This window comes from Macrotis lagotis, chromosome X (genome assembly GCF_037893015.1).
Source record: "Macrotis lagotis isolate mMagLag1 chromosome X, bilby.v1.9.chrom.fasta, whole genome shotgun sequence".
NCBI lineage: Eukaryota > Metazoa > Chordata > Mammalia > Peramelemorphia > Peramelidae > Macrotis > Macrotis lagotis.
This window is the reverse complement of record NC_133666.1, coordinates 583,930,134-584,002,222: the sequence shown is the minus strand read 5'-3', so window position 1 is coordinate 584,002,222 and position 72,089 is coordinate 583,930,134. Positions and strand designations below refer to the sequence as shown.

General features: G+C 35.9%; 1 protein-coding gene across 3 annotated transcripts; it reads left to right on the top strand.

Annotated features, from left to right (window-relative positions):
• The first annotated feature begins 28,012 nt into the window (after positions 1-28,012).
• Positions 28,013-70,078, top strand: HAS2 (hyaluronan synthase 2). Of its 3 annotated transcripts, XM_074201534.1 has the most exons (5): positions 28,013-28,124; positions 33,423-34,001; positions 51,166-51,792; positions 65,093-65,194; positions 67,137-70,078. In XM_074201534.1, the coding sequence occupies exons 3-5, from the start codon at positions 51,166-51,168 to the stop codon at positions 68,064-68,066; spliced, it is 1,659 nt and encodes a 552-aa protein (XP_074057635.1). In that variant the 5' UTR covers positions 28,013-28,124; positions 33,423-34,001; the 3' UTR covers positions 68,067-70,078. The 3 variants fall into 3 exon arrangements, with proteins under 3 accessions (XP_074057635.1, XP_074057636.1, XP_074057634.1); XM_074201535.1 differs by lacking the exon at positions 28,013-28,124 and having other exon boundaries at positions 33,415-34,001; XM_074201533.1 differs by lacking the exons at positions 28,013-28,124; positions 33,423-34,001 and adding an exon at positions 35,041-35,267.
• Positions 70,079-72,089: the final 2,011 nt, after the last annotated feature.

The window sequence follows — 72,089 nt, the reverse complement described above, 5'->3', positions numbered from 1 at the left end:
AATGTTATAGCTGTAATGCACAAGAAAAGCCAACCAGTCTACAAATGAGGAAATTGAGGTAAAGAGCTAAAGCAAGTTCTGAGTAAAGAAGCATCTGAGGGAAGATTTATATATATATATAAAATATATATTCCAAGAACTTAGGAAATATGAAGTATAACTGAATACCTGTCCTGGTTCCCCTACTACTACAGATTATAAGATCCTCCAGCATGACAAGCAGTCACATTAATCTTTGTATTCCTCACATCACCCAGCACAGGGGTCACCAACTTGGTTTTGTTGATACATTACTGAACTTGTGTTACAGGAGGCCAGGACCCTATTCAAGTCATTTAATTTCTCTCAGGTTCAGTTCCTTTATCTCTAAGATGTGAGTAACAATAACACTGATTCACAGAATTATTATGAGGACAAAATAAGATAGTAGAGGTTTTATATAAACACACACAAACATACATATATACCTTAAAGAACTAATGTAAGTGTTAGTTATTATTAATAAATATTTATTTGATTAATTTGAAGAGAATTGACAGCTCACTTGGAGATCATCAAGTATGCCAATTATTAACCTGGAATCACAAACCTGAGTTGTTTTTTTTTTTTTTTTTAAGAAAATGCTTTGACAATTGTATTTCAAAGCAATTGATTTCCTTCATAATACTGAAATTCTCTATCGCTTCCTCTCTGCCCATTTCATTTCATTGTCTTCTTTCAAGAATCAGCTCAAATCTCTTCTTCAGAAGGAAGTCTTTCCTAGTCCCCAACTGCTAATGTCTTTCAGCTTGTAATTATCTTGTCTCTGATACCTGGCCTCTCTATATTTAGTCTAGCTATTTCATTGAGATGTGAGCTCCTTGAGGGTAACGACTGTTTTTTACTTTCTCTGTATGCCATAATACTTATCACAGTGCCTAGAACAGAGTAAGTATTTACTTGGAAAATTCTTCCTGTCTAACTTCAGAATTCTTGGTTTCTTCCTCTATGAAATTAGAATAAAAATAATATTGACTATACCTTCATAACAAAATTATAGGGATGCTCCAGATGAAAAGTGCTTTTTCAAGCTCTTAAGAGCAAAATATCAAGGTTGATTACCATCATCATTCATTTATAAATTAAATTTAAAGAGATACTTTAATATAAAAGTTAATAATCTCTTCTAGATGTTATAGTAACAGTGAATGTGCTTTAATGTTTGTATTATTGTATCCATTTTACAGATGAGGAAGTAAAGGCTAAGGAAAGTAAAAATGACTTGTACATGGTCACAGAGATAATAAGAATAGGAAGCAGAATTGGATCTTCAGGTTTCTTTTCTCTAAATCCAAACAGATAACATAAATGATAAGAACCAAGTCAACTGAGAAATAATTTTATTAAATTTTATAAATTTACACCCATATAGAAGATGAAATACAATTAGAAAATTTAAAATATATTGGGGGAAAGTTTTTGACCAAATCCTGGATCTTTATTCATTTGCCACTCTACCTTCAAAATTCTGCTTGAATATCAATATGAATTTTTTCACATTAATATAAGCAGTATATCCCAGAAGACTAGTGTAGTTTTAAGCTTTAATAGGACATATACATAGATACATATACATGTATACACATATAATCACACACACACAGACACACACACACATACACATATATATAAATCCTTGGTTAATGCCTATTAATGTGTATGAATGTTATTTAGGTAAATGTAATTCAGTACTTTACAGTGGTTTAGCCTAGCTCAAAAATTAATAAATGGAAACATATTTTCCTGTTTTAAAAAATAATCAACTCATTTAATCAAGTTATTCCAATTTACTTTTTTCTCTCATTTGAAATGGGATATTTTGTTATAATGTGAATTTTAAATCCTTACAAGATACACAGTTTTATTCTGCTTTCTACATAAGGTCAACTGCTTTTCAGATGTGCAGATGATTCAAAGTTAAGAGGTTGCCTTTGATTGACAAAATAAAAATTCAAAAAGAAACACTCATCCCACATCTGTTGTGTTCTTTATAGTTCTAAGCATCACTCATTTACAGAGGAACACAGAGAAACTGAAGTTTTTCAGAAAAATAAAAGATAGAAGTAATGATTGCAGGGACTTGGAATAGGAAAGAAAGAAAGAAAGAAAGAAAGAAAGAAAGAAAGAAAGAAAGAAAGAAAGAAAGAAAGAAAGAAAGGAAGGAAGGAAGGAAGGAAGGAAGGAAGGAAGGAAGGAAGGAAGGAAGGAAGGAAGGAAGGAAGGAAGGAAGGAAGGAAGGAAGGAAGGAAGGAAGGAAGAAGGAAGGAAGGAAGGAAGGAAGAAAAAGAAAGAAAGAAAGAAAGGAGGAAGGAAAGAGAGAGGAGAAAAAGAGAGAAAGAAAGAAAGAAGTATCTGGACAGACATGTATGTTTGTGTTTATGTTTGTGTGTGTGTGTGTGTGTATGTGTGTTTGAGTATAACTGTAGATAGAATAATGTATAAGAAAAACATTGGTGGTGAGATTGTGAAGAATTTTAAATGTTACATCCTATGAGATAGGTAGAAGGAGGTATTTTTCTTTCCAATTTCATATGTATGAAATGTTTGATGTGGCACCCAAGAAAAGTCAATCATAATTTCATTGAGAGTCATTGTGTCTAGATCCAGAGGGCTAATAGTGCTGTACTCTGCATAGCTCAGAACACATCTGAGGTTTCTTAATTAATTCCAAGTCACATTAGAAATGACATTGAAGGGGCAGCTAGGTGATGCAGTGGATAGAGCACCAGCCCTGGAGTCAGGAGAACCTGAGTTCAAATGTGGATTGAGGCACTTAATAATTACCAAGCTGTGTGGCCTTGGGCAAGTCACTTAACCCTATTGCCTTGTAAAAAACAAACAAAAAAAAAAACAAAGAAAGAAAGAAAGAAATGACATAGAAAAAAAAAACTGTAGGGAGTCTAGAGAAAGCCAACCAGGATTATGAAAGGTCCTTAAATTATATTACATAAAGATCATTTGAATGAATTGGGGAGATGAGATGATCGATGGGGTTGACAAAAGAACTGCCTTTAAATATTTGAAGGACCAACAGGTTGTCAAGAATTCTTATTTTTCTTGGTCCCAGAAGGCAGTGGTAGAAAGAAGGAATTTTAGGTTTGGGGTAAAGAAATGTTCCTTTCACATTAAAAGTTCTTCAAAGTAGAATGTTCTGTGCTGGGTGGTAATGAGATTGTCCTCACTGGGAGGTCTTTGGGCAAAGGCTGGCTGACCACTTTTCAGGTACATTGTAGGAGGGAGGGAAGAGTCTTTCCTCAAGCATCAATTGAGCTAGATGGTCTCTGTTCTCTTCCACCTCTGAAAGTTTGTGTTTTTGAGTAATACAATCACAAATTTACCAGATGAAGTTGCCAAAGTCCAGAGAGATTAAGCCACCTGCCCAAGGTGACCCAAGTAAGCTGACACAGGAACTAGTTCTGCCTCTTAGAGCCTTGTCCATTTCTTTGCCATCTCTCACTTTTGCATGTCTCTCTTTCCATGCTCTGTAAGGTTAGGTCAGTTTTCATCATGCAGTGGAAGTTGTTTGTTAATAAATCTCAGAGAAATTGTAAAAACCTCTTTGAAGTTTAGAATAGCATCTGTTCCTCTGTCTAAAGAGAACAGGAAAATGAATGTCTTCAACACATGAACTCTGGCATCATCCAAACCACTGCCACCCAGAAGTTGCAGGTGCAAAAAGGCACTGAATTCTTTTTTTCTGATTGATATCCTAAAGTGTTTGTGTGTGTGTGTGTGTGTATGTGTGTGTGTGTGTGTGTGTTGTTATTGTTGTTGGTGTTTTTAAGTTGATCTCAGGAGATTAATGAGTTTTTAAAGGGAAGACAAAACTAGATCTGCAAACTTCATACATAAAGCGGAAAGGTAGAGTCAGGTTAATGGAAGCAAGCATAAGATGAGGATGATGCTTGTCCTTCATTCTCTAAGAAGACTATGACATCAAGAGAGGTGATGCCATGACAAGCATATGAACTGGATTTGAGTGAGAGGGTGCCCCTCACTTTCTCCTCCAGAGCCATCTGGGACCAGATATGAATCAGGACTGGAGGTGGCCCTGGATTCGAAGTAATTAAGCTTAAGTGACTTGCGCAAGGTCCCACAGCTATTAAGAGTCAGGAGTCTGAGGCTGATTTTGGACTTCTGTCCTCAGGACTCCAAGGATAGTGCTCTATCCACCCCCAAAATAAAAAAAAAAATAAACAAACAAACAAATAAATAAAAGCACCAGGATATTCTCTTCCTATATGAATTTTGCTGTTGGACAGTCATGACTCAGATTTGTAGTGGAAACAAGAGTCCCTTGAACAAAGATCTCATTCAGTTTTTAATTAAATAACTTTATTGGTGGGCAACTTCTTACAAAGACAAAACAAATTCTCTCCTTTTCTAATTGTGAAGTTTTTCTGTGCATGTGTATACTATACGCAGAAATTCATTTTATGTTTATATATATACATACATACATATATAGCATATATAGACACAAAACATTGATATCTGTATATACTCATATAAATGCATATATATATATCTACAAATAACTATGTAACATATGCATGTGTATAAATATGTAGGTATATGTATATACAATGTTCTGATGCAATGAATAAAGAGTCAGGCTTAAGTTCAGGAAGATTTGGTTTAAGTCCTGTTGGCAACACATGCTGGCTCTGTTATCCTGGACAATTCACTTAACCTCACTCACACTGTTCTAGGCAATTCTCTCCAAGTTTCAGAGATGGTGATAATTACTTTATGAAGGTATTACTTTCTAAACTAATGACATCATGAATCCATTTCTTTCCCCATTCTGACAGAGAAATGTAGTGAAAGAAAGGAGAGAGAGGAAAGAGAAGAAGAGAAAGGAGAAGGGGTGGGGAGGGAAGAAAGAAGAGGGGAGGGAAGAGGAAAGAAGGGAAGTAAGGAAGGAAGAAAAGGAAAGGAAAGAAAGAGAAAGAATGGGAGAGAGGGAAGGAAGAAGGAAGGGGGGAGTGCAAATATTTTATTTTTTTAATTAAACTTGTTTTTCAAAGGGTAGAGAAATTAATATCATAGAGATAGTTTAGACTCTAGACAAATAATACGTGTTTATTGACTGATTATAGCCTACAAAATTGAAATTGAGAGGGGTCTTCAAAAATGTGGAGTAAAATGGGATACTAAAACTAAGAAGTTTGAGAACTACCTTTCTAAGGGGTCCTCCCCAGCAGGAGACAGAGGGCTGGAGAAAAGAAGGTAAAGGAGTACTCATAATAGAAACATAAATCAAATATAGAACAGACAAAGTTATTCTCACACAGAACAGGAACATTAAATAATAAACAATGGTAGAATGTTTATCCTCAGTTGAAAAGCTAATATACAAGCCTTCTTGGGACCCTTTCAACTGGATTGCTATCTTTCTTCATTCCGTTCTCTAGACTCTTATTCCCCTCACCCCACCCCACCCAAAAAACCCAAACCAGCATCCACCCTCTTTCTAGCTCTCAGAAAGTCAATTATCAAAATATTTTCTACAGTGGGGTCTATAGATGGTTTTCAGCCCCATGTATGAAATGTTTCAAGGTTTTTTCTTTGTTTTTATTTTTAAGAAGCCTCCACTATCTTCTGCTTGTGGGCCATGTACACTGGCAAACTGGGGCTTTGAGGATTGTGTTTATCTCCTCTTTACTTTTCAGAGTAAAATAGTACTTTCTTTCATAATTAGAAGTCACTTTCTAAACTGATTCTAATCATACTAATCCAATCATTCTAAACTGATTAAACATCCTCTCAGGTTGTTGGGTGTTCCCAGTGTGCTCCAGCTGAATATCCTTCTCTAAGGATGTTCACCACCATTTACAATCTGGGGTATAAAGATATCATCAGTGCAGTTTAAATTATCTATAAGCATGGGGAAAAGTTTGGTTGTGGATGTGTGTAGAAATTATTGCTAATCAGAACATTTTAGTGGAAGGGGGCAGTCATTCAGTGACTTTCTTCAAGCTGAATATTTTGATAGGAACTTGTGTTTTTGTTTTTTGTTTGTTCACCTCAAATTCTTTTTTCCAGTGATGTCACAAACAATAAGTCATATAATCATGTTTCATACCTGTTGCCCACTCATTTCTCATTCACGAGGTGGAGGTACTTGAATTTCACATATCAGTTTTATTATCCATCCATTGACTATCTTACCATCCCTTAACACTCAGGTGAGAGTAGACATTAAAAGTGGAATATCATAATTTTTCCCTTATTTTGCAAGGAGGTTGAGACTGATAAGGGGCAATTGAGCTGGAAATCAGCATTGGTCAACTGTTGAACTCATGAAGGTGACAGACAGAAACATTTGATATCGACTTGCTGGTGGGTCAAGGCTGTAATTGCCCATGTTGCAATGGAATTAACTACCATGTTCAGCAGTTGGTTGGATCCAGATCCTGAAGACCTGCACTCACCATGATCATATAAATTGTGGTAAAGTAGAGAAAGGAAGAAGAAAAGACAAGAAGGAAAACTAGCTATATAAGTCATGAAACTTATGATTGGGGCAAGTTGACAGTCTCAAGTTTATATCAGATTATTGAATTGAAGGCTCCGTAGTTAGAAAGGGCAGGTGTTCCCCCTATTGCTTTGAGGGAGACTCTCAGGGAGATAGATGAGCTTTGAGTGTTCTAGATAACTAGTAGGAAACAAAATGATGATGACCTGCAATCCATCAACATCCATAATATTTTTAACCCGTCAATTTTTAACTGTGGTGAAGAATGTAATCTATGGGGAATAAATATACTTGAGACCTTAAAAAACAAAACAAAACAAAAAAACTTGTTAATTGTTTTACTTCTCATTGAATGAAGACTGATTTATAACATGGGTCTCTTCTTTCTAGAAGTTTCTCTCTCTCTGAGCAAGTTGACTGACAAATGCTGAAACTGCTTTTGGTACCCCTTACCCAGGTATCCCGGAAGTGGGGAAGACTTCAACTGATCTATCACAGGATCCTATATCAAAAGAAAGGACACAACCAAGAAGCAGTCCTATCCCAGAGACAGGCTTGTCTAGGTCATGAGGTTACAGATCAACTACTGATTAGAAAGGCAACCCCCACAAAGGATCCCAAAGAATTAAACTTATACCTCAAGACTGGCAGAGAGGAGAGTACTGAGGCTTAGAGATTTACCCTTTAGATTCCTCAATCTGCACCTACTTTGAAATGTGGGTGAGGGTCTTCCATTCTATGTTTCTTAAGGTGCTGCTACAGATAGATGCAGTTTCCACACCAGGATTGCCTTTAGTTATTTTTGTTGAGTCATTTCAGTCTTGTCTGACCCTTTGTAACCCCATTTGGGATTTTCCAAGTGGTCTGTCATTTCCTTCTCTAATTCATTTTTACAGATGAGGAAACTGAGGCAAACAGGGTTAAGTGATTTGGCCACAGTCACAAAGCTAGTGTCTGAGATCAGATTTAAACTTCAGAAGATGAGACCTTCCTGACTTCAGACCTGGCACTCCATTTAATGTGTCACCTACCTATATGATTGCCCCACAATGCTGTTAAAAAAATAATAGCAAATATTTATATAACAATTAATCATTAGTTACTTATATAATACTTTAAAGTTTGAAAAAATACACATGGGGAGAAAAGTATGTGTGGAGGGTGTTTCTGTGTGTGTGTGTGTGTGTGTGTGTGTGTGTGTGTGTGTGTATGTGTGAGGAAGAGACAGACAGAAAGAGACAGACAGACAGAGCTGTTCATCTCTGATTATATATATATATATATATGTATATATATGAAACTTATGCATATATAAATCTCTACAACTTTGACACTTTTTACTATCACTGTCCTGTGGACAAGAAAGGGAATAAGCATTTATATTATACACATCATGTGTCAAGTGCTTTAAAATATTATTTCACATGATCAATCGCTATAGCAATCTTGTGAGTCAAGTTCTATTATGCTCTCCTTTTTACAATTGGCTTTTAAAAGTGACTTGCCTAGTGTCCCTCAGTTAGTGAGGTCACATTTGAACTTGACTCTCAACCCCAAGCCCAGCACTATGCCACCAATTGCCTTTAAGTAGAGGTAGAGTAAGTTCAAATGGAATAAGTCTAAATTCTTCAATTATTTGAAAATAGCAATGTTAATCCTTATAAGTCTTTTCTATCCCCCAAGTACAGTTTCTTTATCCATTACCTGGAAAATGAAGAGGAGTGGGATGGGAAATGTGAGCCAGATGTGATTTTTTTCCAGTTTTTAACTCCTGATGTTACTTACATCTCTAACATTCTATGATGTATAAATTCATATTAAAGTCAGCATAGGTTAGTAGTTGAGATCTGGATTCAAATGTCACATCTGACACCGACTAGTTGTGAAAATTTGGGAAAATGTAAATTTCTTGGGCACTCTCAAAGGCTCTAAGAATTATAGAAAATAAGCTGACCTGCATTGGTAGAGGGAGTTCCCTCATCAATGAAATTTCAAGTCCAGTGTCTATCACTATGCTATATATTAGTGACTTCTTGTGGATTAGCTCAATTATCTGCCCAGACCTACTGAGTGTAATATTATTCTTCAGAATTAATAAACATTATTTCTTTAATGTTTTAAAAATTGTCTAAATTTCCCTCATAACAACTCAGCACTGTAAATAATTCTAGGATTATAACTCTCATTTTGCAAATGAGGAAACTGAGACTGATCAGTTGCTTTCAGAGTCAGAATTCAACCTCAGGTCTTCATCAACCAAATCTAGGGTTCTTTCCCCAACTAGCTGCTAAACCTTTGATGCATTTTCTTTATCAACTAATCAGTCAAGTTATTTGAACTTCTTTGTCCAGATCTTTATTCAGAGAGTTGAAGAATTACAGCTTAAAAAGGTGAAGATATACACCTCCCTGAAACTAAACAATATTCCCTAGAGGAATGGATAAAGTCCATTGCTAGCCATTCTGTGATCTTGCAATACAAAGGGACCAAAAGCAAGGACAATTTGCCTGTAACAAATAAACAAACAAACAAAAACAACTGCTTACAAGTGTTTCTTCAAAGGCTCTTACAAACATTCATTTGGGATTTGGAAATTACCATATCTCATTAACAAGTAAAAGTGTTTCCAACTAGTTTAAGTTTACAAATGATAATTAAAAAAGTGAAAATAAAAGTTTGTTGGAGACATCACACCTTGTTATGCACTCTATGTGACAAAAATATATTGGTAAAATATGATCAATATTTATTTTATTTGATTAATATTTCCAAAAATTGAGGATTAAGCAAAAAGATGGGTTTTTAATGACTCATTGTTCAGATATTTTATAAAAAATCAGCCAATACATTTACCTACCTCAGTATAGAGTATATTTTTTTTAATTTCAAATAGTCAAGAAATGCATTGGTGACAGGCATATTTTGGAATTAATATGCTCTATTAGCATTTCTCTAATATTTCTGTTCCTTACTCAGGGAAAACACTGAACTGATAAGAACCTTCTAATTCAACCCAATTGTAATCATATATAAATCCATAAAGGAGCTAGATGGCATGGTGATTTCAATGCTCTTGACCTGAGGAAGACCTGAATTCAAATTCAGACTCAGATTTAAACACTGTGATCCTAGACTTAATTTCTGTTTTCCCTCAGGGGCAGTTAGATGGTGCAGTGGCACTGGCCTCAGAGGCCGAAGAATAGGAGTTTGAATCCAACCTCAGATACTTGCTGCTTACTAGCTGTGTGAACTTGGGCAAGTTATTTTACTCTGATTGCCTCACATGCAAGACCAGATACCCAGTCGTCCTGAATCATATCTGTCCACTGGACCCAGATGGCTCAAAAAGGAAAAAGTGAGGCTGGTGACTTAGCACAGTCCCCCCTCCCTCATTTATGTTCTTGTCAAAGCATCACCTCTCTGATGTCATAGTCTTCTTTGAGAATGAAGAACAAACATCATCATCTTCTCTCATTTTCCCCCCACCTACTTCTTAGGGCTGTTTTAAGGATCAAGTGAGATAATATGTGAGTAAAGCACAGAGCATAGTTTCTGACATATAGTGGGAACTTAAGAAATGCTCGTTTTCTGTTTTCCATGTTTTCCTGTTTGCCTGGATTACTTGAAGAAATAAGGCAATTGGTTAAAAAAAATAGTAGCAATAAGTATTGCCATTAATTCATCTTGTATCAAGTGCAAAGAATGTTCAAGATCTAGGTTGGAAAACCAGCACAAATGCTTATAGCTTTGTGACCACTAGTTATCTTACCTCTGCATTTCAGCCTCCCTCACTCATGAAATGGGAAAAATAATATTTGCACTATCTAACAGGAATATTGAGGGAAAAAATTTGTGTCAAACACACAAACTATTATTACAATTTTTAAATGTTGAATCTTTTATTGCTAATCCCACCAGTACAAATTTCCACTGTTTCTACTCAGTTCAGCTGTCAAAACAATGCAAAATAAAACATTTTCCTGAATTCCTTGAGTCTAAATTGCAAAGGTCTCCCATATAGGACAAAAGCTGCTTCTTTTTTTTAGGTAGTATAAAGTTTAAGCTCCTCCTCTGAAAATGGGAAAGGAAATATAAATAACAGTTTCTATAGGATAATCAATTCACATATCCATCATATAATAACCTAGAAACTCTGGACTTAGACAAGTCACAGAATTCAGTTTCTGGGACAAAGGGAAATTTATATATATGAACACTTTTCCTATTCTTGCATGTCTAAATCACTGGCAGGAATTTCTGATCACATATTTTCTCTAGTCCATCATAAACCAGGGTGAACTGATTCAACAAATAGTGCTACTATCATGGAAACCTAACATCATCACTCTAGTCAATGTTCAGCATGACAGCTATCACTCCCCAAACTGTCCTACAACCCTACCTCTCTCAATTCTAAGTGCAAAAGTCCTGCCTCTAGTCTCAAATAAAATCCCCTCTTAATTCTAGTGCCTTCCCTCTGTTAATTGATTTATTTATCTTGAATATGGTTTGCTTTGCATATACTTGTTTGCATGCTGCTTCAGAGGATAGTCATCCAGTGTATCAGAGCTGACAAGTGTTTGAGGTAGGATTTAAAGTTGGGTTTCCTGATTCCAGGTCCAGCCCTCTGTCCAATGTTCCAACTAACTGCCTATATCTTATGAATATTTGAATGGAATTATATAAAGAAAAAAGAGTAGTCTTTGGAGCTGTACTTCTTCATTGGATTTAATTGACAGGGAAGTTACAAAGTTTGCCCAAATCTTGAGGATAGTCCCCACATCATCAATTTATTTACCTTATTTTATCTCCTTTCTGTACTTAACTCTGGGGAAAAAGTCAGAATATAGCTAATGTCCAGGATTCCACAAAAGAGGATAGAAGAGTCCAAAAATCTTTGAAGATTTCTGTATCAGATGCCAGAAAACCTTGTTTCTATCTCACAGAATATGTAAAAGAACACATTAAAAAACTAGCAATATTCCACAAACTGTTTAGCAAAAAAGCATAAAGGGCCCATGATAGCTAACCAGCAATCAGTTCGATTCTTCTCATGGTACATAGGTTCCCAAAATCTTTCTCCTTCCCTCCCTTCCATCCATTCTTCTTTTCTTCTATCCTTCTTTTCTTCCTTCCTTCTTTTTCTCTTTTCCTCATTCTTTCCTTCAACAAACATCTAGGTAGCTTAGCAGATAGAATTCTCACCCTGAACTTGAATTCAAAGCTGGTTTATTAACCTTTATTAACCTGTAACTGTGCACAAATAACTGACTTGTTTTCTTCGATTATAAAATGAGACTTTTATTAGTACCCATCTCCTACAATTGTTGTGGGGATCAAATGGGATAATTTTGGGAAAGTACTTAGTACAATGTCTAGCACAAAAAGTTCCAATATAAATTCCCTTCCCTTTCCCCTCTTCCTTTGATCTTTCTTTCTTGACTCTGTCTCACTCTCACCCAGGCTAACACTAGATAGGTTTCTCAGTGACCAAATGCCAGTGGAGATCAGCACTGGAGCTTTGACTGGCTCTGTTTCCTATCTGGGTTAACTCATCCCTCCCTTAGGCTGCCAAGAGATTGCCTAAAATCTAAAAGTTGTCTACTTTGAAGTGTTTTTATACCTTAACCAAATGTCTCATTTTATAAAGAAAGAAACAAGACCAGAGAAGAGAGATAATTTACTCAATGCCACAGAACTAAATGGTGGCAGAGATCTCATTGATGAGTTCTATTTTGAGGTTGAAAATATATAAGATTATATTCTATCCCCTATAAGTCCTATTGTATTTTTCCAGCTCTGTGTCTTTATTTGTCTGTGCCTAAGTCTCCAATGGCACTTGTCTTGAGTTTGTTTTCAAGTCTATTGAAAAACGTGATTTGATTTGATCATCATCATAGAATTCAAGGAACAAAGAATTTTAGAGACCATTTCAATATGCCTCATCTTTAAAGAAGCCTTTCCTTAGTCTCTAATAAGAAATAGTCTTTTATTCTTTGGAACTAAACCATTTTTTCTTTTCCTTGGGTTCCTTCCTTCCTTCCTTCCTTCCTCCCTTCCTTCCTTCCTTCCTTCCTTCCTTCCTTCCTTCCTTCCTTCCTTCCTTCCTTCCTTCCTTCCTTCCTTCCTCCTTCCTTTCTCTCTCTCTCTCTCTCTCTCTCTCTCTCTCTCTCTCTCTCTCTCTCTCTTACTTTATTCCTTTGTATTTGGATGACAGTGACTTAGTTCCATGAGGGCAGGGATCATATAATATCTAATTAATCTTTTCAGAGCATGATAGGATCATCTTTCTCATACCCTATCATAGAGTCCTTAATACATGATTGCTGAGTTGAAATGATTGAGCAGTCTTCTATGCTGGACCTTGAAGTTTCACTGAGATTTTAGTAGGAGGAGTTGTAGAAAAAACACTCTAGCTAAAGAACTTGTGGAAGGACAAGTTTGTCATTATTTGGAAAATGTATGCATTCTAGTTCATCCGGGTATATGGTATTTCAAGGAAAGTAGTAGAAAACTAGTTTTAAAGTAAACTGAGTTGATTGATTTGTGTCTGTGTTTTGTTTAAAAAACAAAATAAGAAACCTTTGAAAATTCTGAAAAAGAGGGTGACATGATCTCAGTTTGTTTTAGGAATATCACCTTGGCAGCTTCATATTGAATATAGATTGGAAGGAAGAAAAGACATTTGTTAGAAAGCTTTTGCCACATTCCAGAAAATTATGATAAGAGTCTAAACCAGGATGATGTCTTGGGAATAAAATGGTAGGTTGGTTTGTATTGCAGAAATGAAATTTCGATAAGACATAGTGATTGAAACCAAGGAAAGAAATGTTTATAAGTTTTATATATATATATATATATATATATATATATATGTATGTATTTATAGACACATATATACATACATATATATGTATATATATATATATATGTATATAATGAGTTTGATCTTAGATATATTGCATTGGGATGTCCAGACATTCAGGAAGAAGAATCAGTAGGATGTTGAAAACATGTGACTAGTGATGGGGATAAAGATTGCAAGTGGCAATGAAGATGTAGGTGAGAACTTCCTAGAACTTATAACTAAAGTTGTTGAGGAGAATAAGACCAAATAAGGACACAGTATAGAGAGAGTAAATAAGTTGGCCAATAAATTGCAGAATTTCAGGAAATACCAACTTGTGAGTGGAAGGAGGAAGAACCAGCTAGCAAGACTGAAGAAAATCAGAAAAGAAAAACAATCATGACACTACAATGTCAAAGGAAAACAGTATTTCAAGGAAAGGAATAGAGAGACACAGATGCTTCTGAGGGGCTAAAGAAGATGAGAAATGAGGAGGAAAACATTGTCTTTGAGAATAGGAAGGATACATGTGACATAATTGGACAACTTCAGTGAGAAACACAGAATTCATATTGCCAAGGTGTATGAAGAAATTGGGCATGTGTAGTCTGGAGAAAAGAAGACTCAGGTAGGAGAAAACAACTGTCTTCAAGGATTTAAACTCCTATTCTCCAGACACAGGTGGAGGTAGCACAAGACTGGTTATAGTGGGAAGAAACAGGAATAAATAGTAGGAGTAACAAAGAAGTACATTTCAGGGGTCAAAAACAGCCTAATAATTTTTGCTTTCAAAAAGTGGAATGCATTAAAAAGTAGTTAAATTTGATAAGACTTCAAGTAGAGATTAGAATACCACTTCCTTGGTGTATTATAATGGAGATGTCATATATGGATTGGACTACCCTTTCAAAAATTTTGACTGGTGACAAGAAGGAGAAGGGCAAGACTTGGTGACTAGAACAAGGAATGAAAGTCATACTATATAACATGTTTAAGTCTAAGAGACTTCATGTATGTTTTTAGCAGAGGTAGCCAATTAAAATAGAACTAAGAAAGCTGATGTCAAGAGAGGGGGAATCCCTGCTCAAAATGAATCTACACTATCCAATTAGCTGGATACTTTCTTCAAAACAACAACAACAAATTTCCACTTCCTTTTTGTGCTTTGTTAATACTACTTGAATGATCCTGAATAGGTCATATATTCCTTCTGAGCCTCACAGTTATAGGTCAAAGATCTTCATCTTAAAACTAGAAAGGGGATGATTGTAGTCCCACTTAGTTCAGAAGATCTGAAATCAGGAGCTGGAAGGTATTAAAAGATAAAATGGGTTGATATTATTCAATACTATACAGATATTTATGCATTTCTGAGTTTTCAAGCTTTTCTGTGTCATCTGCTGCTTTTGCATGTCATCTGCAGCTTTCACAAAACTCCCCCCAAATTCCTGTTTAATTTCGTATGCCAAGCAGTGAAATATCAAAATCAGTAACAGGGAAAGTCATGATATGGAAGGGATAACTTAACTTTCTTTATCTGTCACACATATATCACATAGACCTAGTTCAGTACCTACTGTCTTCTTCATTAGAATGTAAGCTTTTTGAGGTTGGGTCTCTGAGATTTTTTTCTTTGCATCCCTGTTGCTTAGCTTAGTGCAGATGATGTTAAGTACTTAATACATACTCCTTGATAGGTTGATTGGCAAGCTGTCAGAAATGAAGATGTCAGAGGCAGGATTTAAGACCAGGTTCTTTGACTCTAAAGTAGAAATTATTTCCACTGAAATTTCTTCATTTTAAAAGAAGGGGATTAGATTTAATCATCTCCAAGCTACCTTATTGCATTTGTACCCTAAACATGTAGCATAAAACCTGGCTCATAATAGGTGTCTATAAAAGCTTGTTGAATGATTGGTTGATTCTAGCTCCAATATTCTAAGGTTCTAAGACAACATTTCTTTAAGTCTAATTTTAGGACTTCTTCTCAAGAATAGGCTCTTCAAATGATTGCTAGTAGCCAAAAGGTCTGGGAGGAGAATCCTGGATCCAATCTGGCCTGAATCACTGGCTCATTGTGTGTTACCTGAGGCAAGCCACTTGACCTCCTTCCACCTCAGTCAGCTCAGCTGGAAGTATGGATGTAATGCAGGAGTTCACTGAAAACCAGATGCTACATCTGAGCAGAGTTTTCCTGGGTAAATAAATTATGGATGGGGAGGGATAAAAAAAGAATATTCTGGGTAACTTTTTCAAAGGAGTCCTTTACATTTGGTTTTTAGTTTTAAGTTGTCCCCTTCCTCCCTCCTTCCTTAACCAATGTTTCCTATGAGTAGGTAGATTTGGTGAAAACTCAGCAAATTCTACATCCTGCTCTGTATTCAATTAGTACATTAAAGGGGTTTTCTTTGTGAATCAGAAACAAAATCTCTAATCTGTATAACCTTCTGAAGATTTGCTAGGCTTCTCTCTATACAGTATATTAAAAGAAGAATGAAATGAGAAGATCTGTGAGGATCTCAGGAAGATAGAGGAAGAATCTGTAACATAAGTGGTCTGAAGATACTTCTTAGAGGTAGCTAAAGAGACATCTTTGGAAGAAGAAAGACTACTTGCTCTGGAGTCTAAGGTCTTAGATTTATATCTTCCCTCTGATAGTCACAACCTGAGTAACTGGGGACTTGGAGGAGAAGAAAGTTCATTCACTTATATTTGGATCTTAATTTCTTATTTTTTTTTAATTATAAAGGTTGGGTTAGATGAACTCTGAGTTCCATTCCAGTTTTAAATATAGAATTACTTTGAAAAAAAACAGTATTTCAACTCACTTAGATTATTAATGATGAAAAGAAGAGGGTTAATGCAATGAATTGTCTCTGGATAGAAGATAAGCAAACCTTAGGCTCTGTTAGGTGAAAAACAAAGTGTAAATAAATGGAGATAATTTTTGTGATGAACCAGTTTTATTTGTTTATTTAAGGACTAACAAAAGTTAGGTATTACCTCACAAGTATACATCTCAGTTCCAATTAGTAGAAATAATACATTTCTTGAAGTGGTGAAGTATTTTAGCTTACACTTTTGATTTTATAATTATGTAAAATATGATATTTGGATTAAGCCCAATGGAAATGTGCAGTGTAAATTTGAAGTATACTACTATTTCAAAGGATTCATTATCTACACTGATTGGGATCTACTTTACAGTTCTCCTAACTAGGTTACAAGGTGCTAAGAGATGAAGCTCAGGAAGATCTCATGAATACATCTGTAAAACAAGGAAGTTTTATTCTTTCTCTACGATCTCTTTAAATCCTTTCCAGTTAGAACATTCTATATTTTTATAAATCTATGAACCACTATTTTTTTTCTTGGGAAAAAAAATTTAACAAAACCCACTGTACCCTTTTCCCTTCCCCTTCCCTAACCATGTCTCACTATTTTAAGAAATCAGTGTTCTTCTCCTTCCAAGTACTCTTAATTTCACACTCCATTTAGTTACTTAATAGCTAGTGACTCTGAGTAAGTCCCCTAAACTTTCTCAGTTTCATTTTCCTCATTTGTATATTAAAATAATAATAGCCCCATTCTCAGAGTTGTTGGGAGGATAAAATGAAATAATATTTAGAAAGTGCCTTGTCAATTTTAAAGTGTTATATAAATGCTAGCTATTGTTGTTATTATAACCCTCTTCCATTCTAGTCCATATTCCTTCATAGAGTAACTCCCTAATGATGTGGGAGATTTCCTCGGTCTTTCTATGATCAGATACCAATGAAGTATATGAGAAGTAGTCTGGTCCTTCATCATTCTCACTTTATCATTAGCCCATCTCCTTTTTCTGTCATCTTTTAGATAAAGAAAGGAAAACACAATCTTCATAGTAAATAAGCATAGTCAAGTCAATCAAATACATTTATTTGCTAAGACCAAAATTATGTCTCATTTTCTGAATACAATGCTATATCACTTAGTTACAAATTCATAGATAGTCATAGAGTTAGAACTATAAGGGATGTAAGAGACTATATAGTCCAACTCTCTCATTTTATAGATAAGAAAAAGGTCCAGAAAGATTTAGAGGTAGAACTGATCTTTTTAAAATTATTGTTCAGTTATGACTGACTTTTCATGACCCTATATAGTGTTTTTGCCATTTCCTTTTCCACTTTAATTTCCAGATGAGTAAACTGAGGCAAGTAACTTGTCCAGGATCATAAGCTAAGAAGTGTCTGAGACAGATTTGAACTCAGGAAAATTAGTTTTCTGGACTCGAGGTTCACTAAATCACTCAGCTGTCCATTTTATTTTTTATATGACATTAAAAATTACAACAACAACATTGTAAATGTAGTTATGAATCTCTAAATTAACTTTGACTTGATTTATGGAAATCTTGTTTTTTAAAATGTAAATAATAAATTTAACATGTAACTTCCAAAGCTATCTGGTATGCCTGTCTCATTCTGAACATTCTTCTGAACTTTGAATCATTTTTCTTTCTATTCTATTCTTTCCTTCTATGAGGGGGCAATAATATTACTACTTTCTTGCAGCCATTCTCTACACCCCTAAATATCCCAACCATCCCTTAGATAAGGAAAGAAAAGCACAATCTTTATATTAAATAATCAGAGTTAAGGCAAACAAATATACATGTTTGCTAAACTCAAAATTATATCTCATTCTAAACCTTGGGTTTATCAAATCTTTTTCCAGAATTTATGTAGCTTTATCATTGATCCCCTGGAATTGTGATAGGTCTTTGCATAGATCAGAATTTTTAAGTCTTTTAAAGTTATCTTTCCTTTATTATGCTGTTGTTATTTTTCTTTTTTCTCTTATTCTGTTCTCTTTAATATGCAGTAGTTCACACAAGGTTCCTCTGATACCATCCCCTTCACCAATTCTTATACAATAATAATATTTCATCAAACAATCATGATATAGATAAAGTGATATATATGTTTATGTGTATATATTATATAACTATGTCATGTTTTGTTCAGTCATTTTTCCAAATGATATGTACTCCCATTTATTTCCACTTAGTGAGTGATACAAAAGAAGAACTACTTCAATTATTTTTGTACATATTTTTCCCCCTCTTTCTCTGATCTTTTTGAGGTATAGACCTGGTAGTGATATTATTGAGTCAAAGGATATAGATATAGTTCTAAATATTTATAAATGTATATATGTATATACATATGTGTATATATAGTGATGGATAATTAGTGTTGTGATTTTCTAGAATTAGTACAAAACTATATTCCAAGAGTTGAAATAATTTACAACTCCATCAGGAGTGCACCAGAGTGTGTCTTTCTGAAGTTCCTTCAACAATTGTCATTAAATTTGTCATCTTTTACAATGAGAGGTTCTAAAATGAAAACCTGAACACATGTAACCAAAAGAGTTATCAATGATGTTTAATATTTGCTGGAACATTGACAGTTGCTTAAAAATCAGAAACTATAATTCCAAATAGAAAAAAAAAGACAGTAGACTTAGAATCAGTACTATGATTTATGGCTTTCATTCACTGTTACATTCTTATATCATTCCATTTACATAAAATTTAGAATGTAGGGACAGTTTTTTAACTTCTCTAAGTATATTTACTCATGTATCAAAGGGGAAAATATCTGTTCTTTCATGCTATGAGGATGCAGTTTTAATAATATATTTTAAAATGCTTTGTAAATTGTAAAACCCATATAAATGATAGGCTGTTTTTCCATTAGTCTTGGTTTAATTGTAAAAAAGGATGACAGACAGATAAACAGACACATATATATATATATATATATATATACATATACATATATGAGTGTGTGTTAATTGCCTCTTTAATTAACATGTTGCTTTCCCCATTAACATATATAGTCTTAGAGAGAGAGAAAGAGAGAGAGAGAGAGAGAGAGACTGGTTTCATCATCACAGAAGGAGTAAGTTGAGTTAGTTGCTGTTAAGCTGATTTTTATAACCCAGGTTCCTTAAGTGTTTATATTTTTTGCTGTTAAGCACAAAATCAAAGAGATAAGTTAGCCAGCTATAGATTAGAGAGGGGCTTATAAACTTATTTACATCCTTAAGACTTTCAAGCTTTCCTCTCTTCCCTTCATTTTTTTCTTTCTCTAAAGCAATCATGGGGTTTGTAAGTGGTACAATCCAACCTTAGACATCTACTAGTTGTGTGACCTTGGATAAGTCACTTAATCTGTATTTGCCTCAGTTTTTCATCTTTTGTAAAATGAGAGCACATTGGAGAAGGAAATGGCAAGCCACTGTAGTATCATTGCCTAGAAAACCCCATGGATTAGATATGACTGAATGACATAACAACAACAAAGTAACTATTTCTCTAAGTTATAAATCCTATGGTATTATAATAAAGGATATAATTTATAATATAATTTAAATTTCAGTTGGAGCAAAGAGCATGTGGTAAGAATTAATTATGAGTCCTAGGAAGTTATTAAAATACACAGGGTTCGTTTTGATTTACTCTAGTATGATTACATGTAGAACATTTCATTCCCTAGAAATTCAGAGCTCTTGTCCCTCTGGATTTTAAATGAGATGTAAGGCAGTTGATAGAAAGCATGAGTTTAAATGACTATTTTGGAATAAGTGATAAAATAAATTATAAGAATAGGTTGTAAGATTCAAAGTGCACTTTGCTGGTAGCCAGAAGAATTTCCTAAATTCTTTTTTTTTTGACTACTAAATAATTGTGTTGCCTTGGACAAATTATTCAAACTCTCTGGGTGCCAATTTCCTCACTGCTAAAATGAGAAGGTTGGACATGATGTTTTCCAAAGTCTGTTCTATCTCTAATGTCCTATGACTCTATGGCATAATTTATAAGAACTATTATAGAGGATCTCTAATATCTAGATCATCTAAAATTCTTTGTCTTACAGTTGCATTGTAATACTTATCCTACAGTGCCACTTTCTAACTTTATAGAATAAATGAATCTATGGATTCATAGCACTACCATGACAAAAGTCACTACTTGTGATCTCTTTGGGGGTTTTCTTGGCAAAGACACTGGAGTGATTTTGCTATTTCCTTCTCCAGTTTGTTTAACAGGTAAGGAAACTGAGGCAAACAGGGTTAAGTGATTTGTTCAGCATCGTACTTCTAGTAAATAACTGAGGCTGGGGTTTTTGAACTCAGGAAAATTAGACTTCTTGACTCCAGGTCAAATGCTCTGAATACTGCTCCAACTTCCCTGCCTGACAAAAAAGAATATTGGAATTGGAGTCCAGAAGAATTGGATTCAAATTCCTCTCCTGATACTTCATTAATTCACTCATTTACTTGTTTATTCATCCAAGAAGCATTTATTATACCTAGCTATATTCTAGGGATTTTGCAAGGCACCAGAGAACAAAGATGTAAAAGATATAGCCCTTAATAATAGAAAAAGAAATAGCTTTTGATAGCCCTCAAGTGACTTTGATTCTGTGGAAGCAAGAGAGACATAGCACATGGGAAGATCCATTAATACATATATACATATGTATATATGTGTATATATAAGTATATATACACATATAGTAGATTTGCAGAGGATCTTTGTAATATTCATAGGAAGAAAAACAATTACAAGCATTATTTCAATTGAATTTCAAATCAAAATGAAAATTGGGTTGGAAGACTACATATATTTTGCAGGTGGACAAACTAAGGTTCACAAAGATAAAAATAATTAGGCCCTGGTCACACAGCTAGTTAAAAATGAGACCTCAGACTGAGGAAGCTGACTATCTTCAACAAATTTTTTTTTATCTAGTATTATTTCCATTGCATCATACTTTATTCCGTTTAGCAGATAAATTGTTCATTTTTCTTATTTTAATAAGTTTATGAAATCTCTTCATTTATCTCAATCAAATTTTCCCCCTTTATCTTCTGAGAATGATATTTGGTAATTATATAATTCCATTTCTTGAGAAACTGTTACATCCCAACATTCTTTCTTTAAACTTTGTTTTTGTTATATATGCATTCCAAGTTGTTTCTCTCCAGTCTTTCCAATTCTGTGTTAGAAAAATCCAACATTTGGTCCAGATATAAATGTGAAACTATACAATACTTTGTTCCATATATCAATTCTTTCTCTGGAGTTATATTCCTTCATAGGTCCTTTGTACTTGATTTGAATATTTATATTACTTAGAATAGCTTAGTCATTCACATTTACTCTTTGACCAATATTGCTGTTACTGTATTCAACAGTCTCTTGGTCATTTTACAGTTCATTATTTCATACAAGTCTTTTCATGTTGTTTTTTTCCTAAAAAAAATCTGGTTTTCATTTTTATTGCACAATAGTATTCTGTCACAATCATATATACCACAACTTATTCAGTCATTCCCCAATTGATGGGTATCTTCTAGATTTCTAGTTTTTGTTTTTTTCCCATCACAAAGAAAAGTACTATAAATATTCTAGAGCAGAGAAGTTCTTTTCCTTTGTTCCCTGATCACTTTGGGAAATAAACCCAATAGTGGTACTGCTAAGTTAAACATAATAACTTTTTGAATCACCATTCACTTGACCAATGCTCTAAATTCACCAAACAAATATTTTCACATCATCAAAAGATTCTGCCCTAATTATGCCATACTTGTGAATTTTAATGAGGTTACATTTCCAGTTCACTGTGTCAAGGATGGGTTGCATAGTTTGAAGGTCATAAACTCATGGTAAGCATTCATATCCTAACCTTGCTATTAATTTGATCTCTAGAGAATTTTATAGACTTCTGGTGGTGAGACATTTCTAATTTGTTTAGCTAAGAATACTAGTGGATAAAGTATTAAAGCTTAATTCTCTGGAAGTCCTGAGCTCATAGCCAGCCAGAGATAATTACTGATTGTGTAATCCCCAGCAAATCATCTTACTTCTCTCAGCTTCAGTTACCTTATCTATGAAAGTACAGTAATGATAGTCTTAACTTCTTAGGTTGATTATGAGGACCAAGTGAGATATTTATAAAAAAAAATTTTACAAACTTTTAAGCAGTTTATAAATACTAGCTATTATTACTATTCAAATTGTAGAACCATTGAGGTTGAGGCTATAGATGTAGAGAAGTGGCAACCCCCCTTCCCCACCACCTCACAAACTAGAACTTAATGACTAGCATTCCCACCCGTATTCTGGTAGGTGGGGATTTGTGAACCTACTAGTTGACTGACTCACCAACTTAGATCAGTAGTTTGGTACCTAACATTAAAGAATCTCAGTGTGGGAAAACATCTTTCATAGGCTTTCTGGTTCAACAAGCAGTTGAACCCTTATAGAACATAAGATGCTTGAAGAAAGGGAATGTTTTTGTTATTTGTTTTTTTTTTTTGTTTTGGGGGGTTATTTTTTGTAATGAATTCCTATGACAGGTTTTACTCCAAGAATATGAAGACATCCCCTAACAGATTGAGTCTAGTCATACATTCTCCAATTTGTTCCAATGGCCATGAAGGCAGCTGAAGTAGGAGCTATGGGATGTTTAGAGCTTGGTCAGATTTAGACAACATCAAGATCATTCATTCTATCCTGGACCAATACCAATTATCCTGACTTTTGTCTTACCAATGATTCTGGAAGTGTGAGACTGATGAGTTTGTGTACCTCTGCTCACAATTTCAATCTATACACAAGTCAATTTATCATCTCATGATTTCATTATTTCACTTTGAAAATGAAGCCTGAACATCCTAAGACAGGACTTTGTACATGGCAGGTATTTATTGTTTCAACTGAACAAGAATTCCCTCTATCAGACAAGTGCTTTTGCTTAAGGACCTCAGGGGGAAGGAAATCCATCACCTATGTGATGCCCATTACACTGCAGGCAGCTACAAATTGCAAGGAATTTCATCCTTATATTAGTCATAATTGTTCTCTTTTCAACTTCTATCTACTTTTGCCTCTGGGATCAATGAATAAAAGTCTATTCTTTCTTTCAAGAGACAGTTCTTCAAAGACTTAAAAAGCATCAGAGACTTTTGGATATACTTGATGCAGAGAAGCTAACAGAAAAAAAAAAGGAAATTTTGACAAAATAGTCTCCAAAAGGAAATATTGGGAAAGTGACAGAAGAAATGCAGTGAAGTAAATATGCATTAGCAATTGCAGCATAGATTGGGAAAGAGACAAAGAAGAATGCTATTTTAAAAGCAATGAAAGAAGAACTTGGAAAAAGTCATGTTTTCCTTAAGCTGTCTCTAGGTTCCATGTCCCCACTTCCTTAAAATGAAACTTATTTGGCTTATTTTTATAGCTCTAGACATTTTTTCCATTTGAGCAATATCCTTCCTAAAATATAATTCCCAAATCTAGGGCTGACCAGTAAAAAGTGAAACTAATATTTCCTTAATTCCAGAACAATCTCTTAGACTCTCAGCATAGCTCATGATCAATAACTTCTTTTGTATCCTGCCAGATTATATTTGATGCATGCTGAGTTTGAAGTTTCAAATCTTATAGACCTTTTCTTCCAGAAAAAAGTCTAGGCATATATTGTCTATCTTATACTTGTGAAATTGATACATAAATAAACCTATAAAGTCCAAAACCTTCATCTCATTGAGTTTCCAACTAACCTTTTTAGCCTTATCCTCTAACTCCTCTTCAAAAACTTCTATCTTCCTTGATCACCTCTCAGGTACAGGGCTCTGTAGCCCATGCTGGGCTAAGGGGGAGGAGGTTGGGGTAAGATGTGTGGGGAAAGGACATCATAGAAAATTAATAGAAACTATCATAGGATGATAAATGTGCATTTTAAAGGAATCTTGGCATCAGATATTTAGAGATAGAAAGGATCTTGGAGGTTATCTACTCCCACATAGAGGGATTATAATGAAGAGATTACCCAGGGAATATGTATTTGAGCCAGAATTTCACATCAGGATCTATGATATCCAATTAAACACTCTTTTTTTACTGACTTCTCTTAAGGAATTTATATTCTAATAGAAACATGGTGAAGAAAATATTTCAAAGAAAGAGTAGAAAAGATTTGATGACCTAAGCATTATGAGTATATTTCTTTCATATATGAATATGACTTCTTGAGTACCATCTAAATCTGAAATGCTGTTATTCTTCGATTCTATGAAAAGAGAGGGAACACAGACCAAAATTATCATCTGATATAGGTTTAGTGTCCAATTAGGGGCAGTTGGATTTAGGAGGATGGAAGGTTGAAACCAGTCTCAGACACTAGCTGTGTGGCCTTGGGCAAGTCACTTAACTTGGTTAAGTGGTTCTGGAGGACAAAGTGAGGCTGATGACCTAGCACAGCACCTTATCACTCAAATCCAATTCATGTGCTTGTCATGGCATCACCTCCCTGAAGTTGTAATCTTCTTAGAAAATGAAGGACAAGTATTATTATTATTATTAGTGCTGCCAGTCAGTAACATGACCCTAGTCAATGGGAAGACTGGCTAAGGAATCCCATGGAACTCTATAGAGAGAGAACATTGGTAGGAATGATTCAAATTATGTATCACTTTCAGATAACAAATTAACTTTTTTTTCACTAGATTTATCTCTCTCTGAATGACACAACTAGGTATGGTTATTCTGTATTTGCCCAATCTGAATAGTTCTAAGCCTGAACTTTCTCACTGTACTTTCTATATTTAATTGAGCCCTAAATTATGAACTATGCCATGACCTTATATGTATAATGGAGTCTCTTCCTACATAAATTTGACAAATATGATCAAAGGCTTAAAACATTTAATTTTGTCATTCAATTAATAAAAACACCAAAATAATACTTGATAAACAACATGTAGTTGCATACCCATAGACCCCTCAAAACCCAGGTAGTCCCCAGAAAATACTCCTTGTTCCTGTTCAAAAATGAGGAGTATTAAGGCACAAATCACTTTGCTTAGTATTCCCTCAACCCCGCCTTATGCTCATGACCATTTGTTTTGTTTAGTTTTTTTCCAAGGAGTAAATGAGTTTTGGTAATAAGTTTCATAGCATCCAGTATTACTACTTATTTAGAGAAAACACAGGAAAGTTGGACCAGGATCTTATTTCATAGACCAGCTAATATTTAATGGGACATGGATTTAACATCCTTCACTGGGAAACTAATGATCTACTGTTTGGGCAAACGGAGAAAATGAAACTTAATAAGCAATAGCATAGAGAACAGGAAAAAGGATACATTTGATATTGGAAAGAGAGTCAGAAGCCAAAGATCTAAAGGAACCTTTTGTTCTTAAGTAATGGAAAGGGACATGGGTACAAATTCACCTTAGTTTCTTCTCTCTGAGGTCAGAAGAAGAGAATCTGTATAAATAGAGGCACATGGCATCTAAATCACAAGTTTAGAACAACACAAAGCTAAAATGCTTATGTGTGAGCATTTAAAACTAAATGTGACTATGAATAAGATTGTAGTATCTGTGGACTGTGAAAATAATGACCAAAAGCAGTTGTGAATCCAGTAAAATTTAACTGAAATTTATTTACATATTACATTGATATCTATATATTTTTGTAAAAATAATATGTTCAATCACATTACATACTTATTCCATAGAAGCTTTATACCTCCAAGGTACCTTCCAAATCTAATTTTCTGGTCCCATGAACCTTTTCCATTCTTGACATACTATCTTATGTCCTAATCTTCTTCATATGCTCTTTAGCACCATTCTACAATGTCACATACATAAAAGTACTATTTGCTTACTTATTTATTGACTTTTTTGTTGAAATTAAATAAAGATAAAAGTGACAATCCTTGATATGAATATAGCTTGATGAGTCTCTTGCAATTCATTTCAACTGTCCCCTTCCTCAGTGATCTTTGGCTCACAAATTAGTACCACTGACCTTGACCTCCTTTTCACCAAAACAAGTCAATAGGGAGAAAAGAAGAGCCCAATGAGCTGTGTATAATTTCCTGATTAAGAAAGAAATCAAACTGTGCTTGGGTTTCAACTTGTTTTGTTTGGCCCTAGAAGCTGTCTGGATTGCTAGAGATGATGGAACTAAAAAAAGGTAGACTTTAACTAATAATTAGAGTTTTCCAAAAGTAAAGTTGATTTGAGATATGCTGAATTTGTATTCATTGGAAGTCTTCAGAAAAGGCTAGATGACTATGGAGAATCTTGTTCAGGTATGTGATACTCAAAATAATAACTGAGAACGCTTTCAACTCAAATATTTTATGGGGGGAAATGTGTCTATGTCTAACCTAAATTCTAAGGAACATTCTAGATTTGGGGATCACAAGACCTATCTAAAGGTCAGAGTCTTTCTTTATCTATATGACAAATGGTTGCTATAACAAAAAGGTATTTGTGAAAAGTGTGAAAAAAAGAATTAGACTTTTCAATATGCCTGCAGAGAGCAGACCTAAAAAAACTGACAGAAAAGAGCAGAGAGGCAGTTTTCAGGTCACTTTCTAATCATTTGAGCTGCTAAGGAATGGAAAGGGTGGCCTTGGATGTCAGTGTTTTGAATGTCTCTGTTTTCAAACAAAATCTGGTGGCCACTTATCAAGGATATTTATAGATATGATTCATATTTAGGTATAATTGAATTTGATAACCTCCATCATTCCCTTCAATTCTGAGATTATATCATTCTTTACTTTTACTTTTTTTACAAGCTGATACTTAATAGTACCTATGAACCTTAAAAGTATCTACCAAGATAGATAACTCTATCAACTCTCTCTTTCCACTGCAGATGCATAGGCAAGAACTAATTGACCAGTTGTGAGTGACTTGTCTTATTTTTTAATTTATGGAATGAAACAAGCATTTCATAGCATAGTATTAAAAAAAAGATGATTGCACATGAAACTGCAGCTGTATTTTATTCCACTCTTATTCCCTTTAATATATAATAAAACTATCATGTTAATTTTTTTCTTCCCTCCCTCCCCACCATAGAGATGATACCATTGGACAAAATCTATCTATCTATCTATCTATCTATCTATCTATCTATCTATCTATCTATGTTTATATGTATATATACAAACAAAAAATATATATGCACATATATGCATGTAGGATATACATATACATACATATATATATATATATATATATATATATATATATATATACATACTTTTATTTATCTGTTCTTTCTCTGGATGCATATTGTGTCCTTTGTAGTTAATTTGGATTTTTAAAATAGTTAAAATGATTTAGTCACTTAAAGTTGTTCTAAAATAATATTGCTGTTACTGTATACTTCATTCTCTTGGTTTTGCTCATTTCATACTTCATTATCTCTAGCAACTCTATTCATGTTTTTCTAGGATTATTGAAATCATTTCTTAAAAGCACAATTGTGGTCCATCACAGTCATATAACATGTGCTCAGTCATTCACTGATTGATAGATTTTTGTCACTACAAAGAGAACTGCTATAATATTTTACAATAGATAAGGTTTCCCCCCATCTTTTCCCTAATTATCTTTGGAAACAGACCTAGTAGTGTTATTGTTGGTGATCTCATAAAAGGGATTCATATTTCATCTTGAGTTTGAACTACCTGATTTCTAAAGGGAAACTCCCTTCCCATATGACCATCTAGTGATTTCCTGATGCTACCTAAACTCATTAATAAGGAAAAGTTATGAAACAGTTTATAAAATGAAAGAGTCTGTTGGCTCTTAACTTGCAAGAAAGAAAGAATGACATTGTTTCAAAGAACTCATATAATTGACAAAAAAAGGAACTATGGGGTATGTATAGTAATAAATTAGAATTTAAAAATGTTCACCGATAATTGTTTTTCTATGACCTTTATTTCTCATTTTCTTTCCTTTACTTCCCATTTCAGCAAGCTGTATCTTTTATGATGGAATTTTAAAAGGGTGGGGGGAGTGCATCAGTATAATTTACTAACATATCAATCATATCTCATAGCATAAAGAATATTCTATAGCCATAGTCTTCTATCTCATTAAAGAAGAACAAGAGGTGTAAATTATCTTTTCTCTCTGGGACCAAATTTAGTCGTTATAATCATTTAATAGCAACATTTATTTTCAATTTAACTTTTATTTTCTTCTTGTATTGTTAGCAAGTTAAGAAATTAAGAGAGTCGAGGGCATGGAATATTTAGAATGGAAATGGGGCAATATGTTGTTGAGTAGAAATGTACATTGGTGCAATCTTCTTAAAATAGATCTGGCAATATCCCTTACTAGGAGCAACCATGGAACTGACCTTTGATTTGATAATCAAATTGCTGGGCAAAAGTAGTAAGGCCATAGCAGAAGGAAAGAGTAATGATTTGCTGAAAGCTATTTCCAGCTGTGTTATAAAGAAATGGAAACCTAGAGATATGAAATGAGATGTCTACTCTGCTGAATTATACAATATGGTTCTGCCGTTGATCAGCTTGTGACTTTAGACAATTCATTTTCTTGTTTCCATTTATACAAAGGAAATGAACTGATTTCTATTTGATTTGATTTTTATTATATTTTAACTTAAATACAAAATAAGAAAAAACATTGCTATGTATAAAGCAAACAAAAAAGAGGATTCAATAGAAAGTAATAAATTTCCATTTCAAGGAAACCTATATAATGAATATTTCAGATTGTGCTCTAAACTGTCCATCTTTTCTTTGTTTCCTTATAGGCTTTCTTTTGTTCTTTGCTATGCACCTTTCACCTGATCCTTTTTACCCCCTTTCTCCTCCCCACAAGCTATAATTAAGCATGATTTATATATATATATATATATATATATATATGCATTTTACATATATATATATATATATATATATATATATATATATACGTGTACACACACCTATATACATATACCCATTATCTTGCCCTCTTATTCCTCCTCTTTTTTTTTTAAAGATTTTTCAAGGCAATGGGGTTATAAGTGGCTTGCCCAAGGCCACACAGATAGGTAATTATTAAGCATCTGAGGCTAGATTTAAACTCAGGTACTCCTGACTCCAAGGCTGGTGCTCTATCCTCTGTGCCACCTAGCCATGTCTCTATTACTCCTCTTAACCCCTCTCCAAGAATTCCTCCCTTATACACCCTTTTATACCCCTTCATTCTGTTTAATCTGTTTAATCTACACATCCTTCTATACATTCTCCTTACACTAATTCCTTAGCCCTAACTCAATACCCTCCCTTTCCCTTTCCCCTCATATCTTTCTGAAGTTAGATTTTTATCCTGTGTGTGTGTGTGTGGGTGGGGGGAGGTGTTTCTCTTTAACCCATACCTAATGAGAGTAGATTTCATAAACTACTAGGCCTCTTTCCCCATCTAATTCCTCTGTATCAGTTCTTTCTCCCCCACCTTATTTGTATGAGTTAATTATTCTTTTTCTTTTCCAACACAATTTTATTTTTAGAATTACATCCTAGTGAGCTCTACCCCAATCTTTTTTTAGAACTCAATTATTAATGATAATCTTAGACACGTTTTGCATTTCAAGTATGCACATTTAAATAGTAAACAAATTGTTCTTATTGAGTACCTTTTAATTAGTGTTTGATGTTTACCTCATTTTTCTCTTGGATCTTATATGTCAAATCTTCCTTCAAGTTTGGCATTCTTGCAACAAAATCCTGAAAGTCTGATGATTTATTGAGTGGAATTTTCTTTCATTCAGGATTATGCTTAACTGGGTTGGGTATGACATTTTCAGCCACAACTTCAATTCTTTTCCACTTCCATACATAGTGTTCCAAGACCTGTGGTCTTTTAAAGTAGCCGCTGCTAGGTCTTGCATAATTCCAATTGTGGCTCCATTGTATTTGGATTGTTTTTTTTCCTAGGTACTCAGAATACTATTCCCTTAACCTGGAGGTTTTGGAATTTGACTATGATTTTACTGTAGATTTTCCTCTTAGGATCTCTTTAAGATGGTGATCAGTGATTTTTTTTCCTATTTCTACTTTCTCTCTTGTTCTAACACTTCAGGAATATATATCTATATATCTATATTTCATGTATTATGTTGTATGAGAGAACTGATTTCTCCTACCAAAAGTCTTCAAGAAGAGACTGTAGGATAAATTGTCTGACGTCCTATAGTTAGCTGGACTCTTAAATCTGAAATCTGACTAGCAGTCTATTTTTTCATTTGTTTCAAGAAGTGACATAGGATTTTATAAGGAAAACCTCAGCCCTGAATTTTCAATCTTATCTTTTCTTTAAAAAAAAATCACATGACAACATCTTTTGATCATTTGAAAGTTCCAGCTTTCAGTTCATCCAAGGCAATTGTTTCCTAAAAGTTCACTTCAAAGTTTAGTTCCTACATAATTAGCACAAGGATAGGCTATGTAGAAACAGGAGCTCAAAGTTTAATTACTTAAATTTGTTAGCATCTTGGGAGTAGGCAGTTTTGGAAGCAAGGAATAATTAAAATCTTGATGAGTGTGTGCATAATTAAAAAATGGCAACTAGCCTAATATTTAAAAGACTTTCATGGGTGATTTTGACTGGCTCAATTTGGCAGCTTAGACATCAACTCAGATCAGGGTAAGTTGTAAAAAGGAACATTGTGGCTCAATATGAAGAAGAATTTTCAGATTCAGAGTCCTCTGAAAAGGGAATGAGCAACTTTGTGAGAGAGTTCCCCATCAAGGGAAATATTCAAGCAGAGTCTAGGTGAATTGGATCTGCTTCTTACTACTTGTGTGACCTTTACCCAATAGTTTTCTTTATGAATGCCTCAGTTTCCACAGCTGTAAAATTATCATGTTGAATGAATATAGAATTTTAGAATTGGAGTAGCTTTGAAGCTCATTTAAGCTCCCTTCTATACCCTATCTTCCATCCCTATTTTTAGAGTTGAGGAAACAGGAGCAAAGAAATGGATAAGGGGAAAATCACCCATTTAGATATTTGTTAGAAAAGCACCAAGACTCAAAACTAGGACTTTGATTCCCAATATAGTACTAATTTCCCTACCTCTGTAACTTTCTCTCTCTCTCTCTCTCTCTCTCTCTCTCTCTCTCTCTCTCTCTCTCTCTCTCTCTCTGTCTCTCGTTTGTTTTTCTTACTCTTCTTGTAATTTGTCCTGGAACCACAATTTTATGATCGAGGAGGAACTCCGGGTGTGGAAACTTTCTCCAGCAATGTCTATCTACAACCCATCTGTAACTTCTCATTTTGAGACAGTTGCTTGGAGACAGTGAGTAGTTGTGACTCACTCAGAGTCACACACAGCCCTAGTGTGTCACGGGAAGAATTCCCACCTAAATCTTCGTGACTCATAAGAAACCCCTCCACTTTTGCAAATCTCATTTATTTAGATTGTATAACTGTCCCTATAATAAATAAGACAAAAGCAAAAATGATACTTAACTAAGATAAAGTAAAAATGTATCTTATGTAAAAGTTTGTTTTATCTAAAAGTTTATAGGATGGATTCAGGGGGAAAGACATCTTTGAAATGTACAAGATGCTCTTATGAGGTAATTCGTCTGTGTTGAAATGAAGGCAGTCTTAGGAAGCTTGCCAGGGACAGATGCGTGCGTGTGTCTGTAGACCCAGGTGAAGTCATTCCACCCGTGTAATTAATGCTCCCTTTGGTGTACCAAGGAAGGCTCTGTGTGAGGCTGAGCTGCGTGTGGGGGGGCTGTTTATAGCGGATTGAACAAGGAGCGGCCAACTGGGTCTTCCCAAGTTACCCCTCCGAGGACCGGTCGGCTTGGCCACTGGGTCGCCGAACCGGTACCCAAGAGTAGGTGAAAAGCATCCCTACCAGGTTTGCATTTTTCACTTGTGATATTTTGGGGAATATCACACACACACACACACACACACACACACACACACACACACACACACACACACACACACCACACAGGCAAACACATCTCGCAGAGCGGTTCCTCCCATTCTTCTGCCGCAGCATCACCCTGGGCCCCTGAGCTTATAATTGGGAATTCGTTCTCATTATTTCCTAAACAGTGCCATCTCCTGGTCATTCGGAATCCGCCCGAAGAAGTTGGGGGGCCGGAGTGGGGAAGTGACCGTGTGGAGGAAGTGGCCCGGGAGCCCCGCTGCGGCGTCCGCAGACCCCCGCGCCCGGGCTCCGGGCCGCCGCGGTTCCAGGGGGGCGCCAGCTGCCGCGATTGTCTCTAGGCTGACAGAAGGATCCCCTTCCTTGGGGAGAGCGATTGGCCAAACAGGCGCTGTTCTAACATTTTTGACTCGGAGCTGTGGAGAGATTTTGCACCAAGTGTATTGTATTTAGCGGATCTCAATGCTGACTTTTTCAACCAGCGCAACTCCACTCTAATTAATTCCTGAGGGAAAAGAGGGGGAGGAAGGACTTTGTCTCTTGTCCCGAATTTAGATTGTAGCATCTTTTAGATGAAAGGGGGGTGGGTGGGTGTGCGGCGTGCCTTGTTGGGGTCGGGGGGGGGGGGACTGAGAGACAGACCAGCAAGCAAAGACAAAATTCGGTATTAAAGTTTTCTTATCACTCACCTTCTTTCTGATCCTCAATATAAATTATAAATATAAACATCAATTTCCATATGCATAGGTAGATTTTATATACATATATATGATCGTCTATTTGTATATACATATCTGTATTTGCTCATCAATGAACCGAATCTATGAATGGCATCATTCCCCTCTTCTCCCCCTCCTTTCCTTTTAAAATAACTTCTCACAGAGAAATGGTCCATGCGATTCAGACACAGTTAAATATTTTAAAATTCAGATTGTTGTACAAGAAGAGGAAATCAGGTGGTGCTAACATGTGTGTATGGCATTTATTTCTCTGCAAAGTTTTGCAATTAAATTAACTGAATTCATTGGAGCTTGAACTGGTCCCAAAACTAAGAAAGTGACTTTGAATGTTCTCTCTCTCTTTCTCTCTGTCTCTCTCCCTCTCCCTCCCTCCTTCCTCCTCTTTCCCTTCTTCCCTTCTTTCTTCCCTCCCCTCCCTCTTCCCCACCCACCCTCCCCCAACACACCTCCCTTCTCCACTCCCCTCACCCCCACCCCCATCCTCCGCCCTATTAAAACAACCAGCAAGTCTCACTTGTTAAAAGACCCCTTAAGTTGGAGAAGGCAGAAAGGCAATAGCAGGAAAGAAAAAGTCAAGACGTCTGGAAAAAATTACCCAGTCCCTACTCTGAGCAGCTCATTGAACTAGGGACTTGAACTGGCCGGCATCAGCCAAAGAAGACTTTCTCCTGATGCTGCACATCTTGGGGCGACTTAATGCTGACTCTTCATGAGAGTAATTTTTGAAACTGAAAGGACACTTTCTCATATACAGAGCTGGGAGCAAAGAGGGGGAAACTTGATAATTTATTTTAAAGGCACAAGCAATACACGTCGAGAGTTGGAGACCCGACTCTGAATTTAAATAAGTCCAGACAAATAATAATTCCAACATCCACTAAAAGTGGAAAGAACGGTGCATCTTAGGATTTCCGCAGAACCCCTCTTTTTTAATGTTATTTTTTATTTTTTTAATTTTTTTGGCCGGCCGTCTTAAATTCATCTGATCTCTTTATTACCTCAATTTTGGGAACTGCTTACTACCAATCCATTGGGACCACACAGCAGGCTGAAGAAGACCTTTATGACCAAAAGCTGAACAAGGTAAGTTATTCATGGTGGCATTTCGGTCTAGACGTTATGTCTAGAAATAGCTATGTATTTTTTTTAAATCCTTAAGATGAGGTTGACACTTGAAAGTTTGTGATCAAAAGAAAAATTTAGGTTAACTTTTTTTTGGGTAAAGTGCATTTTAATCATCTTTTTCTGAGCTCCCCCTTTCTATGGAGGTGCAGGTACCTAGCTTAGGAGACAGAGAGAGGATAAAGGAGAGAGAGAGAGAGAGAGAGAGAGAGGGAGAGAGAGAGGGAGAGAGAGAGAGAGAGAGAGAGGGAGAGAGGGAGAGAGAGGGAGAGAGAGAGCGCGCGGAGAGCGCGAGCGGCGGTGGCAGGATGGATGGCGCTGCCCATCTTTTTGTCCCCGAGCTGCGGAAGGCTGGCAGCGGCGGGGCAGCGCGGGTGCCAGCCTCCCCCGTGGCCCGTGCCGGCGGCTCTGCCCGCGGGGCTCATGCGGCGGGAGGCGCGGGGCGCCCGGCGCCACCTCGGCCCTGCGCGGGCGCGCCCCTCCCCCCCGGCCGCCGCCGCGGGGACTCTCTCCCGGAGCGCCCGCTCCCGCCGCTGCGGCCCCGCTGGCCGGGCGCCCCGAGGGGGCAGCCGGAGGCGGCCCGGCCGCGCGCGCCCACCTCCTTCCCGCTTCGCCGCGGCCGGAGCGCAGCGAGAAGCGGGAGGTCCCCGAGAAGCGGGAGGGCGGGAAGGAGCCCGGGGAGGCGGCGCGCAGAGAGCCGGCCGGCCGCAGGGGGCGGGGGGCGGCGGCGGCGGCGGGAGAGCCCCCGCGCGGCCCGGGCTGGGGGCGGGGCGGGGCGGGGCGGGGCCCAGGCGGCGGCCCGGCCCGGAGCGCCCACGTGATCCCCCTTCCCCTACAAACCCCACGTGGCAGGGCCGGGAATGCCGTTGGCGTCACGCGGCGGGGGGGCCGGGCCGGGGAGGCGTGACGTCACGGCCCCGAAGCCTCCTGATTGGAGCAGAGGGGCTTTCCCAAGCTTGAGGGCGGAGTGCCGCGGCGCATCCCGGAGCGGCCGGAGACGGGCTTCCGCGGCGTCGGGGTGGGGGGCTGCCCGCTCGGAAGCAGCCATGAGACCCCAGCTCCAGGGAGAACACCTCCCGGCCTCCTTTGGTCACCTCAGGAGGGGGTCTCCGAGAGCCCCAGACTGAGAGAGGGGCTGGGAAGGTTTTGCCAGGGATTAAGAGACTAATGGCATGTTTCAGAGTAGAGGAAAGCACGTGCCCAGGGCCAGTTAGGTCATCTCTTAAAGTAAGTACTTTAGTCATGGTGCAATCCGCAGGGGGACAGTGGGGGCTGCCTGTGATTTTTTAAATCATTTAAATTTTACTTCAAGTTTTGCACTAAAGAATCAAATAGTTTACTTTTAAAATTTTCTTGCTTTAAATGTTCACACATGGGTCAACTTCATGTCTTTTTTGGGGAGGGCGGTCTCCCCAAGATCTCACACACACTCAGTCCTTTTTCAAAAGCTAGAACTACCATGCAGAATAATAACCCTTGACTCAATGCAAGCACTCCCTATTTAACTTTTAATATAAATAAGAATATATTAATACAAATTTATGCATTATCTTATGTAGTATTCAAAATACATTAGTATCCAAGAGAACATACATGTGTACAAGTGGAGTGCAAGTTTAATGATAACAATAGGAGAATCTTGGATATGAAATTTCTTTGAGCCAGTAGAAAAAGATCGAGGGTCAAAGACACTATGTTCAAATCCTGACCCAGAGTTGTCCCTGCCTCTCATTAGCTGTGTGGCTTTAGAATATTTTGAACTAAATTAGAAAAGGCTTCTCTCTAACTATACATAAAGTTTTTTCTTCTAAAATGAAGTGATAGGAATGGGCGTCCCAAGATCCCTTCCAGCTTGTAAAATAACATAGCCTTTGAAATATTTTACCTGAGGGTGATACGTTCTGACATCTCCCTTACAAAAATGAATTTGAATTATAATATCACATGCTAGCTTATATTTCTATATCTCCATAAGGTTTGCAAAGTGTTTTATAGCCATCATCTCATGTTATCCTTAGAACCATCAAGTGAAGTGTGTAACAAGGGGATTATATAGAATGTTGGACCCGGAGTCAGGAAAACTGTTCTAGTCTGGTCTCAAACACTTACTAGCCATATTACCCTGGTCAAGTTATTTAACCTTGTTTGCCTCTGTTTCCTCATCTGTAAAATGAACTGGAGAAGGAAATGGTAACATCATTGCAATATCTTTGCCAAAAAACACCAAATGGGACCATGGAAAAGTTGGACCTGACTAAAAATGACCGGACAACAAATTACCATCCATCATCCTTCAATGACAAAAAGAGCTACATTTGAAGACATAGGATCATAGATTTAGAACTAGAAGTTGTTAGTACAATTACTCCAAAGCAAACTAATCCATCTTCTTCATTTTATGAATCTGGAAACCAAGATCCAGAAAGTTGGTGACTTATGACTTGTTCTTAGTCCTACATGTAATAGGCTACCAAGGCAGGATGTGGACCTAGATCCTTTTGGGAATCATAGAGCCATAGATTGAGAAGTGGGAAAGACTATCTAGTCCAAGCTCCCCACTGCCATTTCATAGATGACAATAGTGAACGATAAGAGACAAAATGTGAATCCAGTTCCTCCAATTTCAGAGAAGTCCTAAGTTCAGTTCTCCATTTTGACATCTGACAAATCACTTAACCTTTCAGTGCCACTGGAAACTCTAAGACTACAGTGCAATCATCCATATGCATTGATAGAAAATTCTTCAATAGGAACTTTTAGGACTGAAGAGATCACAGGTCCAATTAAAAAATGGTGAATGTATAGATGTATATACATACATATATATTCATTTTGGGTGCACAGTGTATAGAACGCTGGATCTGGTGTCAGGCAGATTCATCTTCTGGAGTTCAAATCTGGTCTCAGACCTTTATTAACTCACCCTGCTGTTTGCCTCAGTTTCCTCATCTGTAAAAATGACCAGGAGAAGGAAATGGCAAGCCACTTCAGAGTCTTTGCCCAGGAAGTACCAATTGGGATCATGAAGTTACAATTACCTTAAAATACCTTCATTTTGAAAGCCACCCAACCCACCCCCATTTAAGCTTTATGTAAGGAGGTATGTAGTCTAATTTCTTTCTTCCTTTCTTTTGAAAACACAAATTGCACCACTATATTGAAGCAATCATATGATATTCTGCTTCCCTATGCTCAAAAAAAGCCTTACCTTAATATAGAACCTAGGTAAATTTTAAGTGGCTCTGAAGATCTTATCCTTTACTCAACAACTTTCTTCAGCAACCATAAAATGTCCCAATTTGGGTGCTTAGGAAAAGCTTAGATGTAACAGGCATCCTGCTTCCTCCTAAGCTCTTGCTTTATCTTCTTCTAATGTATAGGTACCTTGGACAGTCCTCTCATTCCATTCATTCAGACTCATTTGGGCTTACCCCTTGCAGTGTGGCACCCAGGGGGAACATAGGACCATGAATGACTGTATCCAGGAGTCCCCACATCCAAGTGGCAGATTCTGTTGGGATGTGATAGGATCACTCTGATATGATTTAATTCTTCTTGAACAAACACATGCAACCTTTGCTTCAAGATTTCCTTCTGTAGTTAAACAAGCAAGTCCTAATTGAATCCTTACCATGTGCCCTCCACCTGGCAAGGCATGAGAGAGAAAGTAAGTATATTAAACAAGGCAAAACTATGATACATTAAGAAATTAGATAATTGAAGTCTTCAGTTGTAGTACTGATAAAAGGGCAAGAAGGAAGAATTGGAGTATGACAGAATTTTAGACCTGGAAGGAATATTAGTAAGATCTGGCTTCTTGAGGGATTTGAACTGGGTTTAGGAGGATTAGTTAGGAAAATGAAGGCATTCTAGGCAGGAAGCACATATGTCTGTGATGTTGGGGAGGGAAGTCCTGAATCAGCTAAGGAGTCAGACTTGACCTCTGAGATCTCTCCCAGCTTTCTAAGATTTTACTTTATATAAGATTGGCTTGGTTTTGGAGATTGATGTGAGATAAAATTAAGGCCTTAGAGTAGAATCAGCTTCTGGAGGAACTTTAAAGAGTTAGACCATTCAGTTGTTTTATATTTTGGTTTATTTTGCTGCATTGATTTTTTTTCTTTTTTCTATTTTTTTTTCTTCTTTGTCACAAAGGATGACTTTTGGGTAGAAGAGAGACAAACATGCAGAAATGAAAATGTATTAAAAAGAAAAAGATAGACTGTTTTGGAAGATAGATGTAAAATATTAAAAAAAAACTTATAGAAACAATAGAAAACTTTTGGATAAAAGATTCATGAAAAGGGTTGGGCTGATGTAATGGGATATTAATCATTTGATTAATAAAACTAGGTACTTGGGATGTGAATTTGAAAAAAAGAAAGGCAATCTCTACCATTAAGGAATTTAAAGTCTAATGGAGGAGGTTAATACACAAAAGGAAGCTGATGGTGTGGGGGAAATGCTTACTCCAGGAGGGAAGGGGTCCTGGTGGTGAAGTCAGTCAGAGTAGTCTCAAAGTAGACCAACCAGATGAGAAATGAGAAATAACAGAATAGTAGTTCATCATGAAGATTAATTCTTAGGGGTTTACAAAGTGAATCAGCAAGAGAGAGGCTAGAATTCAGAAAACAATCTTGGATGTGGTTACTAGTGATGAGAACCTTGAGGAAAACAATGGAAAAGGAGATTAAAAGATAAACCTGATACACTGATGGACAGAATATCAAGCAAAAAGGAGTTTGTTAAAAGGGCAGACATGCTGGTATCCTTTAAGGGGCACTGAACTTGGGAATTAGAAGACCCTGGGTTCAAGTTCTGAATTTCCAATTTATAAGCTATATCCAACTTTGGACAAGTCAGTTATTCTTTCTGAATCTCAATTTTCTTTGCTATAAAATGGGGATAGTAATACTTGCAGCTAGGAAAGTACTTCCTAATCTATAAAGTTCTACCTAAAAGTTGTTGTTTTGGCAATTACAAATAGTCCCCTGAGTCTGATAGGAACAGTAGAGTTGAATATGTTCCATCAATGAAGCATATTGAGGACCCTTCATTTATGTGATAGACTTTCCTCTACTCTCAGTCTTCAGGCAGCTGGTCAATGTAATAGGATGTACCAGAACATCACACCAAGATATATGCATTCCTGTAAATGATGTAGTGGATACCTTTCCTTGGATAAAAACAGGACCCTCTTTAATTTGACCTTTGGCTTTACCTTAGTGCCAGAACCCAGCTGAAGACTTAGACTTCTAAAGTAGAGTTTGTTGAAGCTTGAGTTATATTACTGAGCAGCTACATGAAGATGATGCCTCTTTGATTCCTCTCCACCTTCCCCATGCAATAATCTGAGACACCTACCCTCCAATATATTAAATCATATTAATTATATATCTTCAATTTACCAGACCAGGGTCCTGGAAATTTCACATTAGGCATTGTTTTGAGTTATGGCAGTAAAACTATTTTTTGAATGAGATAATATTTCTAAAGCAATTAGCACAGTGACTGGCAAATAATAAGTACTTAAACAGTTATTTCTTCTCCCTTTTTGCCTTTAAATTGCAAACTTAGAAGCTTCCTAGTGTAATTGAAAGAACTCTGACTCAAATGACCCAGGTTTGAGTCCTACCCCTATCTATGTGACCAAAGGCAAATCAGTTACTTCTCTGGGTCTCAGTTTAGTCTCTGAATCCTGGATAAGGGATCCACTGCAATCAATACTATTCCCATAGGATAGTTACTCTTTAAGCTCCAGAATTTCCAAACCACCCTTCTCTTGATGCCTTTCCTGTCTTGACCCACCATTTTAGATAAACCCAACACTTCAGTCAATAGTCCTTGGCCTATTCATATACTCATCATTCCCTCTCCCTTTGGTTGGCAACCACCATCAAAGTAAACTGACATGGTCCTAAATGGTTCCATCTATCTTCTCCCCTTTGCCTTTATTCAACCTTTCTATAACTTCACACACTAAAGTGCCCCACCCTGGCCACCACTCCCCAAGGTGTATTGTCTATAGTAAAATATAAGCGCCTTGAGGGTAGATTTAGCAAGTTTTCTTATTTGTATTCAACTGTGTTTGGTATGTGGCAAGTGCATAATAACTAAGGCCCCCTGGTGATGTCCTAGAATTGGAATCAGAAAGACCTGAATTCAAATTCTGTCTCAGAGGAGATTCTGAGCAAGTCATCTAACATCTATTTCTTGTGATCAGTTATTTTTCAGTCATGTCTGGATTCTTCATGAATATATTGGGGGGTTTATAGGCAAAGATATTGGAATGATTTGCCATTTCCTTCCCCAACTCGCTTGACAGATGAGAAAAACAAAGCAAACAGGGTTAAGTGACTTGCCCAGGATTACACAGCTACTAAGTGTCTGAGGTTGGATTTGAACTCAGAAAGTTGAGTCTTTCTGAATCAAGACCTTCCTCATCTATTGATTATTCAATTAGCCTTATGGTTAATGATAGTACCTACCACCCTGGTTTTGAGAATAAAATGAGATATTTGTCAAAAGCTCATCACAGTTTTTAACATATATTAAATGCTTATTAAATCTCATTTGAATAAATGCTTTTTCCTTCCTTCCTTATAAAAAGTGAAGAAGTTGGACTAGATCATCTTCTAGTCGTAAATCTATGATACCTGCAAGAGTGAAAATACTCATACATGATCTCTTTTGTATAATTCAGCAAATGTTATTAACTGGCTAATTCTGAACTGTGCAAGCTGGGAACACCAACTTAATAAACAGAAAAGATCTTCTCAAAAAGCTTACATTGTACTGGGGAAGGAAAATACTAGGGTACTTACATATATGCAAATAAATGAAAATGAATATAAGTGCCTAGTTAATCCCATCACAAAACTCCCTAAAGAATTGAGACCTGAGATGACAAAACAAGTAAAATTTGATGGAAAAAAGGGATAAGGAAATGTTGAGACTGAACTCGGCCTTATTATCATTGTCATTATCATCATCTCTTTTCATAGAATTCAATAGAAATGATCTAGGTATATCATGGCAGTATCCTACTATGAGTCTTTTCTGTTTAATATTTTGTGGACTATTGCACAGGTTCAGAAAACAGCTTTTTGTAGCTGAAGAAAAATTTTAGGACATACTTTAGTTTCTGTTCTCTGAAAATCTCCACAACACAATTCAAGTAACAGTTCCACAGAGATAACAATTAAATTATCTTGTTCACCCCCCCCCCCCAAGATTTTGATCTTGTCTTCCAGGTCCCTTTATTTTGAAAGCTTTGCACTTCTTGAATTTTAGAGATAACGAGTATGGTGGCATCTATGAAATGTTTTTAAGTATGTGTGAATCAATAGTTTATCCATGTGATTATATATAAAAGATTTTGGGTTGTGAACCAATGGTCTGGTTTCAGGAGAGTTTATTAGTTAGGTCCTTTAGAATATTTTGAGATCTATATTTGTATTAGTATAAAGGTTTGTACTTTCTGTTTGACTAAATCTAAACGCTATGTACTAGATAAATGGCACTTATTTATGATTTAGTTCTCAAGTCAGCTTAGTTGGTGTAGTGGCTAGAGCACCAGCCCTGTAATCAGGAGGACCTGAGTTCAAATGTGACCTCAGACACTTGTTTGTTAACTATGTGACCTATCAAGCAGCTGGGTAGCTGGTAGAGCAGGGGATAGAGCACTAGACTTGGAGTCAGAAAGACTCATCCCCGGGAGTTCAAATCTAACCTCAGACATTTACTAACTATATAACCCCAGCAGGTCACTTATCCCTATTTCCCTCAGTTTTCTTATCTGTCAAATGAGCTGGAGAAGGAAATGATAAACCACTCCAATATCTTTGCTTCAAAAACCCCAAATTGGGGTCATGAAGAATCAGACACAACTAGTAATGACTGAACAACACCAAGGTGGTTGCTTGCCAATCAGAACCTAAAAGGATTTCATCAAGTCACAGAATTTTCCTGTTGGAAGAATCCTTAGAGGTTATTTTATACAAACTCCTGCTCCCACTTCATTTCTCTGTCTGCTTACCTTCTGTCTGCCTGTCTGTCTGTCTGTCTCTGTATATATCTATCTTTGGTTGAGGAGACTGAGTTGAGATTCAGAAAGACAAAAGGGGACCAGAAAAATTTGAGACTGATTTGAACAATTGAGTATCATCATCATTATCATCATCATTATCATCATCATCATCATCATTATCATCATCATGTGAAAATTCTCATCTTTTCATAGAGTTTAATGGAAAATGATCTGGGAATGTTGATATTCTACTTGTTTTTATTTTAATATTTTATGGACAATTGCACAGGTGGATAAAACCATCTTTTTGTGATGAAGAAAAATTAGGATGTAATTACACCTTTTGTACATTCACTGATAAACTCAATGCAATTTAAGTAGCAGACATACAGCATTGACTTTTTCAAGGTCATGAGGCTTTAAATGACAGAGCAAGAATTAGAATTCAAGACATCTGATTTCCACTTCAGTGGATTAGAAGTTTCTTATTTCATGACATGCAAGATGAGAGGCAGGAAGTCATATAAATATAAGTAGCATTCTTGTTTCTTCAGTATTCCAATCCTTTTTCCAAGAAACAGAAACCTAATGTTGCCCTGCCTTTTATTTTTTGTCTCTTTGCCACAACCTAAAGACCTTCAAGAGAAACTACCAACTTTCTCTCCTAAACTCTCAAAGCATTGTTTTTCTTCCTCAGTCCCACATGGTAAAATAATTAGTATTTATATAATACTCTTTTATTTATTTAAGATCTGCAAAGTGCTTTACATTTGTTACTATCCTTTGGTGCCCACAGAAACCCTTTGTGATAGTTGCTGTTATTATTCCTCATTTTACAGCCCAGGAAAGTCATGAACTTGTCGAGAGACAAGTGACTAAGGTTGACTAGGTGAAGATTTGAACTCGGGTTTTCCTGACTCAAATCCAGCATTATATCCACAGTGTTATCTAGCTGCCCCTGTTGAAACCCTGCCTATATTCTATCATTCTATCTCTTTATTGGTATCCTTCCTTTTAATCCTCACTTGGACTATTCTAGTCCAGACTCTAGTCTTCTTATGCCCAGAATATTGCAGATATCTCTTAACTGGCTCTTTTCCTATTACATTTCTGTCTGTCTCTCCAATTCAATACATTTTATATAACACTATTATGATAATCTTCTTGAAGCAAAGCCATGATTTTTATATCCTTTACTCAAAATTCTTCAATACCCTCCCATTTCCTACTGCATCAAGACCAACCGCTTAGCTGACAATAAATATCCTCTATGTTTTAACCATATGTATCTTCTCAACATTATATTCCACTATTTCCTTCCCTGTTTACAGTAGGAAATTATCTTAGAGAGCTGACTTGGAGTTTTTACTGTCACAAAAAAACTGAACTATTTGCTATCTGTAACACAGATACACACACACACACACGCACACACACAGACACAGACACAGACACTTAATGCTTTTCTGCCTCCCTATGTTTTTGATCATTCTGATCCCTTCCCTTGATTTTTTTTTTTGCCATCACTTTCTACTTTTTAAAAATTCTGCCTTTTCAGAGACCATCTCAAACTTAACCTCCTTTGATCAGTCTTCTCTGATTCTCCAAGGTAAGGAAAATGTCTACCCCCTCAAATCCTATATATATAATCTTGTCTTGTATCACTACTAGATTGTAAAGTCCTCTAGGGTAAGAATTGTTCCTCTCCTTGATCTTTCTCTGTCATCAAAACTTTGTAGTAGATAGTCAGGAGGCATTTATTGAATGGAAAGCAAGGGCATTGAAATTCTCAGCTTTCTTGAGTTCTATATAGTTCTTTTTTTTTTTTTTAAGAAATCATGAAGCTCTTCTGTGGTTGACAGCTGGTTGTTGTCCTTGGATAGATAGGGAACTGCAAAGTTAAAGCCATTATTTGGACAAATTTTCTGACTTTGGAGAACACTTATAGGCAAGTTATAGATCAGAACAGAGAAGGAAGAAATTGAACATATATGGAACACTGGATGTTTGAATACTTAAAAGAGGCCATGGAGCATGAGGGACCAATGTGGGAGCCAAATGTGGGGCTTTCAGTGCAGATTCCTACTTTCTTTGTGTGAAATTGTAGACAAATCAGACCAATGTCACCTCATCCATAAGAAGAGGAAATAATTCCTCTCTCCCCACCTTGATCTAAGCAAAGAATAAATTCTGGGTGGTCAGAGAGATTTAAGGATAGATTTTATCAGTAGATCAGTCTGGTTCTCAGAATTAGGAATAAACAGGGATTTCCACTATTACTTTTAATTCTATTGGGCAAGGACAAGCTTTATAATCTAGTATCTTATATTTCAATAAAACTCAAAGATTAACTTTAGTCATTTTTCTTACAAGCCTATAAAATAGATATAATGTAAGAAAGAATCCATCTATATCAATACAAAATACTTTATATACATTATCTTTTCTGATCAGCAGAACAACCCTAGGAAGTAGGTAGAGTAAGCTATTTTACAAATGAGGAAATTTAGGCTCTAGGAGATAAAATGACTTACATAAGGTCATATTTATTTTAAGTTTCAGAGATGGGATATGAAATCAGGTCTTCTGATTCCAACTTTGAATACCTCAAGAACTTTGAGAGCTATAAATTTTCATGAAATATAATAGTCACAGTTTACCTATCTGTAAATTGTGGAAAGCAACTCTTGTCCTCCATATTCCACTGGGTGCTTTGGGGATCAAATAAAATAAATTCCTTTTATAAATATAAAATACTACCTAAATATATACTAGTAAGAGAAATGCAGGGACCTAATGTTCTAAATCTCCTGATCTTTTTCTCCTTTGTCCTATTTCCTCTTCCTCTTCCTCCTCCATTCCTTTCCCTCCTCCTCAGGTCCTGTGACTCCAAGTTAATTTTTCTTTCTACTAGAACTTGCAAATTTCTACTTCTTCCATCCTAGGTTAATACTCCTCCCCAATCTCAATCATTTATAGATAATTCAATAAATATTCACTGAGCATCTATAGGGCTGTGATGGACCCAAGGAAAGATAAAATAAACTATAAGACCTATAAAACCTCAAGGAGTTTATGGTTTAATTTGAACTGCACATATAAGGGAAGTAATTTTATAATGATGATGATAAGTTAAAAGATCCATTGTTTCATCTGTAAAGGCACTTTGTCTCTAATCACAATTCCATTCATATCTTTTATGGCTTCATGATTTCTTTTGCTGCCCCCCCAAAAAATATTAACCACCTTTTAAGACCACACATTTCTGCAATAAAGCAAGGCTATCCTCTGACAAAAGTCTGACATTATCCCTGTCCCTGAAGACTTTCCATTTTGGCAGAACATGAGATAACTTTTGTTCTCTCTCTCCTTTCATATGACATTTTGTTAATCAATTTTTACAAATATTATGTCATTTGATTCTCATAATCCTGTGAAGTAAATGCTGTGGGCCCCATTTTAAAAATTGAGGAATTGAGGTATTTAAAATTTAAGTGACTTGCTCAGGGTCATATAGCTAATAAGTATTTGAGGTCAGAGTTGAACTCAGATCTTTCTGACTCAGGGGAAAAACAATGGGAGTTGTGGAGGATCTGGATAGGTTCCCCTGAGACCCTAGTCTTCTCTCTTCAGTCCTTCATGAAGATGCTACAATAACTTCATCATTTTACCTGCAGCACCAAAGATTGACATCAGTGACCTGTCTCCTATTTCCTAATAATTTCACTAAGATAATTTCAAAGGGATGGTCTGAAACTCCATCAAGATTAGACCTTATTGTCTCAGTTTTCGCAGATGCTGGAGCAGAGCCTAGCAATGTCTTTTTATGCTGATAAATACAAGGAAAATGTGAATAACAGAAAGTGAAGAAGAGGAGCTCCAGCCTGTATTGCTCCTGGCAGCTCACCCACACACATACACTCAAGTGTCTCCCTGGCAAAGTGTCTGAGCTGGGTTGGATTTTTTCACTCCTGTGAGAATGACTCATTTCTTTGAAATGAAAAGTTCTGAGACTGAGACCGTGCTCCTGGGGTCCTTATGGGGCTGCTTCATGGAGCTTGGGAGCTGCCAGCAGACCTACTGCCCAGTTCTGGTTACAAGGAGATACCCACTTGCAGAGCTGGCACTAGATCTTGAGCAGTTCTCCTAGTCATCTTACTGCTCTGGTTTCCACTGATGTCATAGGTTCCCTCCACAGGCCCAAGGAGAGTGCTAAGCCAAAACCTCCCTTGAGTGCAACGAGAGGAAGGGAAGTGAGGAGGTAGCTTAGTTAAACAAAGTCAAAGCTTGACTGGAAGTCAGGACACCAGAAATTCTCCTGTAACTTTGGGCAAATCACGTCTCTTGGTTCCATCATTTGTGAAACGGAAGGGTTGGACTTCTGGATATGATCTTTTGTATCAAAGGAAATTCTCCTACTGTTGTTTTTTTCTTTCATATTCTTTTCCCTGGGTTTATTGAAGGGTGTAGGTGGGCAGAGAGAAGGTCAAGGTAAAAATAATCAGAATTAGTTTTAAAATTTTCAGGTACTTTATATAAATCCCATTTGATCCTTTCAATTACCACTCCTGCCCCTTAAGGTTATTACTGTAATAATTCCCTGAAGATGATAGGGGTTAAATAGGGATGATGATGATGATGGTGAAGATGGTGGTGATGATGGTAGTGTTAATGGTGATGGTGCTGATGACTATGGCAATAGTGACGATGGTGATGGTGCTGCTGCTGCTGTTAATGGTGATATATACAGCACTTTGGATGTGCTAGACATTTTACAAATATTATCTCATTTGTTCCTTACATCAAGCCTGGGAAATAGGTTCTATGATTATTCCCATTTTACAGTTGAAGAAGCTAAGACAAGTGGAAGTTAAACCTAGGTTAACATAGCTAGTAATTGTCTGAGACCAGATTTGAACTCAAGTTTTCTGGATACCACACTCAGTTTTCTACCCACAGTGTTACTTAGCAGCCTTAATAGGGATTCTAGGAATTGAGGAATAATTGCAAAGTGGATAGAGAACTTAACTTGGAATCAGGAAAACTTGGAATTGAGTTCTGCAAAACTCAATTAACCTCTCTGAAACCTCGGTTTCTTTATATATAAAATATGGACAATTGTTCCTGAAATATCTTACCTTAAAGGCTTTCTATGAGTTTCAAAACATGTAAATATTTAAATTGCCTAGTAGATAAATGTAAAATGAGAGAATTTTGTAACTAAACCTTTCATCCTTTTAGCTCACAAGATTTTTTGTTTTGTGATGCAGCCCAAATGAACTGAATACTCCCACTCTATAGTAGGGCACATAAGCACACTTCAGGTATTCTCAGAAGCCTTGAGGAGAACCCCTTCCCATTTAAAAAGTGGAATTCAACTCAACAATAAAAATAATCCTTTGAAGCAGAATCACATAAGTACTGACCAACCACTTACTCTGGCCCCTGTATTGTTCTCCTTTTCATGGAGGATGCACATATGAAAGCTCTAACAGTCTCATTAGATTAATTAGACTAGATTAATAGAAATGGAAATTGACACCAGCTGGAGCAATACAAAATCAAGGACTAGATTTCTTGGTATAGAATATGTTGACTATAAAAGTTTGGAAGATGAGAAAATCAACGAAAGGGCAGAAATAAAGTGACAATGAATTTGTTAACTTACCCGTTCTTCAAACTTTCTTCATTCTTTTGGAAACACCATATTTCTAGTCATTCAGATTCACAACATGAAATAATCCTTGAATTTTCCCTCAGAGGTAATTATTTGCCAAATCTGAGCACAATGACCACATCCATCTCCATTCCCTGGGTCACCACTCTAGTTGAGACCCTCATCACATCATCCCTGAACTATTACAGTCATCTCCATATTGGCCTTCCTTCTTAATCCCATCTTCCACACAGTTGTCAGGAATATCAGTTCCTAAAGGAATATCAGTTCCTAAAGCACAGGGTTAGTGACACCATAAATTCCTTGGTCTAGCAGTTTCCTTTTGCTTCTCTGTTAGGCATTTTAAATTATTTACAATCTGACTCCAATATATCTTTCACATTGCTTCCTTTTACAGATTCTAGGTTCCAACTAAATTGTCCTATTTAATATTCTCTTTATAATAATCATCTTTTTACTTTTCCCAGTAATCCATATTTCACCTCAGACATTCATCTTCATGTTTTATCTGTAAAATAAGGGGACTAATTCTGCAGTCAGGTGGCACAGTGGTTGAAGTGCCAACTTTGGAGTCAGGAGGATCTGAGTTCAAATTCAGCCTCAGTCACTTGTTATTTGTGTGACCTTGGACAAGTCACTTAATTCTGTTTGCCTCAATTTCCTCCTCTGTAAAATGAACTGGAGAAGAAAATGACCAACTCCACTCTACCAAGATAACTTCAAATGAGGTTTGACTAAAATGACTGAACAACAAAGGTCCCTTTTATTTCAAAACCAATGATTCTGGGAGCCCTCTGGTTCCTGCCATGAGGCTAGCATGGTGATTAGTGCTAGTCTGATGATGTTAATGAGTCCAGGGATTTCCAACTGAACAGATTGTTATTCATGCTTTGGATGCTCTTCTTTTGCTCCTTGACATCCACCTTCCCAAATCCCTAGCTTTCTTCAAGATTCAGCTTATGCTTCCTCCTGTATAAGTCCTTTCTTGATCTCTTTATTTGTTTGTACCTCTCCTTGAATTTACTTCGTATATATTTCACATTTTCTACTTTTCTTTGTGTAAATTATCCTCTATCATTCTTATGTATGACAAAGTAGAATATAAGCTCCTTGAGAGAAGGGACTTTTATTTTTGCCTTTGTATCCCCAATAACTTGTACCATACTTACCACAGAAGTAGGAGTTTAGAATATGTATTGATTTTATTCCTGTGCATGTTAAAAATGATGGGAGGGGGAAGTTAATGCTATAACCAATGTCCTTCCCTGAATTAGTGGCAGGACTGGATATAGAATTCTGAATCTTCAACTTAGTGTGTTGGCTTCATGGGGGGAGGGGACCATAAAAGGTTCATGGAATCATCAATCCTGAGTGGAAGGGACCTTACCATCAATCAGATGCAACTCTCTTGTTTTACAGACAAGAAAAGTGAAGTAGGGAGATGTGGTAACCCCCTACTTTATCAACTCTATAATGTTGAGACTAGAGTTGGTCATTGGACAGTGGGTAAAATCTATTAGGTAAAGGGAAGAGAATTTCAGGTCATGAAATAGTACAGCATGAAAAAAAAACATGAAGTAACTCCTCTAAATTAATATCAAAGCTAATTCTAATCCTCTGTATTTTTTCTTGGGGAGAATAATGGAAATGAAAACTGTTCATCAGATCCAAAGTCTTCAAAATCATTAACAGTAATATTTCAATATCCAGGATATGAGAAAAGATAAATCAAAGTTCTGACTTGGCTGGACCAATAACTACTCTAAGTATGACTTAGAGTAAGGGACACATTGAGTATGGAGGGGGGGGAGGTAGGGATGAAAGAACCATCGTCAGAGAACATTATATAGAAAAGGTGCTAAATTAATACCCAATAAATATTCATTAAGCACCTTGGCAGCTAGGTGGAGCAGTGGATAGAGTGCTGGGCCAGGAGTCAGAAAGACCTGAATTCAAATCCAACCTACCAGCTGGGTGACCCTGAGCAAGTCACTTAACCCTATTTCCCTCCAGTGTAAAATGAACTGGAGAAGAAAATGACAAACAGCTTTTGTATCTTTGCCAAGAAAACCACCAAAGTGGGGTCATGAAGAGGTAGACATAACTGTTGTGAATCAGTGCCAACAAAGATGCCAAACACTGAGATCATAAAGAAAGGCAAAAGACAGTCCCTACTCTCTGAGAGCTCAAAGTATAATGTGGAGAAACAATAGTAAATCAGCTTTATAAATATAAAATATAGACAGAATATATTGGAGATAATCATTAGACAGAAGGCATGTGTTGGGGGGATGGAAGGGGTGTGAGAAGAGTTGGATGGCAGGGGTGGTGGAAAATGTAAGAATATTGGAAAAGCAATAGGGACTAGGTTATGAAGGGCTTTGAATACCAAACAGAAGATTTTGTATTTGATCTTGGAGACATTAGGGAGCCACTGAAATTTATTGAATAGAAGAGTAACATGGTTAGATCTGTGCTTTCAGGAGTTTAATGAACAAATACTTGTCCTAGCTAGGTGACCCCAGCAAGTCATTTAACCCTGATTGCTTTTAAAAAAAAACACCTTTCAAGAATTTATTGAGTGAAGCCTCCTGTGCTAGCTAGGAGGATCAGAGAGATTACATGAGCAGATCTTGGTCCAACATCTCTGAAGCATCCTACATCTATCAATTGCTTCTAAGTGAAAATTAAAGAAATACATACATATATATATATATATATATATATATATATATATATATATGTATGATATATGTATATAATATATAATATAAATGTCTCTCTCTATACACACACACACACACACACACACACATATACATATAAATGAATCAGCAGTTTCACCCTCTTTTACTTTATGCTGCTCATGTTTTGGCAAATGTTGAAGTATGTGATGGTTGGAAAAAATTTCTTGATTCTTTCAACTGATGGTGGTCTACCTCCCCCAAATCCTTGTATTTAACTACTTTGCATATGTTTTAGTTCTTTATGCTGTAGATATTTATATAGCTGCTTGTTGGCTCCTCTCCATTAAAATGGAGTAGTTGTTGTCTTGGTGCTAAGACAATGCTTAGTACATTTCCTGGTGCAAGTAGACTCTTATGTAAAATAAATACTTGTTATACTTAAAATACTTAAAATAAATACTTGTTGTTTGATTTATCGATTGCCTGACACAATGCTAAGTCCTGGGGCTACAAATACCAAAAGGAAGCTTATCAATAGCCTTTCCCAGGTTGCTTTGATATCATTTGACCAGGTATTACTTGGGAACAATTGGCCAGAACTTCTAAGCTCTGGTGGGCATGTGAAGATGGAAATTTCTTAAAATGTATCTTTTTAAGAATAACCCAAGAATGTATGGCAAGGTATTGATTGGCCAAGCTCTGGTTCACTCTGTTTATTTTATTCTATTGCAGATGCATTGTGAGAGGTTTATCTGTATCCTGAGAATAATTGGAACTACCCTTTTTGGAGTCTCCCTCCTCCTGGGGATCACAGCTGCTTATATTGTTGGCTACCAGTTTTTCCAAACAGAAAATTACTATTTCTCTTTTGGACTCTATGGTGCTTTCTTAGCCTCACATCTTATCATCCAAAGCCTATTTGCCTTTCTAGAGCACAGAAAAATGAGAAGATCATTAGAAACTCCTATAAAGTTGAACAAATCTGTGGCTCTTTGCATTGCTGCATACCAAGAAGACCCTGATTACTTAAGAAAATGTTTACTTTCTGTGAAAAGGCTAACTTATCCTGGGATTAAGGTGGTCATGGTCATAGATGGCAATTCAGATGATGATCTGTATATGCTGGAGATCTTCAGAGACGTCATGGGCAGGGACACTGCGGCCACTTACATCTGGAGGAATAACTTCCACACTAAAGGCCCTGGTGAGACGGACGAGTCACATAAAGAGAGCTCACAGTACATAACCCAACTGGTCTTGTCCAACAAAAGTGTTTGCATCATGCAAAAATGGGGTGGAAAAAGAGAAGTAATGTACACAGCATTCAAAGCACTGGGGAGGAGTGTGGATTATGTGCAGGTAGGTCTTCTAGACTCATTCCAATGCAAACATCCATTTAAATAAAGCCACTTTTGTATCTCTCCTGCAGCATGCTATAGGACCATCCCAGGGCCTTCTGAACACAGTGTTTCTTTCAGTCTATTTGAAAACAGCATGACTGTTGAAAGCATGTTAAAAAAAAAAAAACCTACTGCAAAACTGTTAGAAAATATCTACGAAAATGCTTCATTTGTGCCATATAATTGGTTAGAAATCAAGACTATTTTGAACATGAGACCTTTTTCTGCCCCTCCCTCCCCTTCCCTGCCTTCTCTCTTTTTAGCCAAGTCAAATCCAAGATCATTTTCCACAACTTTTCAAAACCTCCAACCCTGTAAGCAAATAGTCTTTTATACCAGCTGCCCCTGGTACCAGGCTATTAAGACGTTGTTCTATTCCACCAACTAAAAGGGAAGGCACTGTATGGCCTTTAAAAATATTTTGCACAAAGATGGGTGAGATAGAGCAATTTTTAAGAAATTAAAAAAAAAAAACAAATGAGAAGAAAGAAAAAAAGAAAAACACCCATTTGCAAAAAGCCAAAATGGTGTTTACTTCATCCTAACAACAGCATTACCTCATTCCCAGCAGCTTGACCTTTGAAAACTTTCATGATGCGATTCACATCCATACAAATTATTACCCCATGTCCTTTATTAAGTCCCTGAGCATACCCTGTAGGGTGGGATCCCTCCGTCTTTACATCACTCCTTATCTCTTACTAGGGTTTTTACTGGCTTTTGGCACTGTCATAAGTGTTCTTTTATAAAGATGAAAATGTTCCATGAATTTTCAAGTGGTAGCTTTTCCCCACACTGAGATCCTTCAGATAGATTTTAGGAATAAGACTAGAGGAAAAACCTTGGAAAGTAAAACTCAACAGGATAATCTCTCTTCTTGTCATTCCCTTTATTTTCATTTCTTTAACTTTGCAATTTTATTGATGTTTTTTTCTTTTATATTACAGTCATTTAGGGACTTATTCACCCACCTGCCCCTCCCAGTGAGCCTTAACATGGAATCCATAGACACAAAAACTTGCCTCTGATAAAGTATATAATTATCTACATTCTACCCCACTAGGAAGAAGGTGCATTTCCACCTCTTTTCTAGAAGGCCAATATTAACCATTATAATTACATTGCATTTGAATTTTTTTAAGGACTATTTTTCAGATACTTGTGTGTGTTGTTCTCCTGGTTCTTTTACTTTGTAATCGTTTATTCAGGTCTTCCCATGATTCTCTGAATTTTTCATGTTCCTTTTTTCCTTATTGTTATGCAATTGTATTCGTGTCTAATTCTTCACGATCCTATTTGAGTCTTTTTTCCAGATCCTAGGGTTTGCCATTTCCTTCAGTTCATTTTATAGATGAAAAAACCGAGGCAAGAGAATTAAGTAATGACCTGGGATCATGGAGCTAGTAAATACCTGAGGACAGATTTGAACTTAGGAAGAGGACACTCCTGAATTCTATCCACTGTACCATCTAGATGCTCTCCTCCATAAAATCTATTTTAGAATTTTATTATTAAAATTAATTACTAATTTATTTTATTAAAATTATAAGTTATAATAGTACTATAAATGGTTATAATTCTATAAATGGTTCTATAAATGGTTATAATTTCCCAATCAGTGAGCACCCACTTTGTATACAGATCTTTACTACCACAAAAGGTGCTTACTATTAATATCTTAGAACATATGAAGATTTTTCTGTCTTGCTTGACCTCTATTCTCCTTTAAAGAATAATAATAATTTTGATAATTCTATAAAATACTTTGTATTTATTTTTTCAGTTACCTTGGTTAACAGTGACATGGTATATTAGAAAGTCTAGGACTCAGGTGACCTGATTCAGTAGAACAGACCTGAGAGATGACCTCACCTGGGGTCTGTCACTAAATAGATGTGTGATTTCGGCCAAATATTTTAGGCACTTGGTGCCTCAGTTTCCTTCCCTTTGGATGGGAGGTTTAGGTAGCTAGATAGCATAGTGGAAAGAATGTTGGGCCTGGAGCAAAGAAGTCCTTAGTTCAAATCCTGCCTCAGTTTCCTCATTTTCAAAATGGTGACAGGGTTCTTATTTAGATCAAGTGAGAAAATAAATGTGAAATGCTTTGAGACCTTTAAAGCATTCTATGAATGCTAGCTGTCCATTGACCTAAGGCTCTCTCCAACTCTTATATTCTCTACTTTAATAAATAATAATAATCATAATCATAATTATGATAATTGTGATAAGTAATTTACATACTGCTTGCTATCCACTAGGAACTATGCAAAGCCCTTTACAACAATTGTTATTGTTATTCACTTATTTTTCATTCAGATTCTTCATGACCCCATTGGGGTTTTCCTGGCAAAGATAATGGGGTGATTTGCCATTTCCTTCTCCAGTTCATTTTGCAGAAGAGAAAACTGAGGCAAACACAGTGAGGTGATTTGCTCAGGGTCACACAGCTAGTCTCTGAGGTCAGATTTGCTCAGAAAGATGAGTCTTCCTGATTCTAGGCCAGCAATTCTATTTACTGTACCACTTGGACAATGTCTATAGTAACACACACACAGCAAAGTGGTCAGAAGACTGGCCTTAGGATCAGGAAAAGGTAGGTTCAAACATGCCTCTGATATGTACTGGCTCTGCATCCTTTGGCCTCTTATTGTCCTGGACAAGTCCCTAAAAATACATTACAGATTAGTTCTGATCTTCCCAAATCTAATGATGAATAGTATCACAGGGTTCAGTATTAAAGGGTTCGTTTTAGATAGCTTTGAGAAGTTTGGGAAATTTGGCCAAATGATTCAAACTTCTAACTTTTTGTTATTCTCTTGGTTTAGCTGTATCTGACTCTTTATGATCTCATTTGTGGTTTTCTTGGCAAAGTTAGCATTTTCATCCCCATCTCATTTTATAAATGATGAAACTGAGGCAAATAGAGTAAAGCAATTGTCACATAGGCAGTGTCAGAGGTCACTGGTCCTGGTATAAATATTTCCTATTTTTACTTCTTTTGAAGGATCATAAGAAAGTTGTCTCTTCTTGGTTCATTCTTGTCAAATACTATATGTGTGACTTCCATAGCAAAATATCATAAGGGCTGCCACCGTTGCATCTTTAAATACAATATTAATTACAATAGAAAGTGTTCGATAGTAATAGCAATAATAACAATTATTATTTCTGCAGTGATTTAATGTTTAGTTAAATACTTTCTTTATAAATAACCTGGTGAGGTAACAAAGCATAAATATCGTTAGCTCCATTTTTCAGATGAAGAAACTGAGGCTCATCAAAGTAATTTTCCTCATAGAGGACATGTCTTACCTATGGCTGTGTAACTTAATATCAAAATTGGGATAATTTAGGTACTTCCTGAGGTCCCCCTAAAGGGAACAGGACAAAATGACCTCTGGCACTGTTTTTAATTCTAGTTAAATCTTATAGGAGTAGTCCCTAACTGTTCTAAGCAGTTTTTATTTTCATTGGAACTTCTCCTATAATTCTGGCTTTGGATTGTGCTTGTATCCTTGACAACCTACACTGTGCTTGTCCAGGAAAAAAAAATATAAAATTTTGAAAACGTGAAAGGGTTGATTTTCTGCTAAAACAGTGGCCAGACTTGGGAATAACAGAACTGAGCCCTGCCTGTTGTGACATAATCAACCTGGCTAGGTTAGTACTTTCTTTTGAAACAACAGAGTATTTCTTTTTCTTTTTTAATGAATTCAAGTAACGACCCTGATGATATTTGTGTGTATGTACATAAATGTATGCTTGTTTGTATGTATATGGATATATATATATGCATATATATGTGTGTGTGTGTGTGTGTGTATACCTTATATATTAGGTTCAACCCTTTAATTTCTTACTGTAGAAAATTCCCCTGTGAGAGAACCCACTCTATCAAAGCAAATCACTCTTTTCAACTTATAGTTTCTTAGTTTACTAAGAATTAAGAAACTTGCTATGGGCCCCACAAGGAATATGTATCAGAATCAGAACTTAAACCTTCATCTTCCTAGAGAGGCAGCTCATTGGCATTGTGGACAGAAAATTGGATTAAATCAGAAATTTGCCTCCTACACCCTGCTGCATCCTTAAGTATGAATTGTGATTCAAGTTTAGGTCTTTAATTACAATTCCAGTTTTCATTGCATTGATCCCAGATTGCTTCTCTAAGGAAAACAAAAAGATACACCTGATGGGGAAATGGTAATCAAGTTCCTTCCCAGGAACTGCCCAGTTTTGCCTTAGATTCTTTTCTAGAAGTGTTTTCCAACAGGAGTGATTCTCTTCTGTCTCAGATGGCATGGTGATGGACTAGATAACTCTTCAATATTCCTTATGATGCTAACTTAAAGTGTTACATTAACATTTTATGTTATACAATTAACTGTCAAATCTATAAGGCTGAGGAATAGGGATTAGATTTAGGATTTCATAGTTATAAAGAATAACCAAGAGAGGAAACTTCCTTTCCTAATGCAGGTTTGATCTCTGTACTTACTTATAGTCTTAGGAAAAGTTGCCTTGGCTGAGAGGATCTCAGAAATGGGATTTTACTTCAGGGATGTACATATGAATGCTTGTTGAATAGTTCATTGAAACAATCAGCAAGTGTTTGACCTAGTTTGTTCTTGGCTTTGAGACCAACCCCTTCTGTTCAATTCACTATGCTTCTCATAGATAAGCAGTCAATTTGGGGGCATCTGCCCATCCCACTACCTCTAGTTTATGTCTTAGGGATTCACAGGCTGGGGAAGTCTAATGAGGAGAGGAAGATGTCATTTTGGGGGGTTTTGCAATTCTATCCATTCCTGAATTTCTTGGAAGAGAATCAGACCACAAACCTCAAAATATTCATGGTGCTTTAATTAGTGCATAGTTTGGGGGATATCCCTTATAATGTTCTCTGTCTTAAAAACCTATTTGTTTGTTTTTCCCTTCCCTGCCTTTGTAGTAATTCACACCTTTAGAAAGTTTAAGGATAAGTAAAATCATGGGGAAATAGTTAAGGTACAGAGGAATTATAGACAGAATTCATATTTTGGAAGAGGGTCAGACCAGATAAACTTCAAATAATATCCATTTCTCAGTACCCTTCACTTTTGAAATAGTCTTAAGAGCCCTGGGTAAGGACCCAGGTGACTTGCACTTTTCTCCTCTATAAAATGGAGCTGTGCAAGATGTAGTCCAAAGCTCTTTGAAGCTCTAATATTTCAGGGCTCAATGGTATAAAAAACAAACAAGAAACTTGAAGATTCTCTATGTCTATTATAGATTAATCAATATAGATAATTAGTCATATTGATTCATCTCTAATAGTCTTTTGTACTGCCTCTTTCACAAACCTGTAATTTTCTTCCTTTCTATCTTCTTGGAAGATGGTTTCCTTCAAGACTCAACTTAAAAGGCATTTAGGTGGTGCAGGGGTTAGAGTACCAGCCCTGGAGTCAGGAAGACCTGAGTTCAGTTGGCCTCAGACACTCTTTACTTACTAGTCGTATAACCTTGAGCAAGTCACATAACCCCATTGCCCCACAAAAAAGCCAGGGAAAACAAAGACCCAGCTCAAGAGCCTTTCTTCTTCAGGTGATGTTTTCTAGCCTTGTCAGTTTCTAATGTCATCTCCTTTAATAATAAAAGTTAGAATTTATATAACACTTCCAGATTTACAAAGTATTTTACAAATATTATCTTATTTGATCCTCACCACGACCCTACAAAGTAAGTACAATAATTATCCCTATTTTACAATTGAGGAAACTAAGGTAGACAGAAGTTAAATGATTTTTCCAGGGTCCAGCTAGTAAGTATCTAAGGTTGGATTTGAACTCAGGTCTTCCTAACTACAAGTACAGCTGAACTTTCAACTATCTTCCATAATTTTTGTATTCATCTTGCATATTCTAATTTTAAATAAATTGTCTCCCCCAATTAAATATGTTCCTTTCTTGAAAACACAAGCTGGAGTTAAGGATAGTGCTTAGCCTACAGTAAATTCTTAATAAATATTTGCTGATTGATTGATTGTATCATCAGTCATTCAGCAAATATTCATATAGTTTCTATTCACATCACTCTAAAGCTCTGCTAGGTGGAATTTGAAAGAAGCAAAAATGGGAAGCCAATCCCTCTTTTCACTTGTGCCTTTTGTGAATATTGTCTCTTTAATTCCCAATGATTTTATACTTTTCACTATTTATTTACTATTGCCAATTTGAAAACATCATAAAAATAATTATGTCTTGAAAGTGATTAAATTGAATTTTGTGGGTGTGCAGGTACATGTTTACCAACAAGAAAAAAATGCACACAGGTCACATTTTTAAGTTTAATTTGCTCTAACTTTTCCTTCATCCCTCTCTTAAATCTAGGCCATCAATAAAACAATGAGTCAAGGCCTGATTTGTCATATTTCCAAAGTACTGAGGGTAAATGTTTATACAGAAAATTTTAGCAATCAGCTCTTGTGAATAGGTTCAAATTGCCTCTAGTACACCCTGTATTGATAGTCTTTTTTTTCAGTGACTTTCATCATAGAGTTCTGTTCTTTTGTATACCATCACTGTGTTGGGAAAGATTTGTGATTTTAGGATGACAAAGCTAGTTATAGAAAGATGTTCAGAGCTATCTAATCCAGCCCCTTCATTGAGATCTAGAGAAGTACAGTGACTTGCCAAAGACTAGAGGATGGATAAATGAACATATTCTTATTATAGAATTAATGCTTTTCAGTGTTATTACTTTTAAGTTCTCCTGATGACAGGAAAGAAGGGCAGATGAGTGACAAAATCTTGCATTCTATTTATTTCTGGGTTGACATACTAGGAAAGTACCTTTTAAAACTTTCTTAAATTTATATAATTCTACATCCCAAATTCCTAAAAGAAGAGAAATGAAGAAAACCAGATGAAAAGTTCAGGATATCTATCAAATACAAGCATCTTGGACTTGTTTGACCATAGTTAAGGCAACCAGAGATCTAATAGGATAGGAGAGGAGAAACTTGCAGAGAGAACCAACAAATTTTAAAACGAACCTTTACCCCATTCTTAAAGTTAGCACTTTCTGGAAAACATTTCTTTATGTACCTGGACCATTTTTTTTGGTCTTATCTTCAAAGTCTTCTTTATTAACTCTTGAGAGATCATTCACATTATCTAATATCATGGGATTTTAGATTTAGAGCTAGAAGAGATTTTAGGAGTCATCTATTCTAATCCCCTTGTTTTAAGATGATAACCATACAATGAAATGTAAATGATAGTAAAGATTTGACCTGGGGATCCTCTGCACTTGCTGCCCAATTGTTCACTTTGTTATATTTTGATTCTTCTAACAATTCATATGTGCTGTGCTTATTATGTATGCATACTCTCACCTGGAATATATCCCATTCTATAAACAGAATTAATGGGAGGAATCCTCAGACCTTCAAATCATATCAAATAATTGTGAAATCAGGGGTGATATTTCTTTGAACCGAGTACTGGTTTGTAATCTCATTTCCTTCTATTATATAGAATGGAACTGGGTTTTGACAAACTCCTTTTCCCAGGTCAGGATCTGTCACACAATTATAGAAACTTCTAATTAGATAGATTATTGAATTCACCTGGAACCTACCCAAGAAGCCTCAATAATTCTCAAACACAGTCATTCAGACATTACTTGAAAATCAACCCATTATGTCCAAAAGAAGTTCCCTTTTCTACTCTTTCACATATTTAGTTGTTGGAAATTTTTCCTTAAATAGACCAGAAATTATGACCCGGTGTTATTATTTCTGGCCTCTGTAGTCAAATAGAATAAGTCACTTCCCCAGAGTAGGAATGTGCATTTTAAAAAGTAACTTACCCAAATTCACATAGATAGTAAGTAATTAGCAAAGTCTGAGTTTGAACTCAGGGTTTCTGATTCCAGACTCCCTTGCTAATAAAGTTACATAAATGTTTGTTGATTTTGAATTTATCAAAAATAAATGTAAAATTTGTTTAAAACATAAAATACATGTTTACATATGAATTTTATATTATAAAACATTTAAATCTAAAATTTATTCAAAATATAAAATGCATGTTTATATTAAATTTGTTACTAATATAAAACATTTAAATGTAAGCTTAATTTAAATTTAAAATATAAAGCTTTGAAATGTAAAATTTATTTAAAATATAATACATATGAAATTTATTTGTGTTATAAAAATATAAAGCCAGTACTCTAACTGCAGGATGGTGTGTTGCCACTGGGAAGTTGTTTTAGTGATTATGATCAAGAATTAATTTCCCTATCTAGAACAGAGCTAAGTGATCCCACTTGGCCAGGGTTAAGATGTTAGGTCAAAAGTGAGATATACAGTGATGGGACATCACCAGTATGGGACCTGGTTTTGGAGCATCAATAGATATATTGAGTTTTCCATCCTGTATCCTCAGTGAAGTCAGTCAGGGGAATTGAGATTTCCTTTTTGCTCTGATAGTTCTTATAGCCAGCCTTTTCAAGTGATATTAGAAGGAGGTTATCAGTCAGTCAACTTGTTAAAAAAAAAGGTAAACTAGAATTTTAAGAAATACTAAGATTTGAGTCTTAGAACCTTCTATTAGGTAGCACAAATTATATTTTGTAGAGTTTTTCCATTTAAATCAGGGGTTCTTAGCCTGAGTTCTGTGCATTAATTCTTTTTCAAAACTGTCTTTTAATTTAAAAAATATTCAAAATCTATTTCTTCTTAGACAAGAAAGAGAGAAGTATTAGCTGGATTAACAAGGATAAGGAAAAGTTGTTATTCAGTCTTGTCTGACTCTTTGTGACCCAATTTAAGGTTTTCTTGACTGAACTCGTAGAATGGTTTGTCATTTCCTTCTTTAGTTCATTGTACAAGATAAGGCAAGCAAGGTTAAGTGACTTACCCAGGATCACCTACCTAAGAAAATGTCTGGGACCAGATCTGAGCTCAGAAAGATGAGTCTTCCCATCTCTAGGTCCGGTTCTCTCTACTGTACTACATAGCTGCCTCTTAAGGGAAAGTCTCAATTAGATTTCCAGGGAGGGATGGCTTCTGTTTGCCTTATTTTTTTTAATGAAGAAGAGAATAAGTATTTATTAAGTCTCTGCTTTGTAGCCTGTCCTAATGCTAAGTAGACACTTTACAAATGTTATCTCATTGATCCTTACAATAACCCTATGAGGCAAGTGTTATTATTCCCATTTTATCATTAAGGAAACTGAGAAAGACTTCGGTGAAGGATTACATAGCTAGTAAATGTCTAAAGCTGGGTCTGAATGCACATCTCCCTGATTGAATGCCCAGCAATCTTTTCTACTTCACCATCTGATCGTTAACTGCATCTCTTCTCACCAGGGTGTAATCTTCTCTTTCCTTTTATATTTCTTCTTTCCTGTTTTTAAACTTATTTCACTTATGAGAATTTCAAATACTTCATAATAAGGAAATAGCAAGAGAACGCAATGCAAAGATTTAGCAATATCCTAGATAAGGTGTCAAATGTGGCTTGCAGACTCCTAATTGAAGCCCCAAACAGATTAAAATTTAATTGGGAAATGTTTTACAAAATGAAGATACATAAAACATAAATTACATCACATTTGAAAACTAAGTTAGTATGCTGCTTGTAATGTTCATCATATATGCATTAGCCATTCCTATTTTTATTTGAGTTTGATACCACTGTCCAGTGGAAAGAGTTCTGACCCTGAAGTCAAAAGAACCTGAGTTCAAATCCAATCTCAGAAATGTATTAGCTATCTGACCGTGGGCAAGTCATTATTTGCCCAGATTTCTCTCATATGTAAAGTGAGCTGGAAAAGGAAATGGCAAACCACTCTCTCTATTATTCTTCACTAGATTTATTATTCTAGTTATTTACTGAATAACTTTGTGAAAAATTCAGCCAGTCGCATTTTATAGTATTAGTATAAGAATAATACTTTATTAGTATTAGTATAAGAATCCGAAGCTCTGAGTTCAAACTCAGACATTGCCAATTACCACCTATGTAAACTTGGTTAAGTTATTTTAGTTATAAGATAAATTGCCTCATTGGACAGTTTAGAAAAGTCATACTTAAAACCAATCCATATGCCAGTGTACTAGAATCAGATTAAAATGTAATTGGAAATGTTTAACAAAATTATATGTGTAAATATATATATGTATATAATACATTATAGATAATATTAATTTTTTGTTTTCTAAGTCTACAAAAATCCATTTATAACTTCAAGGATCCATTTTTATTTTGAGTTTGACATTAGTGATAATCCCTACTGCCACTGATCACTTTGAATCTTATGAAATTTGAAATGTATTTTGATTACTTCTCTGCTTCAGGTTCATAAGTTTTTTCTTGCCCTATGTGGCTTCTTTAGGGATTGCTCTTCCCCTTCCCTCTTATTTCTTATATCCCTTATGACACCACATACTGAGTAGATATTGGGTACTTGGTGAATTATAATTGTTGATTAATAGAAAACTATCTAAAAAAGCATGCGAAATTCCCTAGAGTCAAAAGTTTTTTAAAATAATATTTTAATTTTAATTTTAAAAAAATTTAAATTTAAAATATTTTTAAAAAATATTATTTTTTCCTTTCTATCGCCTGTTATCGGCATTATACCCACAGTGCCATATAACCCATAAAAGATAGTAATTAATATAGGTTTGGAGTTTTCTGAGGAAATAGTCTCAGATTCATAGCACTCATATGATGCCATTCTTTTTGAGAAGTTATCATGAAATTGCCTTCAGGATACCTGATGTCAGATATCTCAGCTAAAACTTGCCTTTTGTGTAATCTTTGGTTAGTCAATTCATTTTTCTGAGCCTCATTTTCTTGATCTGTAAACTGGTAACAAAAGAACTTACCAAGCTCACAAGGGCTATATAAATCTGGGAATTATTTGTTTGACTAACTCTGTAATAAGATTAAAGGCTTTAGATCAGGGTAGAACAAATAAAGATTAGTTCTGAGAGTAGAACAGAAACATGTGAGTTGAGTTTGAGGCAACTGTTCTAGCATCTGAGGGACTGCGTAGTTTCTTCCAGTGTCCCAAATCTTCTGGCAAGCTCTTTCCCAGGGGATTTTTGACAGTTTTACTTTTCAGTCATGGCTGAAAAAGTCATGAGAAGAGTCTTTCTCACAGAACTTTTGGCACACTGCTTTTGGAAACTGGGAGGTGGCTGGGACTATTCAAACATTTTGGAACCTCAGAGACTTCCTTCAAGCTTAGCATTTTATAAAAGTTGGTTCTAACTTGCACACATTCACCAGCTTGCATGGCAATTCGAACATTAATTTTGGATCACTCTTTCCTGTTGTCGTTAGTCTTATTTTAGCCCAATTTCACCTTTCCTAACTTAAGTCAATACCGGTGGGTGTGTCACTAATACATCCAGATGCTGGATTCTGAAGGTGGTTTTGGAGCTGTGCCATCACCTCTTGCTGCCCTCCTCTTCGGCCTTCTGCCCAGCTTGTAGCACTGTGCATGTAAAGGGTGGGCATCTGGCTTGGGGAAAAACCACCTGGGCCCCCTCTGTCTAGAATATTTAGGATGCCTACTGAAGTATAAGATATTCTTGAAAATTTGTTGTCAGTAATCACATTAGATTTCCTAATCTAAACTATTATTTATCGCTTTCACTTCTCTATTCTAAAATCAGAGGGTACAGGGGTATTTCAAAATGGAAAACCAAAGGGTCATCCATCCAAATGTATAGGCAAAGCACACTTTGAGTAGGTAAGATATTTGCACATTTGATTTATTCTCAATGGTTGGGAAAGAACTCATTTTTACAAAAGAATTCACCATGAGTCATTTATTCATTTAAAATTATTCTCTTTACATTTTTTCAAAATTTATATAAAGTGAGGAACAGCTATACACACACACACACACACACACACACACACTTATACATACTTATACATATATATGTTGCTGCTCCTGTATATATGTATATGCCTATATATCCACAACTATACAAATATGAAAAATACATACACATATACATTTTAAATATACATACCACCCACAAAATTTATTCATGCATATATGTGTGTATACATGTGTATAATATATATACATATATATATATGTGGTATCTATCCATTAATAACTATGCTCTAAACCATTTGTATAAAAGTGATATTGTATCTTAAAATTATATATTTTTAAGCAAAAGATACAAAACTGAGGAAGGGAAAGATACAGACCTGTTTTGTCTTCATTCATCCCTATTACAAATTATATACATCATACACACATGCATACATCTGTCCATGCAAACACACACATGTAAATATAAACACACATATACATGCATGCACATACATTTTGATATGTATACAAATTATATAAAATTGTATATAATATGATATAATATATTATAGAGCATACATACATTTTTATATATTATAAAATTTGTGGGTGATGGAGATTAAAGAAGCAGAATTCTATCTTATACAATATTTATATGTTTATAATATTTGCATACAGTATTTATATGTAAATATATAGACATATTATATGTATATATATGCATTTGTATAAGTAACTATTTATATAGATGCACATGCATATATGTGTAGGTATAGGTGAATATAGTTCTGTCTTTATCTCTCTATCTAGGGAACTATATCTATTATATATGCATATGCATATACTTAATTATAATGGTTGGGATGAATGAGAGCAAGGCAGGTTTGTAGGGTTTTCTTTCTCTTCCATCTTTAGATTTAGGTCTTAAGTTTGAAGAGATTGTTTAGAAAGGAGAGGGATATTGGTTTTTTTTTTTTCAGAAGCATCACTTTTGAATGACACTTGAACCAGTAAGCATCTTTAGAAGCATTCTCCCTATGTCCATGTACCACAGAAAATGGCACAAAGACCACTAGGATATTTCTCACACTCTTTTCTATCATACCCACCTGCATTCTCCATGCTTGGACTTTATAAAAACTTATAAAATATCCCCAGAAGTGATTTTTTCAGAGATAATAGCATCATAACTCAGTTGGTGAGACTTGAGCCACTCCATCCAGGAGATCACTAAACTCAGAGCCATGCTTGTGGAAAATAGGAGGGCCTTTGAGCTTCCAGGGCTGGGGCATCCTAAACCTCAGTAGGAAGGAAGCCTTGACGGAGTAGAACAAGGTATTCAGTATTTAAGTGCAAGTGTGCCTGAGCTTTCTCAAGTTTCCTTTCCCTAATTTATCCTTTTTTTCCCCATTGTCTCTCTGCAGGTATGTGATTCAGACACCATGCTTGACCCCGCCTCATCTGTGGAGATGGTCAAGGTTTTAGAAGAAGATCCTATGGTTGGAGGTGTTGGGGGAGATGTGCAGGTGAATATAACCTAAGATTTGCCTTGAATAAAATAAGTTTCTATTGCATAATGTGTTTAAAATAGACAAAATTGAGGTCACTTGGGATTCCATGGATCAGTTCTTAAACATTCCATATTTAAAGAGAAATTTTCCCAATGCCTTATAAGTAAAATTTAATGAATACTAATAGTTCCAAAATGAGAGATAACATGGCAGAGTGGATAAAATATCAGCCTTGAATTTAAGAAGAACTGAGTTCAAGGACTACCTTTGACAAGTAGTAGTTGTGTGAACCAAGGGAAGTTATTTAATCTCTTAGAGTCCTAGGGCAACACGCTAAGATTCTTATGTTACAGAAAAATTGCCAAACTAACTGTGGGAGAAATTTCCACACCAGAAATTACCACAGCAATGAAATCAGAAGTTCAGACCAATGCTTAAAATAATTCCATACAATAACATATAGGTTGACTATAGAAAGCTAAGAAATTGATTGCGTGTGTCTCTCTCTCTCCATAAATAGAATAGATAATAGGTCTTTGATAATATTAAGTATTTTATTATAATCAACTGATATTTTAACATAAAAACAAAAAGATATTATATATAATTCAGTATATATATATATATATATATATTTAATTCAACCAGATAGTAATAACCAACAATAACCTGCTGCTAAAGTTGTAAATTTCCAAATTGTTTTTACATATTTTATTGGTTATGTCCCCTTTTGGTCTTCTTTTTGTTTCCTTCTTTGCTTCCATTAAGACTGATCCCACCAAAATATGTCTAATAACTCTAATAATTGAGTATAATAAATCAAAGCAGATCAAAACATTAGTCATTTCTGAAAAATGTATTTTACCATATGTACATCATGAAGATAGATGAGTGATAGTAAGTGGAGCTCTTGTACTCTTGCTAAATGATGTTTTAAGAGGGGAAAAAAGTCTAGTTTTTCCTAAAACAGAAATTGAAATTAAAAAAAGTACACAAGAAGTCAAATGGAGCATCCCAATGTCACGTTAGAGATAAAGGAAAAAGTAATAATGGGAGTTTAATTTTGATCAAGTCCTTGAAGAATGGGAAATAAAGTATTAATGATGAATTTTAAAAGAGGAAGTATTCATAGGATAAAAAATAAGAGGAAATCCTGAAGAATGGGGAAAAGAACTGTACATAAGATAGAATAATAGTGAAAGATGGTAACTATCCATTGTAGAATAGAATGAAAGGCAAAGGGAGTTCTTGGAAGGTGACAGAAAGTGAGCAGTGGGAGAGCTAAGAAGGATCTTTGGGAGATGCAAATCAACAATGAAAACATATAAGACAGGGAATCAATAGAATTATGGTGATATTAGAATGGCAAGAAAGACTCAGGAAAGAAACTGGGAGATGGTAAAGTAACAGCAAGGGGGAGAATCTATGATCCAGGTAAGAGATGAAAGGAATTGATTTGAGAGCCCACTCAAGCTGTGTGATATAGTTTATCTTTAATGTAGAGAGAGTTATTTCAAGATCAAACTTTTTGTGGCAAGCAAAGTTGTTTAGACTGACATTGACAAGCTTTGGGAAAAGTGTGTGAGACAGAAGGCAGAAGTATATTTTAAGGCAAGTTAGAAATTGGGCAGGGCTAGAGTGAATCGGGACTCAACTCTTCCATATTACATTGATATGTGAAATTGAGAGAAAAAAGAGAGGTTGAAGATTGAGCTCAGAAAAATCACAATAAAAAAAGGTAAAGCAATCCCGTGTCAAAAGAAGTACTAGATGATGTTTAAAAAAAAATAAAACTCAGAATACATTAGCATAGAAATTTAGGAAGGGGCAAATGAGAGACCTGAGTTGGCCAAAGTTGAAGGAAGTAATAAGGTCCTCATCAGATTTGAGTCTGGTAGGGTCTTGTATATATATTCTTTTAACCAATGTTTAATCTTTCTGTTTCTTCTTATTTCAGATTTTGAATAAATATGATTCTTGGATCTCATTTCTTAGCAGTGTGAGATACTGGATGGCTTTTAACATAGAGAGAGCTTGTCAGTCCTATTTTGGCTGTGTTCAATGTATCAGCGGACCCCTGGGAATGTACAGAAACTCTTTGCTTCACGAATTTGTAGAAGACTGGTACAATCAAGAATTTATGGGCAACCAGTGTAGCTTTGGAGATGACAGACATCTGACTAACCGTGTGCTGAGCCTGGGGTATGCCACAAAATACACTGCCCGATCCAAGTGCCTTACTGAAACACCAATAGAATATCTGAGATGGCTCAACCAGCAGACCCGATGGAGCAAGTCATACTTCCGCGAGTGGCTCTACAATGCCATGTGGTTTCATAAACACCATCTGTGGATGACTTATGAAGCCGTTATCACTGGATTCTTTCCTTTCTTCCTCATTGCCACAGTCATTCAACTATTCTACCGGGGGAAAATTTGGAACATTCTCCTTTTTCTGTTGACTGTTCAGTTCGTGGGCCTCATCAAGTCTTCCTTTGCCAGCTGCCTAAGAGGAAATATTGTCATGGTTTTCATGTCTTTATATTCAGTGTTGTACATGTCAAGTTTACTGCCGGCAAAGATTTTTGCCATTGCCACAATAAACAAGGCAGGGTGGGGCACTTCAGGAAGGAAAACCATTGTTGTTAACTTCATAGGACTCATCCCGGTGTCTATTTGGTTTACCATCCTTCTGGGTGGTGTAATTTTCACCATTTACAGGGAGTCTAAAAAGGAGTTTGGTGACTCCAAACAGACAGTTCTTATCATTGGTTCATTAGTCTATGCATGCTATTGGGTGATGCTATTGACTCTCTATGTGGTTCTCATCAGCAAGTGTGGCAGAAGGAAAAAGGAGCAACAATATGACATGGTGCTTGATGTATGAGCTAACTTTTCTCAAAGTTTGCAAACACACACACATACACACAACACTTTAGTCATCTTCTATAGGGACTGTAATGAACTGGGGGAAATACTTCACTGCTGCTGGGACTTGAACATTCAATTTCTATGGGTTTATTTTGATTCTGCCAAAGTAAAATGATAGATCATACAAGGATAAACTCAGATTTAACCTGTTATTTCTATGAAAATGAGATGAATTCTTTGTTCATGCACTTTGGTCCTTACTGTGCATACGCCTGACAGTGTTTTGCCTCATATACCTCACTAGTCATGCTTATGTGGGTTCTCAAGCAAGAAAAGCATTGGAAATCTCAAGGAAAAGTTCTTTCAACTTTTACAAACTAATTTATGGACTGTTTTGATAGATTTTTTAAAAAGAAGAATTTTTTAGAAAAGGTCTTCTTGTTTTAGTCTGCCAAACACAATGCCAAAGGAGAATCGGGAAGCCCAATGGCTTGGCTGTATTTTTATACTATTGTATTGTGTGTTTTTGTTTTGTATGATGACTTTTCCAACACAATTTTTGCATATTCTTTATTCTATTTCTCTGCCAAAACCCACCTGTACTTCCTTTTTAAACAGATTTCAAAAGAATTCATACTTTTAAAAAAACAAAAAACAAAAAACAAACCTGCCCAAAATGTGAAGCTTTGTTGGCTGATGCTGTTCATGACAGAAGGAATAAAATGTTTCTCTCTGCCTTTTAAAATCAAATAGTCATTTCTATGAGAAGGCAATTTAGATTTCAGTCTTTTAACTTTGGACTTCCATTCTATTTCAAAAAGGCTGACAAAATTGTTCAACTTTTATGGAGGAAAAATGATATTTTTGTATGCATCCAACAATATATCATTTTAAATCAAGGCCAAAGGGGTAAATAAGTGCAATTTTGTCATAACTGAGTTAAAAGGAACTCTGGTTTTCAAAAAAAACATAATATACACATACATCACTGCTCAGAATGTGTGTATTTTTGTGGGTTTAAGAATGCACAGGAGATAAAAATTAATATCCTTTGGACATATAGCCTATAGCTACACAGACCAAGTAAAGTGAAGAGTTAAAGTAATTATTTGACCTATTTCTGACATGTCTAGATAGATAAATTGTTCAACTTTCACTTTTCCTGTGTAGAGGGTAAAACCAGCCCCATGTGCTCAAAATAAAAAAAAAAAAGAGTTGGGCACCATGTAGTGGTCTTGGAGTCTATTGATCAATACCTTGTTTAATTCAAACCAGAAAATTTCCCTCCAAAAGTATTTGGTTATGAATTACACAGATTACCTCTACTTTCCCTCTCTTGACTTATGTTGACATATCTACACAGTACAAGGGAAGGAGAAGGCTGGGACCTATCTCTTGAATCTGGGCAATGAACTGAAAAATAAACTGAATATGCTGGGTACCCACCTCCCTCCAGTCCCAATCACACACACACACACACACACACACACACACACACACACACACACACGCACACACGCACTCATACACAAAGTTCCACTTCAGGGCCTCAGTTATCCAGACTGGTGGCTGGCACTGCAAAATCGTTTCTTGTACTTTGTGCTGTGTAGACTTGGGCTAAAAATGTGTTTGGAACCCATAGAACAAATAGGCACCCTTTGGATTGTGACATTAAAAAGCCCTGTGGTAAAGCAGAAACCATTGGGTGTTTAAATGAATTATCCATCTTTCCGCTTCCTTTTTTTTAATGCGGGCACCCACATGAAATTCTGCTGTAGAGAGAGCTGCACAGGCTCTCTACCTTCTGGTTTACTACAAACAGAATGCTTGGCAGTTGGTGAGCCTGTGAGAAAACAACACAGCCATTCAAAAAAATGAGATTAAAACTTGATTTTACCTTTTTAACTATTTATGTTCTAAGTTAAACTTTGATAACATTCAAATGTCAAATTCTCTCATTCTATAAAAAATGTTGAATTAATTGCCTGTATTTATTTTAGCAATTATTCAATGTATTTCCAGTATAGGTTGTATAGTAAAATTGATTCTTTTTTAAATAAAATATTTTTGATAAGATCTTTGCTATTTTCTTTTTTCCCTTGAGTTTAAGAGAGTTAGATTATGGAAAAGTTTAGAGTTGCTCAGGGCAACAAAAGTTATTGATGGTTTGTGTCATCGTAAGGTAGAAATTCACATCTCTGTTAAATCTAGCTTTTGAGAATATGTAAAAATTGCCCATTTCAATTAACTCTTAAGTACTAAAATAACCTAGGGTAGCTAGATCAGGTCTGAACAGAGGTCAGATCTGGAATCGGGAAGACTCATCTTAGTTCAAATCTGGTCTCAAATATTTACTAGCTATATGACCCTGAGTAAATAAGTGACCCTGTTTGCCTCAGTTTCCTGATTTGTAAAACAAGATAGAGAAGGAAATGGCAGACCACTCGATTATCTTTGTTTAGAAACTCCAAATGGGATCAAAAAGAGTTGGACACAATTGAAATAATAACAAAACTATACTAACCTGGCTAATTTATTCTCACCCCTTTCCCTTGTCCTCCCTCCCCCCCCCCCAGTTCTACTTTAAAGCTGCTTGGGAAAATATACACAGTAGATAGCCTTTTGATGGGGTTTGACAATGGGTTGTATTGTGTATAAAGGTTGATTCTACTCCTATTTCTCCACTTTTTCCTCTTCTTTTCACACTACTTTGATATCCCTTTCCATAATTAGTCACTTCTCAACCAGTATTTATTAAAGACTTGTTTCCTGTTGGACATTATACTAAGTCCTAGGGTTACAAAGAAATAGAAAAATATGGTACCTTTCCTCAGGAAGCTCACATTCTAATAGGAGGGACAACATAGAACTTCATATGTATCTGTAAAGGGTAAAAAAGCACTGGGGTCTTCTTGCATGTGGAGGGATGTAATAGGGAACTGGGAAAGATCTTCAGAACTTGGGTTGAAGATATCCAGGGAAGTCAGAAGGTGGAGGTGAGGCTGAATGATGTCTTTGATGCTGAGGATATTTTAATACCTGCAAAGGTGCTAGATTTCATCAACAACTATTTCCCTCATCTACTTAGAAGGAAATCTTTCACCAAATAAGTTTCACTCTATTGACATAATCATTGGCAAATAACATTTGGTGTGTAGTTTCTTCATTGATAATCCTGTGAGGTAGATAAGTAATTTTTGTAAGGAAATTGAACTTTGAATTTGTTCATTAACATAAGAGGTTTAAACCTAGGTCTTTCCAACAAGTCCACCACTATCCACTGCATTACTCTACCTCTCTAGTGAGATTTATGAGAATCGGCTTTCAGTTATGTAATACTAATGATAATTGTGTTAACTCTTAATTATATAGTACTGTACAATTTGTGTATTTTTATCACAACTGTGAGGTAAGTAATTATTCTTCATCTTGTATATTCTATACATAGGATAAATGAGCTTTCCTATTGAATTCTGAGAAATCTCAGCTCATTCAAGAAAGGAGAAATTCTCTGGGGGTTTTTTTGTGTAGTAAGCTGAGGATAGAGATGTGATTAAAGTACTGGTTCCTCTACATGTAAGCTTCTTCCAAGTCTTTCTTTCCCTTCATGTGTCTGAAGAGTCTGGTACCACAAGTAGTCTCTCTGAAAGTCAGAAAACCACGATCTCTTTTCTTCCAGGTTCTCATCAATTCTTTCCCCTTATCAGGAATAGATGGATAATTGAATAATCAATCTCCACCAATGAGGAAAATCACATGAAAATAGGTTTAGAGACTCAGTTTACTCAGCATAAAAGAAATTAAGTGCCTTAAGCAAAGTCAAACAACTTATATAGGTAACAAAATTTTAAAAATAGATCTTCTGGCTTTTGAGTTATATTTTCCATGCAAAATATCAAATATGGTATATGTTTCCATTCCTGAATCCTAGTGCCTTTCATCTGGAATTGTCTTCAATTTACACTTTATGCTTTTTTTTGTCTTCTTGTTTTTTTGCATCTAACTTCCCTTGATCCTCGAGGGCACAAATCATGTTTTT

Excerpts from the sequence above, each read along its gene's own strand:
- HAS2 (XM_074201533.1), top strand. The coding sequence starts at position 35,208 with ATGGCATGTTTCAGAGTAGAGGAAAGCACGTGCCCAGGGCCAGTTAGG. Across the intron at positions 51,793-65,092 it reads GGAGTGTGGATTATGTGCAG|GTATGTGATTCAGACACCAT; the intron begins GTAGGTCTTCTA and ends GTCTCTCTGCAG. Across the intron at positions 65,195-67,136 it reads GTGTTGGGGGAGATGTGCAG|ATTTTGAATAAATATGATTC; the intron begins GTGAATATAACC and ends TTCTTATTTCAG.